At 37.3% G+C, this 72,089-nt stretch overlaps 1 protein-coding gene and 1 non-coding gene across 3 annotated transcripts; one reads left to right on the forward strand and one right to left on the reverse strand.

Moving 5' to 3' along the window:
- Window positions 1-27,420: 27,420 nt before the first annotated feature.
- On the forward strand, window positions 27,421-57,832 carry DSC1 (desmocollin 1). 2 transcript variants are annotated; one of them, XM_034995734.1, is made up of 17 exons: window positions 27,664-27,867; window positions 30,927-31,011; window positions 32,311-32,513; window positions 33,682-33,801; window positions 34,849-35,004; window positions 40,770-40,914; window positions 42,081-42,247; window positions 42,701-42,835; window positions 44,272-44,457; window positions 46,001-46,260; window positions 46,344-46,486; window positions 50,386-50,598; window positions 51,863-52,102; window positions 53,704-53,822; window positions 54,541-54,795; window positions 55,537-55,582; window positions 55,664-55,861. In XM_034995734.1, the coding sequence occupies exons 1-16, from the start codon at window positions 27,805-27,807 to the stop codon at window positions 55,570-55,572; spliced, it is 2,526 nt and encodes an 841-aa protein (XP_034851625.1). In that variant the 5' UTR covers window positions 27,664-27,804; the 3' UTR covers window positions 55,573-55,582; window positions 55,664-55,861. The 2 variants fall into 2 exon arrangements, with proteins under 2 accessions (XP_034851624.1, XP_034851625.1); XM_034995733.1 differs by lacking the exon at window positions 55,537-55,582 and having other exon boundaries at window positions 27,421-27,867; window positions 55,664-57,832.
- Window positions 57,833-64,228: 6,396 nt separating this feature from the next.
- LOC118004792 lies at window positions 64,229-64,334 on the reverse strand. Its single transcript, XR_004677683.1, has one exon. It is a non-coding gene; the product is annotated as a U6 spliceosomal RNA (small nuclear RNA).
- Window positions 64,335-72,089: the final 7,755 nt, after the last annotated feature.

The raw sequence follows: 72,089 nt of genomic DNA on the forward strand, positions 1-72,089 counted from the left end.
TTCCTTTCACAGGAAAAGAGATTTTTGCATTTTGCAATCTGTTGGCCACATCAAAGGAAAAATGGAGCTATCAGGTAAACAAGCTCATTATTTATGTTGGTGTCTGGTCCTCAGGACTGCAGAATCTAGGTAAAGAGAATGGCTGACTGCAGTCCAGCACCAAAAAGGCATGTGCAGAAAAGTTGTCCAGCAGCAGTTTGCCAAAACTCTAGTGTGCACAGATATTACCTGTGGTTCTTGCTAAACATGCATTTTCCTTGATCCCCTCCTTCCCCCAGCCCAGGACAGATTAATCTAGACTGGAATGAGAGCAGGAATTTCAGGTTTGCCAAGCACTTGGGTGTTTGTTTCCCAATGCTTGTAATCCAGACGCCACTCTGAGCACAACAGCTGGAAGGTGAAGACGGGTGTGGTAAAGGTAGTTGTAGGATGCTTCCTATAGCCGGCTCTGGGAACAGAGCAAGGCATGGACGGAAGCAAAATTGTAAAATTGTGTTTTCTCCCATTTCACTTTCTTTCTTATCAATTCCTCCCCCAAATCCACTCTCCACCCCATACACCCTTCAGACTAGGCACTATTTCTCTGAATCTTTCTAGGAGGATAACTGAGATGAACTTACAGTGAGTCCTTTTCAAAGGGGATGGTTTCACTCTAAGAGTATACTTTTGAAATATATTTCTCATCAACGGCTCCTTTATTTGTTAGAGAAGAAATTTAGTGTAGTGGTTAAAGCCAGGCTACCTGGATTCAAATTTCATCTCTATCATGTCTTTACCATGTGCTTTTAGACAGTCACTTAATGCCTTAGGTTGTGCTATCCTTAAAAGGGGGATAATAACTGCATCTAGGTCGTAGGATTATTGTGAGGAGTAAATAAACTACCAGATATAAAACACTTAAAATAGCATGAGGAAAATGTTAAAGCTAAATAAATATTGTAAAACTTGGGGAAGGTTTTGAGCCTTGGGTTTAAAGGAAACAAGAGTATTCTTTTCACTAGTCTTCAGGAACCATTGGCTTCTCCATATAAACAGAAATGAATACATCAGTAGGCATAGTAACCAACTTAAAGAAGCATGAGAGAACTGTGAAAACAAGAAAGGGGATTTTTGTGAATGAAGCTGAATCTCTCCTATCAATGTGTGCATCAGTAATAAAGAATTGTTTTCGAAGATACTCAAAAGGCCATTTGACAGTTTGGCAGCTATCCCTAATAACATTATTGTCATTATTGTTATTTTTTAATCTAGGAAGAGAAGCACATTGTCTTAACATGAACAAAGTTCTCCCAGCAGAACTGACAAGCTCCTACCTGTCTGATTGTCTGGTCAGGGTCCCTACAGGTGTTTGACGGTGTGATGAGGTTACCTTAGTATCTGGCGCCAGAGCTTTGCTTGAAGAGAAAAATGTCCTTGTTTAGGGAAATACCGTGATATTGTGGGTGATAAAACCTGAGGACTTGAAGCAAAGAGTGGAAGATGGGAAAACAAAGAAATGGATAGAGCATGCTACATTAGGAATAGAGACGAATTTAGAGGAGCAGAGAGAAGAAGGCAGAGCAGAGACTAGGAGAGGAAAGAATGAGAAAAGAGAGGGAATTCAAATGGCATAGCATGAGCCAGAGCCCGGGTGTCTGAGGCTACTAAGAAATTCCTGTCACGTGTTTGGGTAGGTTACAGCGGGGGGGTGGGGGGTGGGGGGTGGTTAAGAGGAAGTGTTTCTAATATTACAATGTTTTGTTTTGTTTTATTGTTTTTGCTTCCTAGTTTCTACCACCCACTCATCTCTATAAAGCTCCGGTGAAGCCCAGTATGCTTATGCATTTCCATGGGGCTGTGTCGTGGTCCATAAAGGCTGGGATGATAAAGGAAACTGGCTGGCTGGACAGTCAGGGATCTCCACGTGGTGACTTGCAGGCAAGAGAGTGACAGGCCATGGCCAAACTGAGAGTGGTATAGAAAAGCAGTTGCAGGGTCGCCCTGACTTGGGAGAGGGCAGGGCCACCTTCTCCCCGCCCAATTTAGTAAATATTATTATATATTGAGCAAATACTACACGCCATGCACTAATTATGCACCGGACCCATAATCCCCAATATGCCTCACAGGAACCTCTCAGGTAGGGACAACAGACAAGAAAACTGAGATAGAGACAGGCTAATTCACCTGTCCAAGATCACCCAGCTAGTCACCAGCAGAGCCAGGATGTGAAAAATGCTGCCAGATCTAGAGCAAAGCCCTCCTAACTGGGATGCGGTAACGCTTTGATTGACTTCAGAGATGGAGAGATGAGAGCTGGGTTCTGCCCCAGAGCCGCAAAGTCAAAAGTTCAATGGGATGACCTGTGAGTGAAAACCTAAGTAACAGGTGTAAACAGGAGAGCCCCGCTGGGCGCTGAGAGCTGGTGGTAACAGAAGACAGCTAAGACATCAATTCTGGGAGTGCCAGAGACAGAACCTTGGCTCACAGCTCAGATTCTGTGGCTCCCTGTGGCATGAGGTGGTCGAAGGCCAGCTCCATTTAAAGCATGTCTTCGTAGAGTAGAAAATACCTCACGGTGATGCACAGCTTTTCCAATGAATTAATAAATGAAAGAGAAATGCTTTATCTCACTCTTACTCAACATGATGCTGACAAGTGTGATATAATAGCAAAAGAAAATTTGAAGGGTTTAGAAGAAAGTAGAGAAAAATGGTTGCTGTTTGCACATAACATTTTTTTTAGAAAAAGATATTTATTTATTTATTTGTCAGAAGGAGAGAGAGAGAGAAAGAGCACAAGCAGGGGGAATGGCAGGCAGAGGGAGAAGCAGGCTCTCAGCAGGGCAAGGAGCCAATGCGGGACTCCATCCCAGGACCCTGGGATCATGATCTAAGCTGAAGGGAGATGCTTAACCGACTGAGCCACCCAGACGTCCCTGCACATAACATTTTAATCAACACATTACAGGGCTTGAAATTAGTAAACAACTAACAGAGGGTTGTTTATTGGTGCTTCCAGGAACCTTTGTGAAACACATATTTATAATTTATTTTACAGAAAATGTATGGTAAGCTGACTACAGTTCTGATCACAGAATATAGGTTAAGTTAGTCGACTCTCATCTGAGTCATTCTTATAAATTCTTTTGCCTTCTTTATATGTTTTTGAGTTTAACCCTTAAGGTATTTTTAACTATACACGCAACGTCTTGGCAAGTCGAAGTACCGATGCCCAGAAACTAAGCAGCACCAACTAGTATTTCTGTCCCGGTGGACCTTCGTTCAGAGCAAGTGTGCCAGGTTTCAGTGGAAAAAAGTACTTAAAAATAATGTGAAATATGGTTTATTGAAGTGGATTAAAAAGTAAAGAAATCTGTAAAAATCAACATATTTTAAAATATAAAGATGACCATATTAAAACCCCTCCCTCCTTCCCTTTCTGTCTCTGTCTCTGTCTCTGTCTCTGTCTCTCTCTCACACACACACACACACACACACAGGACATGGAGACTAGGAGGTAACTTTCCATGAAATAGAAAAAGAAGCTCTTTCTTCTAGCACACACAGCTTCGTGCCGGGGCACACAGCTGATGGGAGTGGGCTACGGCCAGATTTCATCTCTTGCTCACCCTTCCCTAGGGGCCCTGACTCAGGACATAACCCTAATAAACATATGCAGTAGATTTCTGGAAAAAAATACTTATTAGCAGTAACAATATCATATCGTGTCCTATCAAATCATATAGTTAGGAATGATCTGAATAAGATACATGTATAATCTATATGAAGAAAATTGCGAACATTTACTGATAAATATAAGACAACAAGAGTCATAGCTTGTGAATATCAAATATTTTAAAGACATCAACTATTCATGCAAATATTTACAAGCTTTGGAAACTTCTATGTTTGGAAAATATTCAGAGGGGGATCCAAGGGATGTTTCTTAGATCAGAAACTCATTCCGGAACACAGCACAACCCCACAGAAATGTATGTCCTCTTCAACTCTCCAAGTTTGCATAAACAACACTGTCTCCCCAATGGAGAAATCTTTTTTTTTTTTTTTTTTAAGATTTTATCTATTTATTTGAGAGAGAGAGAAAGAGAGAGAGAGAGAGAGCATGAGTGGGGGGAGGGGCAGACGCAGAGGGAGAGGGAGACTCCCTGCTGAGCAGGAAGCCCATGGCAGTCCATCCCAGGACCCTGAGATCATGACCAGTTAACTGACTGAGCCACCCAGGCACCCTCCTCTCCACCCCCCATGCCCCATGGAGAAATCTTAAAGGCAATAAGGAAAGAGGGAAGAAAGCTGGAAGGCTGGGAATTTATTACAAATAGATTGCTACTATTCAGAAGATAAGATGGAACTAACATTAGCAGGTGAATCTAAGAATCACTATTTTTATCACAAACACTACCATCCCCACTACCCTTCATCCTGAATTTCCCCAATCTCTTACTCTTATTTCTTTGAGGACTTTGACCAGTCAGCCTATCCATTCATCACTGCCCACGAGTTATGAATTGCTATAATTCAGGCCACTTTTTCCTTCATACAACATGAGAAAACAAGCAAAGTATACCGTTCTTGGCTTTACCTATTAGGAGAATTTCCCTTCACCATCAGGGCCACCCTTGAGTGGGGCTGTAATATGGCAGCTGTCCACTTACAATTAACCTCAACACATTGTGTTGATCCATTTGAGAGCCAGGAATAGGTTTAGTTTCTGTTTTGTTTTTCCCTACTTCACCCATCAACCATAATTGCCCCTGTGAGATAACATGTGTTAGTTGGGGAAGAGACATGAATACAAAAGAAATAGGTACCACAGGAATCTGGGCGTCTGGTAATATAATTTACTTGTGCCTTCTGGCCTACTTGGACCCAATTCCAAATATATAATATCTATCACCTAATGAATGTTTTCATGCTCTCACAAGTGAGACCAAGATCTTATGTCTTGGTATGTTTTATAATTCCCAGAACATGAGGGAAAAACAGTTGCATTACAGGGCCTTCCTCAGGGAGAACCATGGATTCTGCATCTATAAGCTCACTTACATCTGGAAACTGGACAGAGAACCATAAATCTTCTGTTATGAGGGCTATTAAACTTTTTCTCAACCCCCCCTTTTTTTTGTTATGTTATGTTAATCACCATACATTACATCATTCAACCCCTTTTGATAAAGGAGTACCCAGATGGTTGGTCATATATCTCTACTCTTAGGACACCATAAACTGTTGTCCATCACCGCAGATATTACTGGGTCCAGGACCTTAATTGCCACTCCAGCCTTGCTGTTCATTATAATAACTATGTCACTTACATCTGGCCTCTGCCATCCCAGAATCTCATTATCCCCATCACCAATAGGAAGTTGTGGCATCGTTGTTTACTATAAACTCCAGCCCGACAGAGGATGATTGCTATCAATTTCCTCAAAGTGCCAGTGTCCCTGCACAAGTGTATTCCTCATTTCCTTAGTTTAAGTAGTACCCTCTAGGCCCTCTCAAGAAACATAATCAGATGATGAGTTCTACCATCTCATGTAATAAATTCATTAAAATATTCCCACTTCACAAACCTTGTGGCCACCAAATTTCAGCTGCTCCACTTCATTTACTGTAGACCATTTCCATGTCCAAATTTCAAGGAACATTCTCAGCAGCATATTAGGATCAGATTCAAGGGTGCTTGTTGGGCATTAAATATCCTTAGTCAAAGAAAAATGCTCTCATATCAAAAACTTCTTCCTTATCCTGTTTTATATCCTGCTTTTTGTAGTTCAATACCAACTTCCGTGTGTGATCTCATAGTTCATGCCAGTCCATATGGACCAGAACTTTCAATTCCTTTGGTGCATAAGCTATTTTTCTCCAGAGCAGAGATTTTATGTCCCCATAAGGCTATGTTGAGATTTGTGATGCTTAACCTTATGTGTGAACTTGGTAGACTATGGTGTCAGTTGTTTGGTCAAATGCCAGTCTAGATGTTTCTATGAAGGCACTTTTTTAGATGTGATTAGTCAATAAACTTTAAGTAAAACATTATCCTCCATAATATGGGTGGGCCTCATCTAATCAAGTGAAGGCCTTAAGAGCAAAGACAGAGTTTTCCTGAAATAGAAGAATTCTCCTCAAGACTGCAACATAAAAACTCTGTCTGAGTATCTAGACCACTGATCTGTAGAATTTGGATTCAAGATATCAACTCTTACTTGAGTTCCCAGCCTCTTGGTCTGTTGTATGGATTTCAAACTTGTTACTCCCAACCCCCCAATTGCATAAGCCAGTTCCTTAAAATAAATCTATCTTGCTGTCTCTTCACACACACACACACACACACACACACACACACACACACATTTTATTGGATACATATTGGTTCTATTCATTCTGATTCTCTGGAGAAGTCTGGCTAACACAAGACCTAAACTTGGTTATAGTCCTGAAAGCAATGAGAAGAGCAGGGGTAGATCTTGAAAGAGGCTGCTCACTTCTAGCAAGGAGCATTCATCCTGAAGGTTTGTCTTCTAAAGCCACTTCCTATTGCTTTGGCCTGGGTTTTTCCAAAGCAGAGCCTAAGGCAAGGTAGAGACTTGAGTGCAGGTTGTTTATTTAGGAAACCATCTCAAGGAGCAGGAGTAGAAGGCAGGAGAGAGAAACATGAGAGAAAGAAAAGACAATACACAGGTGCATTACTGAGTCTTTCGCCAGCACAGGTGACCGATACAGAGGGAGCCTTATGAAATGTCTCCCAGAACTTTCTGGCTAGAGAAGGAAAGGGAGAATTAGTTATCTTTCAGCTTGCATCTTCACTGTTCAAGATTATGCTCCATATTATGCATACATGGGCACCAGGTGGATGCATTACTTCCATAACAAAACTTGAAACTTGTCACCCAGAACTACCTGAGGAGTAAAATAGTAAACCCAAACATTCTATTCTCTGATCATAACCAATCTCCTATAATTCAATCCTCTCACTTTGTTGCTATTATTTTATGTGCTTTCCAACTGTTAATCTTTGATTCCTACATTTTGCCCATTCACAGTGCCCTGCTGGTTTCAAGTAAGTTCAAATTCTTCTCCACGAAGTGCTAGTTCTTTGACCTGGGGCAAGTTACTTGGACTCTCTAGGCCTCAGTTTTCTTATCTATAAAACATCATAATAACAGTATCAGCTTTCTGGATTTGCTATGAGCGCGATTTGAGATAATGCATGTAAAACATTTAACAGTGTCTGATACATAGAAACCAGTCAATAAACAGGAGCTGTTATGACTCTAATGGTGATTATAATAATGATGATATATCCAGCTCAGATACTGCAATTCATCACTATATCTACTCTCTTAACCTTTGACCCCTGGGTTTCTGCTGGCCCTGGCCAATAAGCTTCAAACTTGATTTATGGTCTCTTTGTCTCAACTGGACTATTGGAATACCTTGCAGTTGTTCCAACTAAAGAAGAGAGATCATAAGTAAAGCAGTAGCAGCAAGGGAAGAGAATAGGAGGAAAAGGAAGAGTCAAGGACAATTTTGGCTTATGCATTACTTACTGAGACAGTACAGGGATGTGAGCTGATTCAGGTGTAGAAGATGCTATAGTGAGTTTATCCAGGCCATACAATGGCAATTTCTATTGTAGCATTGTAGAAGTAATTTTCTATCTCCTTTCCCTCTACATCTATTAATTAGAGTTCATATGTAAGAAGAATCGTCTATTTACCCCCATTTATTTATTTAGCTAGTTATTTACATCAGTATGAGCTTGTAATGTTTATTTTATCCTTTCGGTTATAGTCCAGTGATATGTAATTATTTTGTTGCTCAAGTTATTCTAACTTTAGCTATTGGGAAGTCTTTTAGGTTGGCTTCTGTGTCCTTTTGACATGCCACCATCCCTTTCTTTTTTGAGCATTTCCTCACTTTCTGACATTATGAGATGTGCTAGGTTCATCTGGTATTTTTCTGCCTCAAACCTGCAATCAATCTGTTTTAAAGGATTTCCAGATTTTTTATTTGGAGATTTATTTATTTAAGATTTATTTATTTATTTGGGAGAAAGAGAGAGAGGGAGCGAGCAGGGGGAGGGGAGGGACAGAGGGAGAAGAAGAATCTTCTAGCAGACTCCTTGCTTAGTGCAGAGCCCGACAAGGAGCTCAATCCCAGGAGCTCAAGATCGTGACCAGAAATCAAGAGTCGGATGCTTAACCCACTGAACCACCCAGGTGGCTCTTAACTGGAGACTTAGAAACCAAGATCTGAGCACTGGGTGTTCTCATTGCTACTGGAGCATCAAAAATTATAGAAAAAAAAAACCCAAAAAACAAAAACATACAAAAGAGACAAAACTGACAAAGGAAGTTTCTGTTATGATACTGATAAGCAGTCTCAGGAAATCAGCTGTACTGAAGGCCTAGAGCTCCACAAGGCCAGCTTGGGGCAGGAGGACAGAAATTTTCAGGAAGAATTCCTACAAAATATAAATGGAACTGAGCAACTGCTAGATATGTCTAAATTAATCAACAATCATAATAAGGTAGAAACTGGACACTGATTTAATCTAAATTTATGAAGGAATTTGGGTGAGAGGTTGAGAATTGTGGATGGGGGATGTAAGAGAGATAAACACATATTTTCCATTGTAGAAAGTCAATGGTCTAAATTTGGGAAATAAGTTTATGTACAAACATGGTATTTAGCAAAGTGGTGGCAAATGACAGAACAAGTAGCTTAAAAATTGAATGTACTTGCTTTTAACAGTGAGAATTGGGATTTGGGAGGAATAAGGCAACAAACGGCGATATTTTTTGAGCAATGTATTTGAGATTCACATACTTTGTTGTTAAAATATTAAATTTAGAAAGGGAAAAAGAGCACAGCCACAGAAGTTACAATGGATAAAGATGGATGGAGCTACATCTATTCCAAGTAAAATAAATTCAAAGAGACACACACCTAGAGATATATTTGCAAAATATTTCCATTTCAGGACCAAGAAAAAAAATCCTGAAACAGTGTGCAAAAATGTAAAAATTAACAGAAAATAAAATAAGTTTAAGGAAAAATAAAGTTGTGACCCAAGAATATTACACCCTAACAAATTGCCTACCTTGTGTAAAGTCAATGGAAATTCAATTTCAAATATTTTCAGGTTCACAAAATGTACCTACTCTGAAAAAAAAGCATTTTCATATTTAATTATGAAACTAAATATGAAATTTCACAGATTAAGTAACTGATTTGCAGAGAAGTTGTGATTTTTGTTTGTTTGTTTTTTAACTTACTCAAAGTATGTAAGTGTAAGAGGTAGAACCAGCATTTAAACCCACGTCTGTTTGGGTGGGAGCATTATTCCAAGAGACTGGCAATGTTTCCTCTTCTTCCTCTTTCTCCTCTTTCTTCTCTTTATCTTTATCCCTCTCTTTTTCTGCTTGGAAAACAAAACAAACCAAAACAAAAACCTCTGTAACCGATTCTTGGAAAGGAGTTTTAAGCTCAGAATACATAAATCTGTCGATTTTTCCTTAAAGAAAAAAAAATGCATTCATTTTTTTTTTCCCAGTGAAAGTACAGCAGCAGCAAAAGGGGACAAAATCTGTGTGCTGGGCACTGTGCCAGATTATGGGGATACAATGATGAACAAGACTGATGAGACCCTGTCCTAAGGGAGGACACATTCTAATGGGGAAGATAGACAAAGAGACAAAAAACAAAAACAAAAACAAAATAAGTAAAATACAGTGTTAGGTTGTGGTAACTTCTAAGAGGAAAACAAAGAAGGAGTTGGCAGAGAAAATAGTGAGGACCAAGGTATCTATTTTACACTGGGTACCCAGGACAAACTCTCTGAGATGACTTAAGCTGATTCATAGTAGATGAGAATGAGGAGCCACAGGCTAGGTGGTGAAGAGGCACTCCAGACAGAGGGACAGGACACAGCTAAGCCAAGACAAGAATGATTTCTGAAGTGTGTGGTCCTGTGTAGACAAAGTTATTTCTCAATACTTAATCTTGTTCTTTTTCATTCAACAAATACTTACTTGCTTCCCCCTATGTGGGAGGCATAATTCCAGTCACTGGGAATACACGGTCCTGAACATAAAGAATTTATCATCCAGGAATGAAAACTTACAAGTCCACTGGAGGTGACCTACTAGAGTGAAGAGGCCTCATATCAGAAGAGTAGCTAACACCAATCTGGATGGGGATAATAGAACCAGGAAAGTTTTGCCTACAAAGTTATGTCTAAGCAGATACGTGGACTTAAATAGGAGTTATATGTAACTAACAGTGCATGAAAATACACGGGCCATAACTGATTTTGTTTTGTTTTGTTTTGTTTTGATTGGATCAAGAAAATTGGATAAATGACTTCAACATTGTTATGGGTGGAATTGTGGGCCCCCCAAATTCATATGTTAAAGTCCTAACCCTCAGTACCTCAGAATGTGACCTTATTTGGAAACAGATTTATTAGTTAAGATGAAGTCATGAAAGTGAACACTAATCCAATATGACTTGTATTTCTAAGAAGGCAAAATTTAGACACAGAGACACATGTAGACAGAAGACAATGTAAGGAGACATGTAAGGAAATGTAAGGAAAAGACAGCAATCTATAAGTAAATGAGAAAGGACTGGAACGGATCCTTCTCTTAGAAGTAACCAACCCTGTTAACATCTTGTGAACTCTGAGGTAATAAATATCTATTGTTTAAATCACCCAGTTTGTGGTATTTTGTTATGGTAGCTCTAGTAAGCTAATACAAACATAAACTTGGAATTACCTACAATATTATAGTAAATGAAATAAATATACAGAAATGCATACCCTTACCTATAACTTGGCAATGTGTCACAAGCACACACATAAGCACACATGCACATACACACAAACATTACACCCTGGGGAGAAAATATTTGCAAGTGATATATCTGACAAAGGACTGTTATCCAAAATATGCAAAATACTCTTAAAATTCAACAGTAAGAAAAAGAAGCCAACTAAAAAATGGGCCAAAGAACTTAAGAGATCTCACCAAAGAAGATCCATAGATGGCAAATAAGCATATGAAAAGATGCTCCACATCAAATGCCACTGGGGAGATGCAAACTAAAATAACAATGAGATATCATTACACACCTATTAGAATGACCAAAATCCAGAACACTGACATCACCAAATGCTGGTGAGAGTGCGGAGCAATAGGAACTCCCATTCATTACTTGGGGGAATGCAAAATGGTACAGCCCTGTTGAAGACAGACTGGCAGTTTCTTACAAAACTAAATCTACATCTGTTATATAATCCATCAAGGGAACTGAAAACTTAGGTCCACACAAAAACCTGTACACAGCTGTTTATATCAGCTTTATTAATTATAATTAATTTTATATATAGTTATAATTAATAATTGCCAAAATTTGGAAGCGACCAAGCTGTCCTTCAGTAGGTGAATAGATAAACCATGATACATCCAAACAATGGAATATTATTTAGCCCTGAAAATAAATGAGCAATCAAGCCATGAAAAGACATGGCAGAAATGTGAATTTATACTACTAAGTGAAAGAAGCCAATTTGAAGAGGCTGCATACAGTATAATTTCAATTCTAATGACACTCTGCAAAAGGCAAAACTATGGAGGCAATAAAGAGATCAGTGGTTGTCAGGAGTTAGGAGGGAAAGGGGATGAATAGGCAGAGCCCAGAGGATTTTCAGGGCAGCGAACCTACACGGTATGATACCATAATGATAAATGTATGTCCTTGTACATTTGCCCACATCTGTACAATGTACACCACTAGGAGTCAACTCTAATGTAAACTACGGACTTTGGGTGATCATGGTGTGTCAATGTGTCCTCACTTGTAATGAACGTAACACTCTTACGGGGGATATTGGTAATGTGGGAGGCAGGGGGTATATGAAAAATCTCTATACTTTCTTCTCAGGATCGCTGTGAACCTAAAACTTCTCTAAAAAATAAGGCCTCTTAAAAAATGCCACAGCTTGTTTTGTAAAGCTTGTATATTCTAGAAGATACCAGAAAGTATGTAGAAGCAAAATAAATCCTTCTAATTTGGTAAATGTGAAGTAGGACATTTCTGTCTGTTCAAAAAATCTATTTATAGGTAAATATGCCAGCTTTGTAAGTTGTACTTGATAATTAATTCTATATTTTATTGCATAAGTGACAATGATATTCACACTCTGAACTGAAAAAAAAAAAAATCTTTTTAAAAAGATAAGGTTTTCTCCAATAACATTAATCCTAGCCATGTCCTAACTGCCCAGTTTGTTGCCCTTCGATGAATTTTCAAATTGTGAAGATGGGAGCAACTTCCTTGGGCACTTGATTATATCCTTTTATTCATTTAGACATTTATTGGAATTTATTAAAATTAAAGGAGTGTACTTTCACTACAAGACTGAATAATGAAAATAAAAAGAGGTTCTTCAACAAGTAGACATCTGTATAAATAGGATAGGCTCAAGTTTAAATTGCTAAGGGGAGTGGGTGAGATTGTCCTTAGAGATTTTATTTTATTTTATTTTACCTTATTTCATTTCATTTCATTTATTATCAGATTATGCTGGGGGTTCTCCCACTTTATTTCCTCCCTTCCTGCCAATTCTCTGTCCAAAAATGCATACATGAAAGGACAAGAGGAAGAGGTTCACCTCTGCGGTCATCAGAACATCTAGAAATGCCCCAAATTTGCTACTTTTCCCCTAACTGTCTGTAGTATCCACAGATGTGACAACAGGTGTTTTCTCATTAGGATTTCATTGATTGCTGTTTTAGAGCAGTAGTCTGTCAGCTTCCTATTAAGGTGAGGCCAGTGATTCTCACTCTTGGTAGCACGTCAAAACCACCAGGAAGTTTTGCGGTGTTTTGTTTGCTTGTTTTGTTTTGTTTTGAGAATGTGCCTGAAATCCTTAATCGCAGGACACAAGCTGAGGGTTGCTGGAGTGGGGGGTGGGGTGGGAGGGATGGGGTGGCTGCGTGATGGACACTGGGGAGGGTGTGTGCTCTGGTAAGCACTGTGAATTGTGCAAGACTGTTGCATCTCAGATCTGTACCAAGAAACAAATAATGCAATATATGTTAAGAAAAAAAAAAGAAGAAGAAGAAGGTAGCGGGAGGGGAAGAATGAAGCGGGGGAAATCGGAGGGGTAGATGAACCATGAGAGACGATGGACTCTGAAAAACAAACAGGGTTCTGGAGGGGAGGGAGGTGGGAGGATGGGTTAGCCTAGTGGTGGGTATTGAGGGGGGCACATTCTGCATGGAGCACTGGGTGTTATGCACAAACAATGAATCATGGAACACTACATCTAGAACTAATGATGTAATGTATGGGGATTAACATAAGAATAAATAAATAAATAAATAAATAAATAAATAAATAAATAAATATGTATAAAGAAAAAAAAAGGTAGTAGGAAGGGAAAAATGAAGAGGGGGAAATCGGAGGGGTAGACGAGCCATGAGAGACGATGACTCTGAAAAACAAACTGAGGGTTCTAGAGGGGAGGGGGGTGGGAGGATGGGTTAGCCTGGTGGTGGGTATTGAGGAGGGCACGTTCTGCATGGAGCACTGGGTGTTATGCACAAACAATGAATCATGGAACACTTCATCTAGAACTAATGATGTAATGTATGGGGATTAACATAAGAATAAAAAAAAAAAAAAAAAAAAGAATGTGCCTGAGCTCCAATCCCAAAGGTTCTGATTTAATTGGTCTGAGGTGGTGCCCAGACATCAGTGTGTGTATATATATACTGATATATATATATATAAAACTCTCCAACTGATTGAAGTGTGTAGCCAAAGTTGGAAATCCCTGATCTGGGCTGTGTTTCTTATCCTGGCTACTCATCCAAATCACCTGAGGCACTTGTTAAAAATACAGATTCCTAGGCCACTCCCTCAAGAACCTGATGCCATAAGTCTGAGGTGGACCAAGGGAATCTGCACCTTAATAAGCACCCTAACTGCTCCTGATTACTAGCCAAGTTTGAGAAACACTGGAGATGTCCAATAAAAATGCAAAACAAGCTAGACTGGTCTGTTTTTTGCTTTATGACAAAATTTCCTCAAACTCATCTTAACTACAGCCTCTCATTGAAAAAAAATTTCCTTTCAAAATATTCTACTTCTTTCTGTGTGTGTATGTGTTTGTGTATGTGTATTTGGTTTAGCTATCCATCAACGCCTTTCAGAGCATTCAAGAACCAATTTGCAATATTTATTTTATACATACACATTCACACATGCACACAATATATAAAAACAACACACTAAATAGTGGTAAAATATTTGTGTATATATAATCACTCTGAACACCAAAAACACTTTTCTAAGTGATATTTTTCTTTGGGGAGCATTTTTTTCTCTACAATCAGAGCCTTCTTTCCTTACCAGTTCTGAATCATCATGTTCTATCCAAACAAATTAGAGATTCTTAATTGACGTTCTTAGAGTCTGACAACACTGGGTCTAGGATGCATATAATCAAGCACATTTTCCTTCAATTTTCAAATCTTCTACACCAGAACACCTTATGCTCATCCTCATTTTAGAGATAATACCACTAATTGGGGGTGGGAAGGGGGTCCCATTCTGCTGACCAGTCTTTCCAAGTGGCTCTGCCCAGTAAGACTGTCTACAAAGCTGCTTTGTTAGACAGGTATCTTTCAACCAGGGATGAGATTGCAACTCTCAAGTCCAAGTGGGTGGAGTAGGGATGGAAGAACTCCTCTATTTTCATAGTTCAAATATTATATACAACATTTTAATTTACAGTATCTGCTATGTACATTTGTACTTCTCAAATCAGCATGGGGTTCTAGAAATACATATTTCACCTAGAAAGATCTCTTTGCAACTTGTATTCAGTAAATACCAAGTTTTTGCTCCAGACACAGGAGGATTTCCACATTTGACAAACAAACAAAACAAACAAAAATGAATAAAACAGCATCATTATCAACAATAAGAAGAAAAAATACATTTTGAGACAGTAATAAATGAGGTTTTCTTTCTTTCTTCCTTCTTTCCTTCCTTTCTTCCTTTATCTTCTTCATTATATTCTTTCCTTTTTACCTATGGATATTTTTCACTTAGATCTTCAAACTCTCTGCAGTTAGATTTTTAAATCAGGCTTAATATTTTTATTTTGCTTTAATTCCTCTTTGAGAAAATGAAATGTATTGATATATTGTCTTTTCTTTTTCTTTTTTTTTTTAAATTTACAATTAGAAATAGAATGAGATTGTCCAGGTCTAAAAACAAAACAAAACGTACAAATGAACTCTCCAGAAAAAAAAATTAAATTAAAAAGAAAACCTCTCTGACTTAGAACACGAGATGACTGCCGTGTGTATATAGACACCATAGCTGATTGCAAGCTACCAACATGATGTGTCCTAGTGCAGATGTGAGAAGACATATATACTGTTGGCCCTAGAGAACCTGGACACACAGCTTTAGCACACCCCTGGCAGGAACTTTACTGGCATTTGTTCACTTGATATCCATTATAACCTGATGAATTAAAAGAAGAAACATGTAATTTAAAATCAGAACAATTGGGTCTGAGTCTTGGGCTGGCTACTTTTTGCCCATGTGAATTTGGGTAAATAACTTCATTCTCTCTGATCCAGAGTCACTGGAAATAATGTATTTAAATCTTGCTTTTTAATTACCTGCTTTAGAGTATTTTCTACTTCTTAGCATGTTTCAAATTTATTATAAGATAAGTCATGTGGCTAGTGTGTACCCTTGATAGGATGTAATGAAAATGGCACTTTACCCCAATCTAATCATGAGAAAAACATCAGACAAATCCAAACAGGGCATGCAATACCAGCTTCCTTACAACAGTCAAGGTCATCAAAAACAAGGACAGTCTGAGAGACTGTTATAGTCAAGAGGGACTTAAAACATAATGACCAGATGTAATGTGTTATCCTAATGGGATACTGGAAGAGAAAATACACATTAGGTTAAAACTAAGGAAATCTGAATGAAGTATAAACTTTAGTTTATAATAATGTATCAATCGTGGAGCGCCTGGGTGGTTCAGTCCGTTGAGCATTCAACTCTTGGTTTCAGCTCGGGTTGTGAGATCGAGCCTGGCGTTGGGCTTCGCACTCAGTGGGAACCTGCTTGAAGATTCTCTCCCTCTGCCCGTCTGCCTTGCACTCTCTCCCCCTCTAAAAGAAATACATCTTAAAAAAATAATAACGTATCAGTCTTGGTTCATTGATAGTAACAAATGTACCATAGTAATGATATTAATAACTAATGAAATTGATAATTATTAATATCATATTAATAACAGGGGAAAATAAGTGAAAAGTATATGAGAACTCTCTGTACTCTCTTTGCAATTTTACTGTAAATCTGAAACTGTTCTAAAGCATAAAAACAAGAACAGAAAAACCAAGCGTAATTTCCCCTCTGTGATCATTGAAAACAAATATTATATACTATCACCACTGTCCTCTTCTGTAGGATGAAAATTCCCCATTTCCTTAACCATTCTTTGTAAGATACCACTTGAGATTTTGTCTCCGGCTAGGAGTTTCTGATCATTTCCTGAATAAGCATGGTTTTTTCATGCTTTTTTGGTTTTGATTATACAGTTTTCTGGAGATTGTCTTTCCTCTGGACCCTTCTTTCTGGATAGCTCCTATTCTTTTAAGAGCCACTAAAAAGTGACTCCTCCCTTGCAACATACCAAATCGAGTAACCTTCTCTTCCTTATCTGCCATGCTGAATGACTTTCTTCTCTGTACTCATGGCATCTGTTCATAGCTGTATTTCATCATGGTCTGTTGTAACATTTTTCTCTGTTTCTCTTATTCCACTGGGAGTAGAGGCCATGCCTGCCTGCTGAAAACCTAGGAAAGCACCAAGGGGGATAGGAGGGGCATGATGAGTATTGGTTCATAAAGTTGGAAAGTTGGTCCTACTTGGATTAGCTTTTCCTTCTTTTTTTTTTTTTTTAAGATTTTATTTATTTATTTATTTGACAGAAAGAGAGAGGGAGCACAAGTAGGCAGAATGGCAGGCACAGGGAGAGGGAGAAGGAGGCTCCCCGCAGAGCAGAGAGCCCAACATGGGACTTGATCCCCGGACCTTGGGATCATGACCTGAGCCAAAGGCAGACACTTAACCGACTGAGCCACCCAGGCGCCCCTAGCTTTCCCTTCTAATCCATTTTTTTTTAAAGATTTTATTTATTGATTTAATTGGCAGAGAGAGACAACGTGAGGGGGAACACAAGTAGGGGGAGTGGGAGAGGGAGAAGCAGACTTCCAGCCAAGCAGGGAGCCTGATGGCGGGGCTCGATCCCAGGACTCCCGGGATCATGACCTGAGTCGCTTAACCAACTGAGCCATCCAGGTGCCCCTTTTCTACTCCATTTTGATCAGTTCTCCTGCACCTCTCTCTTTTCAGGTGTTCTCCATCCTCTTTCTACTTATTGAATCCCTATCTACCTTTCATGTCTCCACTTATGGGATATACTCATCTCCCTCTGAACCTCAGTTTCATTTATAGTTAGCAAGACACCATTAATTTGCCTCTCCTCGTTTTAATGTACTTTTAGTTTGTCTGAGCTCAGGACCCTCGTTTTATGCTATGCTTGTATTCTTGAAAGGTCACCTTACTAGGCTAACTAATTTAGGTAACTAGTATGTGCTGATAGTTTGGTTTTCTGATTATCCTATTTTTCACTGAATGCCCTTCTTCTAAATGCTGGGAATGCTTCAATTCTGTACCAATACTTAGCATGTGATTATATATTTGTTGTTCCATTTTCTCTTTGATAAATATACATTTTGTCTGCTTAGCAACACTGTAAGCATTTTTAGGGCATAATTGTTCTTCCCTATTAGCCACAAAACAGATACTTAATAAATAGTGGACTTATTCTAGACTCATACTATCTGAGAACCTGCTAAAATATTGAGTCTGAATCCAAACTCTATGAATGGAATCTGGGAGTTCCTAAACTCTACATTTTCTAGACTGACTTTTCCTGAATTATTCCATGGCAAGGGCATCGTCTGTTACCAATTGATTGCAGAAGCATTTATAATGCAATAATAATTTGAGCCCAGTGGCTAATTGAGGCTAATTCTTAGAGGGAGTGTACTTTAAAGGGTGTAGTTTCTTTTGTTTAATGTTACTCTTAATCCATTTACACTAAGGAAACCACAAATAACATAAATCTAAAATATAGAAGTGTATTTTTAATGTAGGTTAGTCTAAAAGTATTCATGGACTACTACTGTCTCTTTCTCCATCTGTAACTATTTATATATTCTACACTAAATCTGTAAGGTAAAAGTTCTTATATACTTTATTAATGAAAATAGAAATGTAGTTGTCCAAGCAAAGATTTCTTTCCATTCTATAATTTGTCTATTTGTTTTATGATACACCTAATAATATTAAGGATTTTCCCAATATTTGCCATTTCTTTTCACTGAAATTCACTAAAAGGTTTACAGAATTTAAAATCTGAATGATATGCTGAGATCATAAAACACCTAACATCCAATTCTAGAAATTGTAATTGTGAAAAAAAAAAACCCTTATCTTTTTGCCTGATTTTTCTATTTTTCACTAATTTACTGCTCAAATCAGTAAGCCAGATATATGGACTTACAGGCAATAGACCTAGATCTGACTGTATCCAAGATCAATGGTGTAACCTTGGGCACATTCTTTTTCTCTTAGTTTTCTCAGCTGGAAATGAAGGAGTAAGTGAACTAATGCATACAAAGGGTTCTAAGGGTTTTATAAACTCATATGATATTTTAATACTTTAAAGAAGATACTTAGCTTACATTATAAAATATGAAGATAAAAAGAGTAAAATCTGAATAATAACCTTAGGAGCTCCATTCTTCATAGTCTTTAGCATCAGGGACCTAGAAAATCAATTGAACAAAGTCTTCTGTCCTTCTTGGCGAAGGCACTTTTCCCTTCTATCAGACTTTCCTTTTTTTTTTAAGATTTTATTTATTTATTTGACAGAGACACAGCGAGAGAGGGAACACCAGCAGGGGGAGTGGGAGAGGGAGAAGCAGGCTGCCCACTGAGCAGGGAGCCTGATGTGGGACTCCATCCCGGGACCCCGGGATCATGACCTGAGCCGAAGGCAGAGAGACACTTAACGACTGAGCCACCCAGGCGCCCCATCTATCAGACTTTCTCAGGTAGGTCAGGACACATATAGGGTGCACAGCTCAAAGGAATTATTCCAAGTTGATTTATAATATTTTTCCTTAATCAGCTCTGAAAGGAACATCTGTTTTATTATGCTTTCTTTTGTTTTAGCCATGCAGATTGTTTTGATCATGTTGCAAATCTTGAGCGCTCTCTCCTTGTGTCATTGTTAATTGTCCTGTTGATATGGAATACTGTTCTCTCTTTCCTTTTTTATTAATAAATTCCTACATGTCCTTCAAGACTCATTTCAAATGCCATGTTTCCAGAAAGATCTCCCTGCCCCTTCTGCTCTAGGTTGGTTAATTATGACTCCTTTGTGCCCCATTAGATAGTGAACTTATTGTAGCCATGTCACCTTGCACTTCTCTTTGAGCAAATCCTGATCTAGTGTGTAGTACATAATAGCCACTCAATACAGCTAGTTAAATCAATCATTCTCTCCTCTTCTTTCTTTTCTCATGTCTTATCTCTTTTTCTTTACTCCTGGTCTTTCCAACTCTAATTCATTTTTAATAGTTTTGTCAAACATCTTATTTTAAAATTTATATTTTCTTTAATTTTTTTTTTTACTATTACTACTGTCTTTAAGTTTGTGCCACTGAATTTAAAAATCCTAGATGTTGTGGTTTTGTTTTGATACATTGAGATGTATGCAATTATTTCATTTTAAAAAGACTAGAATTATAGAATGCTTTACATTCCATTTTTTAGGTAGTACAACTCAACCATTCCATCACACTATATTCATTTTCTAGTATCTATTTTCTAGTATAATATGTAAATAGGGGATTTGTCAGGCTATCACATGGACCAATGTAAGTTGCAGCCTGCTTCTCCTCTGTGACCTGATTCCTCCTAGGATTCTCTTCCTAGACTTAGGTTCTCTTTCTCTCTTCCCCTCTCCATATATAATATATAATGTATGATATACTATATGAATTTAAAGATTTAAATTATAAATATAAAAACATCTTACATCAGAAAAAATTAAAACCATTCACAACATGACTATTCCTCTCAATCCCAGGCAGAAGAAGAAAAAGGAAAGAAAAAAAGAAAATCACCAGAAGTTATGCACTGATTCCACTTCCTGGACTGGCCCAATCTCCTGTTTTCAGTTGCTCATGGTATGAATCTCTTTACCCCCCTCTCATTAAGATCAATATCCACCGTCCTCACCAGACCAGAATAGCCCACAGGACATAGTGGTGCATCAATCAGCACATTCTCTAGAAGTCAAATTATTTGGTGTAAAATAACACCACCAGGGCTTCAGCAAAACATACCATAATTGTGCTATCCTTTCAGAATAGTGGTAAAATAGCAAGACACTCAGCCTAACAGACTCAGCTAAGTTGAGGTAGCACCGAGCGTTTCCACTGTACCTGAGCCCTCAACCTGTTTTAGAGAAACACAACGCACGCATGCACGCACATCTTCAAAGTAAGGGCAGAAAGTCTCAGAAACATTCTAGTTCAAATTCACATAGGGAAACTTTTCCCAAAAGACAGCATGATTTACCAAATGTTTCTCTATCCACACAAGAGATTGTGTTTTGTTTGATCACGCAGAGTACTTTCTGTTTCCCATTCTCATCTTTCTAATTATCTTCTGGAATGTAAGAAATAGCAGGTTTCATAGCAACCCATATAAAGACCAGCAGTCTAATTCCTCACCTTCACCTTAGACCCATGAAGCAGCAGAGGACCATTGAGATGACAGTCTGTTCAATTAACCTTAGGTAAGAACCAATTCTTAGGGGCTTTTCATGAAACAGGATACAGAATCTGCTCAATAGGCATTTTTGTTGTTGTTGTTATATCCAAAACAAGCTGCAGGAATCTTGGGGAATTTTTTTTTTTTTTAAGATTTTATTTATTTATTTGACAGAGAGAGACACAGCAAGAGAGGGAACACAAGCAAGGGGAGTGGGAGAGGGAGAAGCAGGCTTCCCCCTGAGCAGGGAGCCCGATGTGGGGCTCGATCCCAGGACCCTGGGATCATGACCTGAGCCCAAGGCAGACGCTTAACGGCTGAGCCACTCAGGAGCCCCCTGGGAATGGGTTTTATTTTCAGTTTAATAACAAATAAATTAGAAATGGTTCCTTTGAGTCGGTATCACATTTCCTATAAAAGTGACAACACTTACATTGCAATCCAGCCAACAAATCAACTTATAAAGCTCTAGATGAGTTTTGTGGTTGTTACTTTAGAAAATACCAATAGTTTCTCAGGGAATATTAGTGTTTCAAAGGACTTATAAGGCAAAAATACTTTTGTACTGTCATCAAATTCAATCACAAATATATAAAAGGTTAGAAACTAAAAATGTAACGATCTCCTTACTTCAAAGAAGCAGCTCCATTGAAGAGAGTTTCAATCATTAACTTGTTTGGTTTACTTCAAATGTGCCAGTTTCCTTATAATTGCTGATTTATGCCAACATATTCAAAGAGCGTGTATATCATGGAAAAAATGCAGTGGCTTAGCAGTTGTGAAAAGGACTTGACATCATGATCAGACAAATAATTCAGATTAAAATGATAACGTCTTACTCATCAAAATAGGATTTTTAAAAAAAATTTTTTAAAAGATTTTATTTATTTATTTCACAGAAAGATAGCGAGAGCAGGAACACAAGCAGGGGGAGTGGGAGAGGGAGAAGCAGGCTTCCCGCCAAGCAGGGAGCCCGATGTGGGGCTCGATTCCAGGACCCTGGGATCATGACCTGAGCCAAAGGCAGACGCTTAACAGTCGACTGAGCCTCCCAGGCGCCCCATCAAAATAGGATTTTTAAGGAAATGTTATTATTCCATCCTAGCTAGGATCCTTACTGTTTGTTTTCATTGTCAGTGAGAATGTACATCAGTACTCCGTTTTTGGGATATAAGTTGGTTTTATATACCAAGAGCCATTAAATCTCATATCTTTTGACCTAGAACGTCTATGTGTAGGACTCTATCTCAAGAAATGATCCTAAATCCAGAAAAGGCTTTAGCTTTCGAGATGGTTTTTATATTAATAAAAAATTTGGAAAAACTTAAGTACTCAATCTTAGGGAGTGGTTAAATCAATTGTAATGCCTTTATTTGAAGGATTTTAATATAGTTATTGATATATCTATATAGGGCTTGCCATGATCTGGGACAAATGTTTGTTTTATAAAAATTTTTAAAGGGAATATGTATGCTACAAAATGTAAATTTGTAGCACAGTATAACTGTTTAAAATTCTAGATTTTTTTTTTTTTGAGAGAGAGAGAGTGAGAGAGAGCAAGCACATGAGAGGGGGGAGGGTCAGGGGGAGAAGCAGACTCCCCGCCGAGCAGGGAGCCTGATGCGGGACTCGATCCAGGGACTCCAGGATCATGACCTGAGCTGAAGGCAGTCGCTTAATCAACTGAGCCACCCAGGCGCCCCTGTTTAAAATTCTATAAACAGAAACTAGACTAGAAGATATACACTGGAAGATTACATTTAGATCATGGGTGAAGTTTTCCCCCCTAATTTTCTATCTTAACAAAGTTTAGGTAGTGAGCATCTATTCTTACCCATAAAAATCAACTTAATAACATTATTTTTAATATGTAAGATAAATAATTGACAGTAAGATTCCATGTATCATAGAAAAAAACAACATGCTCTCCAAACATTTAACTTTGAAGGCCAGCAAAGAAAATAAAAATTAGAGGAAATTTCAAGAAGTGAATAAAATCTAAAATATTCATTATGTCCATTTCACTATGATTTTAATCCAAACTATATCATATGAAATACTTTAACTAATTTTCAAAAATGTATAATAGATTTTTAGGTCCATGAGAGCAAAGGTCATGTTTTCTCAGCTTTCTGTCATCAGCACCGTGGGTAGTGCTTAGAGTATAGAAGCTGTTAATAAATGATTTGGTGCATAATTAGTATTATCGAAATGACAAATAAAGAAATGGACAGTTTGGAGGATATTTGCCTGCCGAGTTACTACGCCACCTTTTTCTGTCAATAGCCTACAGTTGTTTTGGGCAATGACCTCTCTGCCATTTTTTGCCCATGTGATCTGGCCTGCCCCTTGACTTTAAACTTATGGACAAAATTTGGCCAGTGGAATTGTGTTTTGCCCAAACTACTAGAAGCAAGATACGTTCTTTCAACTATGGATTACCAAACTGGTAGAATATAATCTTAGTGTTTCTGGTGGCCATCTTTGCCTCAACACTGAGGAAACTGAATGACAATGAAACCAACACAAAGGAAGATCTGGAGAGATCATTTGATCACTTGGCTCGAGCTATGCCTGAATCCTGGTGAGATCATTTGATCACTTGGCTCGAGCTATGCCTGAATCCAAGATATCCCTGGACTTTCCAATTACATGACCTAACAAATCCCTTTATCCCCAACTATTTTGTTTTGTTTTGTTTCTCTTAAGCCAGTTTGAATGAGGTGTGAGTGCCGAATAGAGTTCTAAATCATACAGAGACATTATGCTGATCTTTCTTTTCATAGGTTTGCCAACAGTTTTGATAATGGGAAGCAGTCATTTTTAAGGTAAAATTAATCCATACTCTATGCAAGTAACCTCAATAAAACATTGCTAATAATTATCAGTACTTATGAATTACTTTTAATTTTCAATAACCTTTTACCCAGATAAAGGATTATGAGTCCAGTGGAATTGAAGGGGCTTTCCACTGTGGTACATTGAACTCATGGGACCCAATGTGTCTTTTATAGCTAAGACTTTTTTTTCTTTATTCATACACTTCTACCCTCCCACATTAAGATCACACACTCTCATTTACCCCTGTAGTTTCTGTTATCTTTGGTCATGTATATTTAACACAAAGTGCCTTGTTATGGATTCATCAATGTATATAGATTCCTAAAATAAATTGGGTCAACTGACAGAATAACTCTATCAGTATGTGGCTATTTTGAGGTTTTGAATTTATTCATAAATAACACTTTCAACAAGTTGGTTGTGCATAAACATTTCTTATGAAATTTGTCACTGTATTTCCATAAGACACATTCTTGGAAATTCACAAGAAGGCATATTTTCTCAACATGTCTTATTTTTTTTTAAGATTTTATTTATTTATTTGACAGAGAGAGACACAGCGAGAGAGGGAACACAAGCAGGGGGAGTGGGAGAAGGAGAAGCAGTCTCCCCGCTGGGCAGGGAGCCCGATGCGGGGCTCAATCCCAGGACCCTGGGATCATGACCCGAGCCCAAGGCAGACGCTTAATGACTGAGCCATCCAGGCGCCCCTTCTCAACATGTCTTAAACTAAAAACTAAAGAACTATAAAGGCCACGTGGGTCTTTAGATTTAAATCTTTCTCTGTATGACCATAAATCTGTGGTGGGAAACAGGTTATATAATACTGACATATTTAAATATTTTTTTCCTTCTACAGGACTCTGTATTTAGAATGTAATCCTTGTCTATTCTTAATTTCTCTCTGAATTGCTAAGATATTTAATATTTGCTATAGTGTCTTCTTTTACCCTATATTTTGAACTAGAAATAAAACTACATTTGTACTTTCCTCCAGAAACTTGTATCTTTTTAAAATTTTAATAAGATGCCTGTCTTCCTTTTCTTTTTTGGTATATGGTGCTTATCTTCTACCAGAGGTAAGAGTCCTGTATATGGACCCTTAAATATGTGTTCAATGAATACATCTGTTTGTGTATCTTTAGATAGCTTTTACATAAGAGACCTTGGATTTACAATAACTTTGTGTTTGTTTTACTTAAGTGCCATCTCTTTAACTTTTTATTGCACACTTAGGCAATTATATAGTATAAAACATTAGCACTTGCTATGAGCCAGACACTGCTCAAAGTGTTTTCTACGTATTATCACATTTATCTTCATAATAATCTATAAATTAGCAGCTGTTATTATCCCCATTTTATAGATGAAGAGTCTGAGGTGCAGAAGGGTTAAGTAACTTGCCTAATGGCATATTGCTAGTAAGGAGTAAAGCCAGGAGTTGAAGCCCAGGTAATCTAGCTACAGAGTCTAAACTCTTAATCTGAAGAATCTAAGCTTCTAACCACTGTACTACACCACCAATCATTCAGTTATGCTGGTAATTTAGACATAGATTAAAACAAAATGCAACTAACATACACATAAAAATGAAAATAAAATAGAGCTTTTTCTGAATAATCTATAGTATTATAAACATATTTAGATACCTATATTTAAATATACACCTAGATAATCAGGCTGAAACATACACAAACAGAATTACACTTGGATCTGCACATATACATCAGGTAATTATTCCTATTTCTATATTTCCATTCTTTTCTTTTCTCCCAAAGTATCAAATATGAAGATATCCAATTAAAGTGACTTTATTTTCTGAGCAGTCAAATTCCAATGCAGGCACAGAATATATTTATCAGTAGTATACCTTTGTATACCTTTGGCAATAAAATACTACAAGATATATTTAGTTCTTGTTCCCTGGTCTTTTATTTTCCAAATCTTCTCAGCCTCTACGTGCAAAGAAACAGTTATATTACTATTTTCATACTTATATGCAGGAAAGGAGTTGCTCCCACTGTCAAATAACCAAAAGAAAATCTTTCATCCTTCCTTTCTCAGCACCATGGGTATTGGGCTGTGCCTTTACTTTTCAGTTAAACACAAGGTAGAAATGTCAGTAGCAAGAGCAGGAAGAGTAATTTCATGTATAAAAATTCATCATGTAAATGGTTTAACAACCATTTTACTTGACTATAGAATGACTCTCACAAAAGAGGCCAGGTGCTCACAGTATTCCAGAGTGATGGGCTGCTATTAGGAGGTGTTAGGTTATAACTGCTTCTGAATACATTTTACTAGTCTCAACCTGGCTTATTCAGCAAGGCTGAATTCTTATAGGCCTGATCGCTTTCTTTCTTTCTTTTTTTTTTCAGTGATTTTATTTATTTATTTGTCAGAGAGAGAGAGAGAGCACAAGCAGGGAGGGCATCAGGCAGAGGCAGAGCTCCCCGCTGAGCAGGAAGCCCAATGTGGGACTCGATCCCTGGACCCTGGGATCATGACCTGAGACGAAGGCAGATGCTCAACTGACTGAGCCACCCAGGCTTCCCACACCTGATCACTTTCTGCTCCTTTTCAACATATAGGTCTCTATTTATCATTGAAATAGCATGAGTGTGAAAAAGTAGCATTTTAGTGGCAGTCAGGCCTGGTTCCGATGTTGACTTCTCCATCGTCTGTGGGTCAGTTGGCAAAGGATGATCACCTACTTTCTCATGGTTTCATCATCTACAAGGAGCCCTTACTGGGCTGTTTGGGAGGATTCACTGAAATGCCTGTAATGGTTCCTGATTTTTAGCTGTGGCTCAGGAAATATGAATTTTAGTTCCTTCTCTATAGGCCAAATGAAACAATTGCCATTTGAAAATATTTACCCTCCTTTCCTAACGTCCATCACTGCTGATGGGTGCCATAGAGACTGAACTCACTGAGTCGTGACAGGAGAAATGATGCTTTAGTCCTCCTTGCAAGGGTCATTAGTGTTTAAAAAAACTAAACTGGATGGAATATGGTACTTTTAGGCTAGGATAGCCTGCATGCGATGCAGCGGTAATTAGGATGAATGGAGTGATTTGAAAGAGAGTTGGTCTCAGATCCCAGTTGCTCTCAAATAATGATACTCAAGGAAGAAAAAATATTGCCTCACAAGTAACAAAAAAGAATGCCATACAAAAATTACATCCCAGCTGTTTCTTTATTCTCTTTTATGAGGTCTGTATACACTGTGCTAAATTCTTTGTGACCCCTAAGACCAAACCATAGCGGCCAGTCGATGACAGGGAGTAGGCAGAGCGAGGTCCCCGCTGTAACTGGAGCGCCAGGTCTCCCTGGGAGCCGCAGAGTCGTGGGTAGCAGACAACACCTAAACCTTTAGATGGGGAGATAACTTCCCATGGCTGTGACTGCACATGCATACGGCCCCTGATTTGCCAAAACGACAGCTGAGGTGGCATCATTTCCTCGTAGGGAGTGTGTGCATCATTTCTGTTTGTACCCAGGGGCAAGACAGGTTAATAAGGCCGAGAAGGAGGGGAGGACGTAGGAGTGGGTAATAACTGGAGAGCATCAACCTGGGGGGGAAAAGGAGGAGGGGCGAGGGTGGAGGGTGTTCCCTCTTGCTTCTGCCTATGTGTCAAATGGCAGGAGAAATTTTGAAAGCTGTGAGGAGGAGCTAGTGACTGGGTTTTGGGGTGTTTCGTACCCCACCCTCCCCACTTTGTAGGAAAACCTCTGCACATTCAGAGGTAATTGAATTGGAAGGAGGAGGACTGACCTGGAAATAGGAGGAAAGCAATTCTCCTGCTGTTCCTTCTCCTGTCTTTTATCGCTTGCCTCCTGACTCTCCTCCAAACCCAGCTCCGCTGCGTCAAGGTGGCCGCAGCATACCCCGTGCACGTGCCAGCCATTGGGGAATCTGCTAAAGCCACCCTGTGCATCCCAAGCTGCCCTATTATCCAGCCACCATCCCTGACCATTGGGACCACTTCTGATGGCTGTGGCTTCGGCTGCCCCAGGGAGCATCTTCTGTAAGCAGCTCCTTTTCTGTCTCTCGGTGAGTAACAACCAAAGGATTAGGGAACTCAAGCATGTCACCACGTGCTTCCTCCTTCCAGTTTGGGCTTGAAAGGCAGTAAGGGTGGCAGTGGAAGGCAGAGAAGATAGACTGGGAAAACAAAAACAGAGCTGAGGAAAAGTCAAGGAAGGGTTGAGAGATCTGTGACCTGGAATGACAGGTGTTTTGTTTATTCTTCACGTGCCCCCTGCCAGGACGTTAACATTTTTCAAGGGAATCCCCTGTTCAGTCTCGCTCTGGTGTTTTCCTAAGGAGTAGTGGAATGACTTCATTCCTCAGGCATTTGGCCCAAAGGTTCTGAGGTTTGCTTTTGCTAGGAGTCATTAAATAAGCTGTCGATATTTTACCGTTTAGTTCCACTGAGCTGCAAGAAGAGGAAGAGGAGCCTGGGTGAAGTTGCAAATTATCCAGGACTTTCATTTTACCCACCAGGAGCTAAGAGATGAGCAGAACTCCTAGTTTGAGCAAGGGGTTTAACTTGAGAAAAACAATAAAGAAAAATGTGACTGTCATTGAAAAAAATTCCATTAAGTTGGCTTCCACTTAGGTTTTTCAGAGTTTTGTATGTCTGTACTCAGGTGCTATTTTTCTTTGGTGGGGATGAGGGAAAGGGGACTTGTCCAATATCTCCATCTGGCATTTTCTGAGCTGGGAATTTCCTTTTTTTTTTTCTCTCCATTTTGGCAAAATCCTTTAGCTTCAAGTTATATTTTCAGAATTTAAAGATTTAACTGTATGGGGGTAAACAATTTCTCCATATAAATATATGATGCACGGTTGATGGTCAAATTCTCATTCTGTAACTTCCTGGGGTAGGGAGGACAACAACAACTTCAGAGACCACCTTAAATTAGTATTAGGTAAAATGCAGTGAAAGATTTCTGAGGGATTTGTCCAGATTTCTTTTGCTTCTGGTCTCTGCTGTGTCCAGTATCCTTTGGTTCATCCCTTGCCCATCCATCCTTAACCCCCATAATAGCTAAAAGGTTGTCTGACCCCAGCTCCCTCTAAGTCATTAAGCTGCGAATTTAACTTGAAGACTGGAACAGGACTTCTGCAGACCTCCATTGGCTCTGCCTACAGAGGCAGAAGCGAAGAAGTGGGGGTCCTAGGGCGGGAAGGAAACAAGATTGGTGTGGGAGTGGGAATGTGGCTACATCCTAGGAGAATCATGTGTGTGTATGTATAGGTTAGATATATTATATACACACACATATACATACATACAGATGTGCGCATACATATATATATATTTTGTCAATTAAAAAATATTCTTTCCACGTCATATATTTAGATCATTACTAATAGGATTCTTTATGTTCAGAAAGTTCTTGGGATATAATTTAGTTTATTCCTTGGCATTAAGAATGAGTATATTAAAAAAGTCAAATAAGAGCGTCTTATGTTTTAAAAAGTGGTTATTTAAACTGAATACAATTCCAACAAATTTCATTCTGCAACTATTTGTTAAACACCTACTATGTGCTGAGCACAGAGTTTCTGACAGAGAACAAGAGAGGTGTGGTTTTTCCCCTTCAGTAGCTTACAAGCTAATGGAACTGAGGCCTGGAAACAGAAAGAACAGTGCATGACTATATGATTAGCCTTATGCTACTTTCCGGGAAGGGAAATGTGTGGGTGTTGTGAAAACATGTAACAGGGAGGCTAAAAAAAAATAAATAAATATAATTAATTAATTAAAGTGAATACAAATTGACTTTTTAAATTCCAGTTTTTGGTATTATCTGCATAACAGAGTTTTTGTAAAATTACAAACTATTTAAATAGGCTGATAAAATACGGCAAATGGAATTGAATTGAGTTGGAAATGAACTACACACTCGGGGTATAGACGATAATGCCCTCCTCTTTCTTTCTCCCAAAAAATATGTCCCATAACTCTAGAAATACAACCTCAGAAAAATTAATCATAAAATTGACCTGTTTCTGGGAAATATAGCTCTGCTCTATCTTATATTTAAATAATCAAAAGGCAGTCATTTTGATAAACAGAAGAGGAAGCAAATAAATACAAAATGCCAAGAAAAAGAAGCAAACTATGTTTTGAAACTGTCGATACTTTTAAGCTAATAACTTTTTTCCCCAGATAGTTTATCTTCTTTCCTTTAACTACCTAGCTTTCTAAAACAATAGCTGTGTCTTGAATTTAGTTACCGATCTTTACCCTGTTGAAGGCTACTCCCTATATTTTGAATTATACTTCTTTTTAGACCAGTTTTTTGATTCGAGATCATTAGACTTTCAAAATTTTTTGATTCGAGATCATTTAGACTTTCAAGTTTATGCCAAACCAGTCCCAGGGAGTGATCTGAGATGAGTGAAGATTTGTGGGTGTTGTTCTTTACGAAGTTAAAAAAAAGTCCTCATGGTTTCTAACCTTAATCAACTATAACCTCAAATTGTGTGGAGTTGTGGGAAATGATGATTTGTGTACAAATATGTGATCATTAAATTCCAAAGTTAAGTACTTTCTTCATGCTAAGAAATCAGAGTGACATTTATGGATGACCTTAGAGAAGACAATCTTTATATAAAATCAATTGTTTGTAACCCATTTTTTTTTAAATGATACAATAGGATTTGGGTTCTAAGAACTATTGTTCATTTTAATTTTCATTAATACTAAATGACTGTGGTGCCCCTAAAGCCACTTCCTTCGCTTTTCCCTATTAAAATGAATATGGGGCTGCCTGGGTGGTGCAATCTGTTGAGAATTGCACTCTTGGTTTCGGCCAGGGTCCTGATCTCAGGCTCATGGCATTGGGCATCAGGCTCAGAGTCTGCTTAAGACTGCCTCTCCCTCTCCTTCTGTCCTTCCGCACCACCCACCTTCTCTCTCTCTAGAATAAAATAAATAAATCTTTAAAATAAAATGAATATGAAAAATATTGAAGGACCAGAAGATAAATTTGTTTCTGAAACTGACATTATTTTTATCAATAAGACAAAATTGTAATGTGAAAGCTTGTGATCAAATATAATTCCTGATTTTTTCTTCTTTTTTTTTTTTTTTTGAGGTTTTAATATTATCTTGCGATGCTTGTCAGAAAATTTCTCTTCAAGTTCCTTCTCATCTTCAGGCCGAAACACTTGTAGGCAAAGGTGAGAAATGGCATTAAGAATTTCATAGTTTTAACTGCTACATTTAGCTTCAGGCTGCTCTTGTAAAGTTTGGGATAAAGCCATGTAATAGCTACTTGGCATTAAAATTCAACATAAAATGAAAGATGGACTACTTGTTTTTTGGTAGTGGTTAGAAACAATTAAAGAAGTACCAAGTTAGTTGTATACTTTTCTTGCCAGAAAAATTAGCAAACATCAAAGGGCTAAATTAGCTTAGTTCAGACTAGTGAAGGCATGAAAACCAGAGGCATAGTTTAATCCATACCAACTAATCTGCTGCCAAAATTCCAAAGCCAATGCTCTTTAATTGATTAGATATTAAACAGATGTGTTAAAATTTAAATTGTCCCTAAATAATATTTGTGCTTGAGGTTGACTATAATGAACAAGTACCCCCCGCCCCCCCCCACCAAGAATTTATGTGATCTGTTACACAGAATAGCTCGTGGGGAAAGTCAAATAAAATTTCAACAAGTCTTACTATCACAGCCATCCCTCAAGCATAGGTTTGTCGCTCTGAGTCCAAGAGTCACATTCCTTTTATCAGGTTTTTCTTTGGCCTTAAGTTTACACCTTGAATACAGAAGTGGTATCCTTTCCAAGAAAGACATCATTTTGCCCAGTGCTTTGAAGTTTTAAATTAATCCATTGCCTTATATCTTCTAAAAACACTTAAAAGATAATACAAACTATACTCTATAGACACATAGCAAATATGCTAAATATGTTAAATATGAATCTGTAAATGAAATATTTTGATAACAACCCCATTATATATACTACATTACTATATACATATATGTACTATATACATTATATATATACTATATAACCCCATTATATATACTTGCTCAAGTATAGGCCAGTTTTCTTACATTTTGCAAGATAGTTTTAGTTATCAAAGATTGTTGCTGACACGTTTCAAATCTACTGATACCATACAGTTATATACTACATATAAAATGATAAATTTGTATGTATATGTACAAACCCATAAGTAAGAGTTAAAGTGGAAACAATAAATCCAGGGACACTAAGAAAATATTTTATATCTCTTCACAAATTACTTTATGGTGAAAATAATGGAAACTATGACTCCATTTATTTAATTATTTAATTTCCATGGCCCCTCAATTTTATAATAGCAGGTACTCAACAAGCTCCAAGCGTAACCTCCCTCTTTTTGCTTCTCGTGGACTTACTGTCTGTTGTCATTCCTGTAAAACCTGTTCTATTCCTGTTTTATTTTACAAATTACTGCAAATGTCTTCCCTGCAGCGAATCTGAAGGAATGCTTCCCGTCGGCCCGCCTATTCCTGTCGAGCGATCCTGACTTCAGGATTCTAGAAGATGGCTCCATTTACACAACACATAACCTCATTTTGTCTTCTGAAAGGAAGAGCTTTTCCATTTTTCCTTCAGACAGCCAGAGCCAAGAACAGAAAAAGATAGAAATCGTACTGGACGTGGGAGGAAAGAAGGTATACAGTCTGCTTATGAGAGTCCATCATTTCATGTATTTCCTTCCCCGCTAAAATCATTGTTCCTGAACACTCACTTGTTTATTGATTCCACTTCTAATTAACCTATGCAAAGACTAGACTGTTTCAAGGAGTGGTAGAGCTAACTACAAAATGGTGTAAAAATGAACAGCTCGGCAGCCTATCAAAGGTTTCAGATAGGGGTTGGCGATGTGGCAATTAGCACAACCAACCTGAAGAACAGGCAGGGTTGAGTCTAAAACTCAGTGAAAACTGATTCAGGTTGGAGGTGTGGCACTCCACCCTGAGTAGCTTTCTCCCAAGTGACTGTGGGTTCCAGTCGCTTTAAAGAGATTGTCTACAGCTTACTCCCATCTTAACAGAAAATGCCACGGGGTCCCTCTCTTCAGAGAATGAAGTATAGCCAGCCCACAGGATTGGTTGGAATGTTCTGGCTCCAGGCTCATTTTCTTGCAGTGAGTGCTAGTGATCGAGGAGTGGGAAGGGAGAGGTTACTGAAATTCACAGAAATCTCACTTTAAGCAAATTCTGCACCATGAAATAAGTCTTGTGGAATAATTTATTAATAAGTAATTTAATTTATGAGAGACTTTTCCAGCTAAATTCCTTCTGATTATAAGAATTCTTCGCCAAACTTAGAATATGCTCACATTTTAATATGCATTACACATATTACAAATTTAGGAGAAGGCTTATAAAACATTATTTCATACTCTAGAGTTCCCACATCACATAAAATAAAATATACTTGAACAAATGCTGACCTCTGTCTTTGCATTGTTATACAAATGTTTTGCACTGTAGCCCATGTTTTAACAAATATTGGTTGTACCACGCCTAGTGGAATAAAATCAGTTTTTAGATATTTGTTAACAGATTATCTCAGTTTAGGGGGTTTATACTTCTCAAGATGGCATCTTTCAGCAATGCCTTACAAAATTCTGGTTTATTAACTGGTTAAATCGAATGAAACTGGTTCTTACGTGTGCATGTATGTATCTTAATAAAAAACAGAAATGGTTTGGGTATTACCTGTGATATCATTATGTACAAGCCTTCCTTATTTTCCTCATGTTGATGTACATGTGAAAATCACAGTTCCTGACGAGAGGCAGGGCTGTATTTCTTCGTCTCTCACCACATGCAGGCTCCCAAGAAGAGGCACTCCAGAGACACAGTTCTCAAACGCAGCAAGAGACGATGGGCCCCTATTCCCTGTTCACTAATGGAAAACTCATTAGGTCCATTTCCACAACATATTCAGCAGGTACATTTTACCTTGTTTGACTTTATATAGTAGAGGTTTTGCTTGTTTACTTTTAAAACTTTCCATTTGAATGGAATCAGGCCTTTAACCTGTTTGTACTAATAAGGATCATCCATTCACCAGGACTAGAAAAAAAAAAAATCAGTGACAAACACTTTCCTCCAGAAATCATATTCAACATTTAGAAACAAGTTTATTTTTTGAGTTTCTGATGCTCTTAAATCTACATCCAGATTTTCCTGAATACTCTACCAGACTTCAGCATTCTAGGAGAGAGGACATGCCTACAGATTTTGCATAATTCAATTGTCCCCTTAATTAACACTTATCCTCACAAAAAAGACCAGTATTTTTGTTTATACCAAAAAGGTGATGTCACTGCCAGCTAGCTGAAGTGTAAAAATAGACCAGCTTTGAAATTATGAATTAATTGTGGGTGGAAGGTTGCATTATTTTTACTTTTTTTTTTTTTTAAGATTTTATTTATTTATTTGACAGAGAGAGACACAGCGAGAGAGGGAACACAAGCAGGGGGAGTGGGAGAGGGAGAAGCAGGCTTCCCACGGAGCAGGGGGCCTGATGCGGGGCTTGATCCCAGGACCCTGGGACCATGACCTGAGCCGAAGGCAGACGCTTAACGACTGAGCCACCCAGGCGCCCCTATTTTTACTTTTTTTAATCAGAAAAGTTTCCATTCCAAATAAGTCAAAACCACTGAAATTGTTACTATGCTTTATACAGGAATAAGAACTAAGTTACTAGGAATTGTGAAGGTATGTTCGACTCCAAGGTTTTCCAGAAATATGCAGAGAATTCAGAAGAATTTGGGATCAAATAGATGATCCAGTTTGTGGCTTTGCACATTGTAGAATGTGAATAAGAATGTGAAAAATATGGGGAATGATGGGAAGATAAGCAGGGGAAAGAAAGAATAGGTGAATAGGAAAGAGAGCAAGTGATAAAAATTAAAGCATCACGACAGATTAGGTTGAAGGTATTTATCGTAGCATATTTGTTCTTTTACTAAATTGTCACTTAATGTTATAGGTCCAATCTGATGCTGCACAGAACTACACCATCTTTTACTCCATAAGTGGACCAGGAGTGGACAAAGAACCCTTCAATTTGTTCTACATAGATAAGGACACGGGGGATATCTTTTGTACACGAAGCATAGACCGTGAGCAATATGAACAGTTTCCAGTAAGATCATTGGATTATTCAGAATTATCTTTTTAGTTATGGTTTTTATACTTTCAGTGCTGCTTATTTACATATTAGAAGCATTATTTGATTTAACATTTTAAATATTGTTAATGTATAATGTAAACTTCAAATTTCTATTAGTGCTATTAAATGAAGAAAGATAATGAGTATCATAAGGGAAGAAAAAGGGAGAAAAGCTATGTAAAATATAATGACAAATTTTAAAGGCCAGGCTTTGATCTGTAGAACCCTGAGACAATAGCAGTAATTTTGTTGAGTTTGTAGTTCCCTATAATAACAGGTTTCAATTATTCTCAACCTGACTGTACATTATAAATCACATGAGAACTTTTTAAAAAATACTGATGCTTGGGTCACTTCCCAGAAATTTTGATTTAATTGTTCTGGGATGGGGCCCCAGCAATTGAAAATTTGAAGTCACCCAACATAATTCTAAACATATCTTAAGATTGAGGTTCACTGCTTTCACCTCTTGAATAATATTGTGCTTCTTTTCTTTTCTTCTCTCTGACTGTCCTACAGCCATGAGAACCTTGGATATCATTTTATTTCTTTAGTAATCCAGAATAAGTTTATAAGTTCCTCTTATTCTATCTAATTTGACCCAAAGAAAAATTCTAGCTCTTCTGAAAATTAAATCCTTTCTTTTTTCTGTCTCAAACTTCACATATCTCCTTAGTGTTCTGAGGTCTAACCTGACATACAGGAGAAATTCACAGTGAGTTTCAGGGAGATGGTGAGTTAAATTGTTTAAGCGCTTGGATTCTTGAATTAAAGAACTCTTCATTAAAGGAGTCCATAAAAGGGAAAATTATCTCATACTTGGGCAGTCCAGAAAGTAACATCTTATCAGATATCCGAAAGATAAGCAGGAACTAGTAGCCACACAAAGGCAGCCATGAAAGGAGTGAATGATCACGGGGGGAGTGGGGAGGGTGAAGACCCTATCCTAAGGATGTCAAAGCATTGGATAAGGTTGTAAAATTTTTAGAACAGCATAATGTCCCACTTTAGGGATTTCATAATTAAATTAAATGGTTGGGTTAGAATGACACATTTTCTTTATAATTTTATGCTCCCACCCAAATTCTCTAAACAGACATACTTTATGCATAATAATACTAAATTATTACTTTAAGAAATAGCTTACATAGACTCTAATAGGAGAGGTACACTAAGCATTATTGCAAACATTATAATCTATCAAGAAACCAAATAAAAAGTTGATATATATATAGGTATGTGTGTGTGTAAATATGTAAATTCTCTGCCCCCCCCTTTTAAAAAGATTTTATTTATTTATTTGTTAGAGTACAAGCAGAGGCGGCGGCAGGTAGAGGGAGAAGCAGGCTCCCACTGAGCAAGGAGCCCAATGGAGGTGTCTATCCATGGACCCTGGGAGCATGACCTGAGCTGAAGGTGGATGCTTAATCCACTGAACTACCCAGGCGTCCCTCTGCCTCTTTTAAAGATCCAGTATAAGAAGAAAAGATCTAACACTAGTAGTCACTCCTGAGGAGAAATAATAACTCTGTATGCTGCAATGTACATTTCATTTCTTATTTTGCTGATAACATCCTGTTTTTGAATTTTTGAAGTCTTCAGCTGCTTCTCACTGGATCATTGTCAGAGAAAAGGAGGAGAGAATAGTTTTATTAAAAAGAAAAGGGCGTGTGGGTGGTGCAGCCGATTAAGTAACCAACTCTTGGTTTTGACTCTGTTGTGATCTCAGGGTGGTGATCTCAGGGTCGTGAGACCATGCCCACCTGGGGCTCTGTGCTCAGCATGGAGTTGGCTTAAGACTCTCTCTCCCTCTCCTCTGCCCTTCACCCCCGTGCGCTCTCTCTAAAATAAATAATAAATAAATCTAAAAAAAAAAAAAATAAGTTACACTGGAGTGCCAGGCTGGCTTAAGTTGGTAGAGCATGTGACTCTTGATCTCAGGATTGTGAGTTCAAGCCCGATGTTGGATGAAGAGATTACTTTTTTTAAAAAGTTACTTTGCTATTTTTTAACATCTTTTGAAGGACAAAAGGAATAAAATAGTTTGGAATTTATGCTTATTGTTGGGCTTCTGGATAATTTTTATTTCAGAATTACCCATGTTTTTCTAGTTCCCATTAACATAGTTAAGGTTGAATTGATATTAAGAAATACCACTTGCAAATTAGTAAGATTCATAAAGGGAAGTATAACAACCAGATATAAACATGATGAAACATGGAATCACTTGAGGCAATATAGAATGGAAGCCTTCTCTGTCAACATAGAGGTGCAAACTAAAATAATACATCTTTGCTTTTCTATCAAATCAATTTCACTTACTAGCTTTATATTGGAAAGCTTATTTCTCTGGAAATTAGTAGATCTTCATTATCTGCCACTTTTTCTTTTAGCCTTAGACGCATCACAACCTTCAAGAATCTGTTTCCTTCTCTGTCTTACGGGCTACTAATAGTTGTCTTATCTACCTCAGAGCTGCTGCAAACATTAAATACTCAAATATTGGTAAAATCAGTATGTAAACTGTACAGCTCTTTAAAAATATCCTAGTGGGAGGTCACACAATACATATGCTCTAGGATTTTGTCCTCAAAACAGGATTTTGACAGGATTTCCCTATTTTTTGCATTTATCTAACCTATACAAATGTTATGTATTACTCAATTATTGTTACTTGAAATAATTTGATTTCATTGATTATTGGCACAGGTTGCCATGGGTCTAATTCAATACACATCCTCATTGTGCTCCTGTTCTCTGTCTTGCCCCATGTTAAATTGTTTAATCTTGGCTTGTATTTTTCCAGATGAGTCACATCATTATTACAGTTTGAGGAGTTTGTCTTAAACCATTAAATTCATCTAATCTTTCGGGGATGTGTATAAGTCCATTTTATCCAAGCTTTTCAAAGAATAGATGTATAAGAAGAGGATTTTCTTCAATAGTTCCAGGTTATTCTATGAAAGAAAGCAGTTGCATACCTATTTCTCTTTGAGTGTTGAGGAGAATCTGTATCTTTTATAAATACATAGGGAGAAATTGGTTTCAGGCTAGTCCTTTTCCCATCCAACCAGAGCCTTATTATCTTGCAACATGTTTCTTTTTCAACTGCACAGGTCCACCCATTGTCTTTATATGTATGTTGCTAATCACATTGTGTACCCACTCCACTTTGGGGCCACTGCTTCCCCCACCTCTGCCCAATCTACACTAGATATCTTTCTTTACAAGGTCAAACTCAAGTTCCCACTCCTTTTGGCAACTGTTTGCATCTTCCCAAAGATAAAAAAAAAAAAAAAAAATTTAGCAAATTGCAGTGGGAAAGGGCTAAAAGAGATGAGATTGTTCAAGCTACAGAAGAATTCAAGGGAGAAACAATATATCAAAAATGCACATGAAATTTAAATAATACTCTTCTAACTCAGCTAAAAATATGACTAATTTTAAAGTATAATATTCTATATACTTCTTATAGCAATATTCAAGTATATGATTATTGCTTTCAGTATAAAATAATGTGAACTCTACTATAAAACCAGTACTATTATTGAGTTTACTTTAATGACTAAATAAGAAAATATTTATAATTAGTTTCTCTATTACAGGAACATAAATGGATTCTCCTAGGAGCTAGGCTATGCTTTAAAGTTTAGCTATATTCCTAGCTTACATCATCCTCTCTACAATAATGATTTCTGGAGATACTTAGCTCATTATTAGTAAAAAAAATAAAACGAGGTACCTGAAAATAGTACCTGAAACAAAATCACCATGTCTGAATCTGTGGAATGTGAGATGATGATATTTACTTGTTGTTAAACATCAGGAAACACTATTATTTCAAACTATAAATGATTGTATGGTGGGAACCAGATAATCTTCATTTCTGATGAAGAGAAACACTAGCAAGAAATTGTGTAAATTATAGCAGGATGGATTTAGGCTAAAATTTAATGCCAATGTGATGAAGTAGAAGAATTCATTGCGTGATTCTATGGAGAATGTTTATGATAATTTTTTACAAAGGGCCGATTTAAAGGATAGTTTATCATTCTAAAGAGGAAAGATGGATGGAATTGAATGTGAAAAGCTACTTATTGAAGAATTACCTTCTTGGGCACTGTGTTAGGTGCTTTGGCATACAAATATCAGTATGTCTCAGGCTTCATCCCTGAGGACAATTGTCATCTTATAAAGACATAAAACAATTCATAGTTTTCTGTAGCTAAAAATCTCAAAATAGCAGCAGTTTAAAGAAAGAAAAATTCATACAAAATCTGAGGGGAAAGGAAAAGATTGATAGGAATGCTGATAGGTGTGACATCCTGATAAGACGGTGGTGATGAAAACCACCATGCTGCTGATGGGGATGGTGAACCGGAATACCCCTGTATTTCCACTCGGAGTTCGGAATTTATTGAGAAATAAGAGCTAGTGATCAGACTGATGGAAATCAAAGTATGAGTTTTATTACTGAAAAAGTCTACCTGGGGATTGTTTGGGGGAAAGTAAATAAGGAAACAGAAAGAACATGGTCATTTCAATACCTTCCATCCCAGAGATTGGAGTGGAAGTTTCTTCCCCTCTGGATGAACCGTGAAGATGCAATGTTGCCTTTTCACACAATAGTGGGGATTTTGTGGTTACTCTGGTAGATGATACCTAGATCACTAAAGAATCTGATTGGGTAATATCATGATCAAAATTGTGCTATGTGGAAATGAATCTGACTCTTGAGTGCTGCAGAAACTGGAGAAGGTTAATTAGGACAATTGCAGGAAAATTGGTAGGATAACATGTAGGAGACATTTTGGGTCTCTTGAGAATGATGACATTAAGAATAAAAAAGAGATAATGAGTGGCAGAGACACAGAAATGCCAGAATCTCTAGAACTTGGCAACTGACAAATAAGGCTAATGAAAGACAGGGAGGAGGTAGATACCTGGAATTTTAACCCTGGTTCATTTTGGAAGATGGTTACAGTAGGAAAATCAGGAAGAATTGATATTGGTGAAGAACTAAATTAATACAGAATCCACCTTGGGCATGTTTAGTTGGTGCTGTCAGTAAAAGAAAATCTGTTTAACTCAACAACTATTTATTGAACACCTATTATGCATAAGCCACATAAGAAGAGGGCAGAAATAAATTGATGTTCTTTGAAAGAAAAGGACATTAAATCCTGGCCTTTGAAACCAAGATATATCATTTTGAGATGGGATTTGGAATGTGTATGTGATTTTATTGGCACTTTTATTACACAAGAAATATGTTTATGATAGAAAAACGAGAACATGCAGGTAAATAGAGAAAAGAATTTATAACTGAATCACTGAAGATAGTTGATATCTATTTATACATATATGCAAATCCATAAATAAATGGAATCCTGTTTTTTATAAACTTTAATAAAATACTTGTTATTAGCATAACTGGGGGATATTTACATACATTCTAACAAGCAGAAGGGCACGCGGTTAATTCTCGGAGAACAGAGTAGCCTCATTTAGCTGGGGAGCATGGTCCTGGGTGGGCGAATCACGCGGACGCTGCAGGAGGATGGAAGGCATATGGCAGCATCCACTGTGCTGGTGTGTTTTCCATCACACAGGTTCTTAGTTCCATATTCTTTTGTGGATGACTTTTTAAACATTATGTCTTTCCCCAACTGCTAGGCTTAATTTTGTGCCTAATTTGTCATTTGCGAACAAGCTGACGGTGCTTGCCTACCTTTCAGCTATATGCCTACGCCACAACAGCAGACGGTTACGCCCCGGAGTACCCACTCCCCTTGCTATTCAAAGTGGAAGATGATAACGATAATGCTCCGTATTTTGAAAACAAAGTGACTGTCTTTAGTGTGCCTGAAAATTGTCGAACTGGTAAGTCCACATGGCAGGAAAACACTAGATTTTTGCTTTGATTCAGTTCCTCAGTAATGTTTTAAACACAATTATGCAAAAACACTTAAAAATGCTTGAATGCCAAGGATATTCTATATAAAACTTTGTAATCTTCGAAGAGCATATACTCTTCAAACAAACCTTTTTGTGCTCATTTTTGCTATGCACAGGTACAAGGCAGCTAATACATGAAGTTACTAACTTTGTTAGATTAATCCACAATGCATATGAGTGTGTCACAGAAATGCTATTCATATTTTCTATTTTGACCATGTACATGGGTGTCACAGATGCATTCATAAAGCAATAAATAATCTGAGTCTTTAAAAAGTTTCAATACATTTTCAAGGACCCAGAAATATATCATCTCATGGAAATGTTTATCTGACTTTTAACAATATATACATATATTTCCTTGGCAAATTGGTTTGATGTTATAGGCAGCCAAGATTGTGACCTAGGCACATCAGTGGGCATAAGACTATCCAGTTTATTTTAAAAATAAAAATGTTACAAGAAATGCCTCCTCCATTCTCTTGTCATTATATATGTATGCATGTTTAACATTGTTCTTTCATAGTTAGTGGTTTGCTAAAGCAACATTTCTCATACTTGGATGTCTGGGCTGTAAAGCTTGTCTAAATGGTACTCAGACTGCTACATAATGCTTGTCTTACATATACTAATGATTACTTGCATATGTTAACAATTCAGCACATTTATTAAAATACCAAGGTATAAAATCTTTGTTATCATATTCAAAGCTGTGCTATTCCTCTCACTTACATTATCAAGTTGGCCCATAAAAGAACCAAGACCTTGCAGAGAAGGTCCCATCCAAAATGGTCTGTGAACTGGGGTGGTGGGTTGAGGGGGAAGGATTTGAGAACCACTCTTACCAAAGGTGGTGTGCATCTTCCCAGACATGTGGCATATAAATCCTGTTATTCAAAATGCCCACATCGTTGAAATTTCCAAGTGAGGGGAGCTTGGAGTTTGGGAGAGCGCTTAAGACACTCCACCTGTTTGTAAATTCAATATACTTGTCATTTTGGGGAGAATAGGCTACAACCATAGCTTGTTTGTTTGTAATTCAATTATATGGCTCTTTTAAGTTGTTGACAATATGGGATTTATCTGAACAGGAACTTCGGTGGGACAAGTGACTGCCATAGACCTCGATGAACCTGACACTCTCCATACTCGTCTGAAATATAAAATCTTACAGCAAATCCCAGATCATCCAAAGCATTTCTCCATACATCCAGACACGGGTGTCATCACCACAACTACACCTTTGCTGGATAGAGAAGTAATGAACTGATTACCTAATTTTACAGTCACTAAACTATATTCACGCTGATAATGAACTCCCAGAGGAGTCTGACCACCTCTCCAAGCTTGCTTCCATACAGGCTGTGCTTAGGGCTTCTCTGGATACTTCCTTTGTGTCTACCAAGATTTGGGGAAGGTACAAGGAATTAGATAAGTTCTTACTTAAAATCATTGACCTGATGTGCTGTGTGGATGTGAAATAGCTTTAAATTTTGAAATTTTGTTAGACATATCAGGTTTCTATTGTACTGACTAGCCAATCTCTTGTTCTGTATTTATATTTAAGGTGGCCTTTCTTTTTTTTTTTTTGTAAAAAAATAAATAAAGGAATGTAAAATAATCAGAGCCTACACATGGCTATGAGAATTGCAAGTTATAGGAAATAGAAGTGTTCATCAATATACCTTTTTCTTTCTTTTTTTTTTTTCAGCATTGTGATACATACAAGTTAGTAATGGAAGTGCGAGACATGGGGGGCCAACCTTTTGGTTTATTTAATACAGGAACAATTACTATTTCACTTGAGGATGAAAATGACAATCCACCATATTTTACCGAAACTTCTGTGAGTATATCTTTGTATTCATTTACCTAGGTTCATTTACTTTTTCAAAAAAACACACAAGGAATTTGGTAATTCTGTGAGATTACGTATTTTGGTTTTAAGAGCTACCACTGACAGATAACATGTAAAAAATATGATTTCTGTAAAAGTAATTGAAGAACCAGTTATTTCTAAATGCTAGGGAAAAAAACTACTCTTTTGGCTATCTAAGGGCTTCTTTGTCCTTGATGTTGTTCATGTATTCACCATTTTCTTGGATGCCAAGTTCTGTTATTGGATGCTTTGGATTTAAATTTATTTTATAGAGTGCAGGAAAGGATGCCTTGGATTTAAATTTATTTTACAGAGTGCAGGAAAAGAGCCCCCCCCCCCCCCCCCCCAGTATCCTTTGCACTTCAACTTCCTAAGGTGCAAAAGAGATTAGCTTTATATCCTCTGCTTAGCTGGGACATCAATAAGTACAGTGTGGCCCTCCCATTATCTATATGCAGATCCTCCCAGCATCATGTATGAGTGAAATTTTCCTTAGGAAGTACACAGTACAAGAAATATATATAGGATGACACTTCCAGGAAATGGCTCTTCTTTCCTGAACTTTTAGTAAGTGATCATTTTTTCATTAATCTATACCAGAGTACAAGTTAGAGAAGAGAAAACCTTCAGTGATAGGCACATTCATACAATGTTTTATATGAATCCCTACAATTTGTAAGGATATGTTTATCCCATAGTTTATTTGAGAAAATGAAAAGTCAGTTAAGTAATTTGCTTATGATCTCATACATATAGACCATGTAAGAGGAAAAACTGGGATTAGAATCAAGATCTGTTATACTCCAAAGGCTATGAGGTTATCATCCTTCTTTGAATTCATTTTACATTTCTAGAAGATTCTGGTTTACTACTTTTTTAAATCTTTTAATATAATATGCTTCTGTAGCTATATTTCTTTTTTGGAGGGAAGAGGAAAAAATGTGATTTAATTTCTCAAAAAAAGGAAAAACTTTTTCCTTAAAATGTCTGCTAAGGAATCAGAAGTAAATTAAAAACAAAAATTGGCATAATAACAAGTCATCCAGTAATAATAAGAAATCAGTGTAGGTTATAATTATCTATAAATGTTGAAGGCTTAATATGTTAATATAAAAGGGACCATAGGCTATAATTATTGAGGAGATTCAGAATAGAGACAGATCTGAGGGCTTGAGTGATTTCAGAGAAGTTTAGAAGTTAAGACATGAATTAGTCTTTGAAGAATGGATAAGATTTGAGAAAGCAGTTTAGTGAGGAAAGAAGTAATCTATGCATGAAATTTGTAAATTCTTTCCAATTTATGATGGCATGTTCCCATATAACTTTATTTTCTTTTTCTTTAAATGTAGAAAATCATGTTGTTAAAGCTATGAATTTATCATAACAAGAGGCAATTGTTTTAGTATTTTACAGAAGTAGAAGAAAACAGAATTGATGTCGAGATTTTACGAATGGCGGTACATGACCAGGACTTGCCTTACACTCCTCACTCAAAGGCTATCTACAAGATCCTACAGGGAAATGAAAATGGAAACTTCAAAATTAGCACAGACCCCAATACAAATGAAGCAGTCTTGTGTGTTGTCAAGGTAAACAACAACAACAAAACGATCAAGCAATACTTTAAAAAATACTAATGTATAATGTACATATTATATATCTCTATAGTACTTCCTGTATGTATATGGCTAGAGAATTGCAATGCAATGCTGAAATGATTTACATTTGTTTACTTAAATATTTTAATTATTATTATTTTACCCTTACTTTTTTTCTTAGAAGATGGGCATTGCAGGCACAAAACACATTGTTCTCTATACATGGGGAAAACCAAGGCAAAGAAATATTGTATTAGTAATCAAATATTAGTCTTAGAAGGAGTCTTAGACACCCACTTGTCCCTTACTTTATAGAACACAAGACAGAGAGAAATGGAAGAACCACTACTGGAAATCAAAGCTCTAGATTTTTCAATTGCCTTCATGCTCATATTATACTTTTACTTCTCTATGATGCATAAGACAGACTATTTATTAAATATTCAGCAGCTATTCCCATTAATCCTCCTATATTTGAGGTAGCCAGTGCTTTGGGATTTTAAAAATTCAGTTGCAATTACTAGTACCCAGAATGATAAACTGAATCTGGTTCCTTTCTCCCTTCCAAGTACTAACCAGGCCTGAACCTGCTTAGCTTCTGAGATCAGACATGATCAGGCGTATTCAAGGTGGTATGGCTGTAGACACACCTAGTTCCTTTCTGTGTCCTTCTACCCATTGCCCTTACTAACCTCTGACATATTTTCCCTGATTAATTTCTTAGGGACAGTGTATTTTCTTAGAGGCTGCATGCACAAGTCGTACTTTCCTCCTAAGATTTTTAGAAAATGCCCTTTATTATATTGCTTATTCTTTCTCTCACTCACTCTCTTTTTCTTTTTCTTACTGGGCTTTTTTTTCCTTTTTTATTGTTTTTGTGGGGTCTAGGTTTCTTTCTCTTGCTTTCCTTTTTCTGTTATCTTGACAGATTTCAGTCTCTAATTGTTTAACCATTGTTTCAAGATTCTTTCTTATTCAGTTCAGGACTGAGCACTTTGATTAGGAGCTATACAACCTTAAATGTAATAATTAAAAAAAACCCTAAATATAATATAAGATGCTACTAGATAGTATCACTATAATTTTTACATATACATTCAGAGGAACTGCTCCATTATAACCAAATCTCATGTCCTAGTGGTCTAATTATTTTATATACTTCTTCTTATACTCTTTATATACTTCTGTTGTCTTAGGTATCACTGTTATCCCATTTGATAAATTTGGATTTATTCAAACACTTATTCTGTATTTCTATTAATATTTAAACTTGTAATGAAAAAAACTGAAGGCAGGACCGTCCCGAAGAAAAGTGAGAAGAAAAATTGGTTAAATCGTCAACAGTTTTGCATTTGATAGTGCTTATCATTATAGGTAGTCAACTATTAGTCTTTAACTACATTAGCACCTGCTTTTGGTAACATTTTATACACGAAAATGATATTCCTTTTTGTGCTAAAACTTGGAATCGTAATTATAAGTCTTCTATATATAGTGTTACAAATTGACTGATTAAAATATGTTTATTGAACAGGCATTGAACTATGAAGTCAATCACCAGGTTATTTTGCAAATTGGTGTACTTAATGAAGCACAATTCACTAAAGCAGCAAATTCAAAAACTCCTACTATGTGTACCACAACTGTCACTGTTAAAATTAAAGACTGTGATGAGGGTCCTGAATGCCAACCTCCAGTAAAAGTTATTCAGAGTACAGATGGCCTCCAACCTGGACAAGAATTGCAGGGATACAAAGCTTTGGATCCAGAAACAGGCAGTGGTGAAGGCTTAAGGTAAGGTATTCTTCAAAATGACATATTTTGAGATTATATCCACTCTTTGGTTTGAGCATTTACATTTGATTTCTAAAAATTAGGTATAAGAAGATAGGAGATGAAGATAACTGGTTTGAAATTAATGAACACACCGGTAACTTGAGAACTCTAAAAGTGCTAGATAGAGAATCAAAATTTGTAAAAAACGACCGTTACAATGTCTCCGTGGTTGCAATGGATACAGGTGAGTGCAATTTTCTAGAAATAGAGGATATATTTTTAAGGAAATCTGGGGGTGAACTTTGTTTACTTTCATATTAGAAGTTCATGCAAAACAGATTTGCATTGATTGCTCAATTTATCGGAGACCACCCAATGTCAGCTCCAGTGCATCAGTAATGCAAAACTAGGAAGTGATGAATGGCCGAAGACATGGTGGCATCCTCCAAGATCTCCATTTTTTTTTAGGAGTACAAATTTGGATTATTATGGTTTGAACTTGTTGAAAGGGTTTAGCCCTCCTAAAACAGTTGGGTTCAAGGTATGTCTGTTCTGAGCCTCTCTTAATGGGCTTACCCTATTTCCTAAGAAATGGTCAAAAGATGACTCAAGTCTTTTGTGGTGGTTTGCAATCCTTCTCCAAGGCTAATCCTAGAAATTACCTTGTGAAGAAATGTCCTTCAAATGTCATAAAGTAGTAATTTCCAAATCCTTTTGAATGTACACTCCTCGTAGTACGCCATTTTTGAATGTGGACCATTACAGTGGGCTACAGTGTATGCCCTGACAGTTTTGTTTGTTTGTTTTGTAATGCAAGTGCCTGCCTGACTTAAGCTTTGATTGCTAAGGCATCAGCTTCGAAGATGGCTATCTGGAATAAACATTGCCAAGCAGACTAGAAAATGATCCAGACCAAATCACAATAGCTCTACCATCCCAAGCTCCTTTGTTTTAGAGCTCTTGCTTGATTTCAGTAACTGACCCCTGCGGCCACTGGTTTTTTCACTTCCGAGTTCTTTAAATTTCTACTCTTATGTCTTAAATTAACCAGTAAAGAGTAAGCTCGAGGAACCCTCAGCCCCCACTCTTGACCCCAATAAAAGCAGTATCCCAGGCTTGCTTTTTTTCTCCCTGCCCCCCACAACCTCGCTGTGTGGCCCCGGGAGTGCCACATAATTTCCGGGATGTGTAAGCAATAAACCTTTTTTTTCCCCAAAGTTTCCTGATGGTTGGGACACCTTGCAATCATATAAGAACCACAAGGGCCAGTCTAGCCACAAAATTGTTTATCTACGGGCTGAGAGCCACACACAGCAACCTCCTTATATTTACTAGTATGTTTGTATACATGTGCTACTAGGCTAATATATGCACCATAAAAATGCACAAACAAGCACTTGTAAAGTACTATTTCCATGTGCCAAAAATGTCTAGTTTTCAAAATCTAAAAGAACAACTAAATGACCTTCCCTTCCTCTTGATACCTCTCACACAGGCTTTTAATGTAGTTCTTTCAATATAGGTAGGAAAAAAAAACTACTAAAGAATGGAGAAAACGTTAGCTGAGAAATATCGTTAATGTTGCAGCCACTCTAAAACCCTGGGTGATTTGCTACTCCTGCATAAGCAAAAGTGAAAGCTGAATGGTTTAAAAGCACAATTATGATGTCAAAGAAGGATTTACATTTACTCGTTTATTTCACAAACGTTGATAGTCTAGTAAATTCCAAGTACTAGGCAAATTACCATGGAAACTAGAATTTAGAAGACAAGGCCAAATTCTCATATGATATGAAAGAAAGGATTACTATATTCAAGAGGTTCTTGGTATGACAACTTTCCCCATAAAAGATTGTATGGATATCATAAGAAGTAGAAATTAGTTAAGAGCTGCCCCGATTAAAGGATAAAGGGGAGTTTTGCAGAAATGAGGACGCTTAGCTAGCGACAGGAAAATGAAATACTATTTGAAGAGAAGGAAAAAACAGAGAATAGAAATATAAGAAATTAACTTTGTCTTTTGTTGCTGAAAATACAAGGAAATGAAATGCCAAATCTTTAAGAATCTATGCCCCAGGCTCATGGATAACCTAGGTGTGCTCACGAAGAAGAAAAGACATGGATGTCATAGACATTTTACTGTAAGACCACATGGTGACATCAATGCTTTTGTGTATTTGAACTTTAATCCATTAATATATACTTCCAAGGACCAAATATATAATGTTATGTTTCCACATAAATGTTTAGTTTTGGTGCTCATAAATATTTCAAGATGATGACCTAGACTAGACTTTCTTCTAGCTTTCTTTGAATCCAATTTCTTTACTTCTGTTTCTCGTGTCAGTCTTCTTTGTCAAGCAGACCGGTTTCCCTGCTGTCATTCTAGAAAGCACTGTTTTATGCACCCTCTGCCTAGGATAGCTCTGCCCCTCCTTTTGAAATTCAGGTCCCTTAACTTCTTCAAATGAATGACAGTCACATCTTCTATGACTGTTTCCACTTGCCTGTGTTCAGTTCTTCTCTTAATACCTCTTAAGTTTCCCTTCCCTGGGGATGATATGTTAATTATCACAAGTAATGTATCTTTTCTATAAAAGGGTGTTTCATTGCTTCTCATTTATATCACGTTACTCTAAGGAATTGTGCTAATTAACTCACATCTTTGTTAGTTTGCTGATTTTGAAGTTGTTACTGTATTCAAATTTATCTACAAATTTCTGGCCGTATCAAAATGTTTATATCCTATTGCAGATTTCTTATTAGAAGAGCTGTATCTCTCTTTTATTTCTAGATATTGTAAATTTGTTCAGATAGAATAATTTTTAAAGAGGTATATAAAATAGTGGACTTTTGTGAAGTAATTTAAAAATAACTTTTAATAAATTAATTTTGTAGTTATTCAACAGAAAATCATCACTGAAATATACTACAAGATATGGCTTAAGTGTTATTTCAAATTAAAAATGGATTATATTTGCATATGATTTATAGTGGTCTTTATGATAAATGCTGAATTTATCTAATACTCCAAATTTAGACCAGCATTCGAAGCAAAAAAATGAGAAACTGTATCAATTATTTTTCTGTTCATTTCAATTTTGAAAGCTTACCATTTATCGTAGTTTATTGTCTTCTCACAAATGGTAAAATTTAGACATGTTTTTTGAACTTCATTATCTCTTAAACACAAATAATGGGCAATATTTTCATTAAAGATATTGAGACTTAAGGTGTAAAGCATTAGGCCAGTAACAGTGGCCATCTGGAGATGAGTAATAGCTCCTAGGCCAAAAACATATTTATTGAATTAGGGAGGGGGTGCAAACTTATTTTTATGGTTTGTTCAACTAAGTTTTTTGTAAAGTATAAAATAGTAATTGCATTATGTTCGAGGTGTTAGTATGAAGTTATAAGTTAGCCAAGAAATGCTAGGCAGATCATTAGGCTCTCAAGATGAACATGACTTAGCTCTTAGGATGAACAGGTTCACAGTTCAGTGTGTGAGACGGTGATGAGCAAAGTGTTCTGAGAAATCAAACGAGAATATTGCTACCATTGTCCATAGATGTCACGGCAAGTTTCAAGAGGAGTTATCTGAGTGGATTCTTGAAGGATAACAAAGTATTACCAGGCAAAGAGAAAGAGAAAAGTAGTCCCAGCAGTGGCAACAGAATGTACCAAAGCAAACAGCAAAGAGTGCACCTAGTGGGTTTGATGAGAAGTTTTACAAAGTTCAGGCAAAGAATATGTGAGGAAATGAGTCAGAAGAGGAAGTCAAAGGAAGTGATTGATGACCAAATGTGAAGTTTTTGTATATTCAAGATGAATATATGCTCTTCACAAAGAAATCTGTAAGAAATCAATTTCATTTTCAAGTGGCTATTCTGTAATGACATTGCTCATAATCTCATGCCTTTTCATTTTAAAAAGCACCTCAAGATAACATCTGATAGAGCCATCAATCTTCAAGGAAGAGTGACATATCACTATTTTGTATTTGTAGCAATGGTATTTGTGATCCAAAAGTATGTGAAAATCAAGTTCAGACAGCCACTAGAAAGCAAATGTCAGCTGTGTATCACAGAAATGTTGAAAATAAGTTTTTAAGTGAAGAAATATCCTATTTTTTATTTTTCTTAGATGGCAGATCTTGCACAGGAACATTAGTAGTTCGTTTGGAAGATTGTAATGATCACCCACCACAAATTGATACAAAAGTGACAATTTGTCAGCATGCTAAGGATTATGCTGTTCTGAAACCTGTAGATGCTGATGGACCCGAGAATGGTCCACCTTTTCAATTCTTTCTGGGTAATTCTACCAGCAAACTTTGGAATTTAGAAACAAAGGATGGTATGTAATTATGCTAAATCTTCTAATCAGTGGGAACTTAAGATGGCTGATGGTTTTGACATTCACCTTAGTTCATTATGATAAATAAACATTCATATTAGGAAATTATTTTATTGATCCCCCACAAAGGATAATACCTTGTTTTTAAATTTATCACTATTATTATTATTTTAAAAGCTCTTGTTAGCATTTAATGAATCTCCCTCCACATGGCTTCAAGCTACCAGGACACAGACCTACCCCACCCCCTGCCGCCACACACACACACACACACACACACACACACACACACACTCTTAGTCTTCTCCTCCACTCTTCCACTGAAGAATCTGACCTTCACGATGGCAGGCTGTTTGGGGAGCTTTCCTTCTCCAAAACTTTGCAGTAGCCGGGGCGCAGCACATCAGTGATAGGAGCATCTCCAGTCTTGTTTTGGGCAGCATTTACCCGTGTCTGCTCACTGCCCTAGGTCCACAGTTTGTCAAGGTCGACAGTTGGGCAGAAGCTCTGGTTCCTCTTTAAGTGGTAATGCCTCATACTAACTTTTCCAAAGTGACCTGGCTGATACTTGTCAAAGTTGATCTGATGGTGAAGCATGCATGCCCCAGCATCACCCCCGCCTCCTGGGTGCTTCCAGTGTTAGCCCATGTGGCCATGGCCGTGGCTCACGTGACCCCCAGAGTTTCTGGGTTTTCCTCAGTCTGGATGGCATGTTGGCAGCCCAGACAAAAGAGCAATACCTTACCTTTTAAAAGCAATGGATAATATATTTATATTTACACTCTTGTTCCAAATATCTTTTAAGAAAACACATCAATCCATTTCAATATAATATTTGAGTAATGTTAAATATAGATTAGTCTAATGTAAGTGTAGAGCACTATTAATTCATTTTCCTGGTTTTTCAAGAAATCAAGATCATTTTTAAGAAATAAAAATGAGGGGCACCTGGGTAGCTCAGTAGGTTAAGTGTCTGTTGGACTTTTGATTTCAGTTCAGGTCATGATCTCAGGGTTGTGAGATTGAGCCCTGTTTTGGGCTCCATCCTGGGCATGGAGTTGCCTTAGGATTCTCTCTGCCCCTCCTCTGTCTCCGTCTCTCCCTCTCAAAAAAGAAAGAAAGAAAGAAAAAAGAACCACTAGAGTTTTTCCTTTAAGCTAAATTCTGCACCTTCAACCCCTTACCCTACCCCAAGCATACCAAGTAGGAATAATATTGTGATTGAAAGGTCATATCAATATACATTCTGTCTTTTTTTCTCTAGGTAAAACTGCCATTCTTCATCAGCGGCAAATTCTTGATTATAACATTTATAATGTGCCTATCATAATAAAAGATAGACATGGTTTACATGCAAAACACATGTTAACGGTGAGAGTCTGTGACTGTACAACCCCATCTGACTGTAAAATGAATTTTAAAATTGTGAGAGATGTTAAGCCAAAAGTAATACTTGGAAGATGGGCTATTCTTGCCATGGTGTTGGGTTCCGCATTGCTGTTATGTAAGTATAATTATCTAGAATGTGTTAGTTGAAGGCTTATCTAATATTTAAAATACATATATGGTAGTTCTTTATTTAATGACCTTTATAGTCTTTAGTAAATGTGTCCTTTTAAAACTCTTGTGTGTACTATGTGACTGGGGGTTTCAATTCACAGAAGAAACATATCAGTAAGAGCAGATTAAATTTAAACCAATTTTAAGGTGTACACTTAGTTCTTCCAATAAGAAGGTGTGAGACACTGGATAGATCATTTCCTCTTCTTTGAGCTCATTTTCCCACAAGTATCATAAAGAGGTTGGTTAAGATTCCCTCCCATACAAAACATAGTCTTTTAACCACCAAGTTTATGCACAGGAAGAATTAGTGAAGAGTACTTACAAAATTCACATAGATGTTTATGCTCACTGTTATTAATGGAGGGATTTAACATACATCTTTTTTTTTTAAGATTTTATTTATTTATTTGACAGAGAGAGACAGCGAGAGAGGGAACACAAGTTGGGGGAGTGGGAGAGGGAGAGTCAGGCTTCCCGCCAACCAGGGAGCCCAATGGCAGGGCTCGATCCCAGGACCCTGGGATCATGACCTGAGCCGAAGGCAGCTGCTTAACCAACTGAGCCACTCAGATGCCCTGATTTAACATACATCTTAAGAAGACTCCAATGAAGCATGACTGGCTGGCTCAGTCAAAAGAGCACACAACTCTTGATCTCAGGGTTGTGAGTTTGAACCCCATGTTGAGTGTAGAGTTACTTAAAAATAAATAAATGAACTTAAAAAAGAAAGAAAATTGGAATTCTGAAAAAAAAAAAAAAAAAAAAAGACTCCTGTTAGTGGTAAATGGTCATATGGTGAGCCACTGAGGAAAACAATACATACATGCAAAGGATGTTAAGATTTTGCATTCTGCGAACTTTTTTCAATATGCAAAAGTGATGGAAATCATTGCCCACACTTCTTTCATCTCTTCTTCCCACTCACCTTCCCTCAAGCCTTCCTCTCTTTTTCAATAATTTATTTGACTACAGAACCTATTTGCATTTACAGACCTTTCCCATAGTCTTTACTGTGTCCTAATTCATTGATTTGAGTTTCAGGTTAAACTGGACGTTCCCCTTAGCACAGTGATTACACTTTCAAAACTGGGCACAGATTTTATGTAACTGCCTTTCATGTTTGTATTTAGGCCTAATGCCCTTTGAGTGTGTTCTGTATGGATTTGAATTATCAATAATACTAGCTTAAATTTCAATCAAAGGGAGTTACTATTTCAGTGTGGAGGAAATAAGAGAAACATTTAAGTTAATTCTGGACTTGGGAAGAGACCTATTATAAACTATGCTCACTTCATCCTTCTTACTTTTAATTGATCTTTTTCTCATTTAGCCTAATAACATAATCTCAATAAGACAGTGATGGTCTATATACTAATACATTTGTTAATATTCTGTTTTAAATTTCATGACCCAAAGGGATCTTAATTTATAGAACAAATTCTTTAAAGTTCTGCAAAGAAACTTTTAAAATATCATGATTTAAATGATATACACCAGCATGAAAAAATGCTATTTTACTTAAATACTTTTTTTATTTTTTAGGTATTCTGTTTACTTGTTTCTGTGTTACTGCCAAGAGAACAGTAAAGAAATGTTTTCCAGACGTAGCCCAGCAAAATTTAATTGTGTCAAACACTGAAGGACCCGGAGAAGAAGTGACGGTAAATTAGATTTCACTTCCGAATGAATTGTATGGTGATCCAATGATAACAGCTGATTATTACATAATAATAGTAATAATAATAACTAATGTTTATTGAGCACTTACTATGCCAAGCAGAACTCCACCTGCTCTGCATGCGTTAACTCGTTTTTTTTTTTTTTTTTTAAGATTTTATCTATTTATTTGAGAGAGAGAGAGCAAAACAGAGAGAACACATGTGGTGGGGAGGGGCCGAAGGAGAGGGAGAAGCAGATTCCCCGCTGAGCAGGGAGCCCAACGTGGGGCTTGATGCGGGGCTTGATCCCAGGACCCTGAGATCATGACCTGAGCCAAAGGCAGATGCTTAACCAACTGAGCCACGAGGCATCCCTGGGTTGACTCATTAAACTTCATAATTCTATTGTATTAGTTTCATAGGACTGCAAAGAATCACAAACTGGTAGTTCCTTGACTTAGGGCAGCATAAATCAAATCTTCATATGGCATTCTTCTCCCTGTGTGCATGTCCGTGTCCAAATTTCACCTTACCCACCCTGAGTGTGGCCTTATCTTAATTTAACTAAATACATATGTAATGACCTACTTTCAAACAAGATCACATTCTAAGGCATTGAGGGTTAGGGCTTCAACATAATGAATTTTGATGGGAAAGAAATGAAAGGAAATTGTTAGTTTCAATTGATTCACTCATTTTATAACTCTACCTTTATTTTTAGGAAGCAAATATTAGACTCCCCACACAGACATCCAACATTTGTGACACAAGCATGTCTGTTGGCACTCTTGGTGGCCAAGGAGTCAAAACACAGCAAAGCTTTGAGATGGTCAAAGGTGGCTACACTTTGGATTCCAGCAAAGGAGGTGGACATCAGACCTTGGAATCTGTCAAGGGAGCAGGACAGGGAGTGATGGAGCCTGGCAGATACACTTGTACCGACTGGCACAGCTTTACCCAACCTCGGCTTGGCGAGGTGAGTGCCAATGTCTTCGAGCTCCTATTCCATGAAAGTTAAAAATGATGTATAAATCAGGATTTCCCAAAAGTTTTACTCCTCAGGCACATGGAACTCATAACCTTTTGAGTCTTTAATTATCATAGATACGGATTTCAGGCCCAAGCCCAAAGGGAAAAATGATCTTTCCAGGTTTAATTTTTAAAATAAGGTTTACAAAACTACACAACTATCTAGGAATGGCATATGTATACATGTTTAGGGAGTGTAAGAAGACTGGCAGCTTCTTCTGTAAAAATTACCAGGAAAATCACCTGGAATGAAAGATTTGTATAGAGTGATGCATGGATCATAATTTATAAACATTTTTTAGTGTACTGAATCCTCTGTGTAGTTATGAAGGCCTGGCTACCAACATCAACCAGACAGACTGTTCAGCTTTTATTTTGGGTTTTAGTTCCTTGTTTTAGGTTCAGAGTAATCAATATTGGTTATTATTAGCCAGTTGAATACTTACATTATTGTCACTATGTAACTGTTTATAAACAGAAGCCTATATTTGTTCCCCCAAATATGTGAAGAAGCTGAAAAGATACATTGGAACTGTACAGATCTTATGTTCAAATGGGAAACTGTAGGTTAGCTTTGTAATATGTATCTTTAGTTTTCATAAATGTGTTCACGAGGAGCATTTATGTATCTGCTGTATTTTCAGAATGAATATAATACACACCAATCATGTGCATTTTTTATATGTAGGAATCCATTAAAGGACACACTCTGATTAAAAATTAAAGAGTAAAAGGTAAATCAAAGACATTATTTTTATGCTAATATGTTTAGGTGTCTTTAAAAAAATAATAAAATGTGCTCTTTTTTGATACAGAAGGTGTATCTGTGTGGACAAGACGAGGAGCATAGACATTCTGAAGACTACGTGCGTTCGTATAACTATGAAGGAAAAGGGTCTATGGCCGACTCTGTAGGCTGTTGCACTGATTGGCAGGAAGAAGAAGGGCTTGAGTTTCTAGATCATCTGGAACCCAAATTTAGGACGCTAGCAAAGACATGTGTAAAAAAATAAATGTGTTTTAACAGAGAAACATCTACAAATGCATATGTAGGAATTTACTGAATGTAAAATGATAGCAGCATCTGCTAATATGTTTGTTTATTGGAAGTAAACTTTGAGTCATGTATAGATAAGGATACTATAAATACAAAGCTCCCCTAAATTCTCCTCGTCTGATATAACTTCCATATTCGCTAGAAAGAAAAGTTTCATGTGTTAATTTTCTTTTATATGCATGTATATATTGCCCTTTTCAGGACTCTACCAGTGTGCATTCTTGCATCTTCTATTCGAAAACTTACATTACTCTCTATGCTATGAAAGTGTGTGGTGGGAGAGCTGGGTATTGTCGAAGCAAATGAAAAATGAATTTTAATTTGAGATGAAAATTAAATATTTTCTTCAAAATTCTGGGGAGATTGCTCTTAGAAATATTCTTAGAAATACTGTCTTTGGTGCCAGAGAATTGATTCTTCTACCTGAGGGGCTATGTATTGAAGGACTTTTAAGTATTCTTTGGTGCAGTCTTCAATTTGGTGAATAAGTATTCATTTCTCACTGCACTTTTCACACTGCAGAGGTGCTCCCAGCACTGTTTGCTTTCAGGAGCCTTCAGCGCTTGGTCAGCGCTTGGTCCTTGGATCTCTGCCCATATGGATGCATAATCCGGTTCCTACAGCTTCTACGTTTGTTGGAAAGGCATGGACCAGAACAAGCCCACAATAATGTGAGCCACAGAGATTTTGTAAGGATCAGATGGGAGGATTTCCAAGAAAGAATTGTAACCTTGATGCCCATGGTTGACTTAGACTCACAAATATGTTTTGTTTGCCCATCAGGATGTACTGTTACCTTTTTAAAATATAAATACCTTGGCAAAAACATGCACTGTCTAGTTTGACAGAGGCCCACCATCTTCAAGCATTTGTGAAACCAGCCTGGCAAACATGAGACTTGCAATCCTGATCCACGGTGCTTAGCCTTTTAAATATGCTAAAAATGGAATGAGCATCCATTTTGGAATTTAATACTCTGCCTACCTTGGTAATTACTTTAAGAAAATGGAAAGTCAAAAATAACAAATTTCTAGCATGTAAATGTTAAAACATGGAAATCTATGAAAGCAACACTTAACCAAACAATTGTTGAATGATGGATAAATGAATGAACATATGAGTTAATAAATTATTTTGAATGTACAACATTTAAATAGGGTATTATATTGTATTAAAATAGAAAGAAACTACATATTTAAATAATATTTTAATAGTCTTTTGTGCCAAACACTCTAAATTTATAGACAATAACAGTATATATCACATAGAAATTTCTCATTCAGACCAAAAAACTCTTTCATTTTCTTTAATCTATTAGCTAGTAAACTATTGAAAAGGGTGGTTGATTTTTTTTAAATTTTGTAATTATTCTTCTTATTCTCAATTACAGCTTCTGATTAAAGCTGTTTCTTGATGTGAAATTGGACATTAGAACAGAATATAAAAGTAGTTTTAATAAATAAATATTTTATTTTATAGGATGTCCACAATGTATGATTTTTATAGCAACTGTGAGTAAAATAATTTTGGGGGTTAATGCAATTTCTGTTGTCTGAGGTATACATTACTCTGACAATGGTACCTGCTTGGAAATCTTTAAGTATAATATTAAAAATTTGGAAATAAATCATGCCATGTTATATTCTTGAATGTAGGTGCAGAACATTTTCTGAGCAATTAAAAACCATTAGCTGAACATTAACTTATATGTGTTTGTTTATGTTTTCATTTCTTATATTTACTTAAATAGGAAAGAGAAATTTTATATCTGAACGTAAAGTACAACTAAAGGCTTAAGGTTAGCAAAATAAGACACTCTAAAAGTATTACCAGAATTGTTAGAAAGTACGGAAAATGAATTTGTATTAAGCAGTTTTGGCTATTTTAAATATTTTCAAAGATTATTCAAATTTATCTTGCAAAGGAACTATGATTTGTCTTTTATTTAGGAAATCCATGTTCTCTGTTTACACTCAAAATTAAATGTTATTTGTATGACTGATAAAATTTATGAAACTCCAACGGCCTGTTTACCAATTTAGTTTGTTAATAAAACATTTTATATTTTTATGGATTATTTCATATAAGTTAATCATCAATTGTCAATAAATAAGTCATTATGAATTGTTCTTCTGTAATTAAATCTATAGTTAGGGAAAATATACAATTAAGTTTTTCTTATCTTGATTCAGATCTCAAAAGTATTCCATGTTGAAAAAAATCCCACGGGTACACCAAGATAGATGAAAATTGATACGATTATTATAAATTAGCTTTGTTAAATACCTCTTTAACTTTACTGAGCTTTCAATTCTCGAGTTTATTAAAAATATTTTATAAAAGTTGATATCTATGCTTATGTTTACTTTTAAAAAATGGAATATGCTGTTATTTGGGAATTGTTCACAATAGATGTTTTAGAGTTGAGGGTTTTTATCATCATAGAAAAGAAAAGCTATCTCCATTTTGTGGTGTCTTAGCTTTAAAAGCCCTCTACAAGTTGAAAATCCTCAATTAGATTAGGGTAATGAAACAAAACAAATTATGTATATTTCTGCATGTCTCTGGTCTCTTATCTGCTTTTCTAATAAATCTGAAGGAACACTGCATTTGTCTTTCTACTTAAACAGGGAAAAGAAAGAGCAGAACGCATTACTAAGAATGGATAGACCCTTGTATATTTTGTATGGTTCAGGAAAATTAAGTGAGCATAATTTTTAAAAACTCTTTGAAAGGATGGTGTTACATAAAAAAATAAAAATCACACTTAATCTCAAATCCTTATCACTAACAATAAAATAACCACATTCAAATATACGAATAAACTATATAAGAAGCATCATAGAAACAAATATGTTAAGTACATTCATAACACATTTTGTAAAGATTGATCGAATTATTTTAAAGTCTTCAGTGTTGAAGAACAAAAATTTAACTGAATAGATTTGAAGATGTAATTGGCTTTACGCAAGGACTCATGAATCTACCAGCATCCCCTCTAGTAGACAGGCTCTCTGAGGAGCTGTGCAAAATGGAAGGTTTTTATAGCAGAAGAAGGGGGTGAGGGGAGAAAGTCATTAGCAAAAGAAAAGAAAGGATTGTTTTGGGCCAGGCATTATTATGCAGATTATCTCACTGATGCTGATCAGGAAATTTCAGATTGACTTTTGAAAGGTCACACTTCTGGGAGAGTCTGAAATTACAATTAAGTCATGAATTGCCGTCCTGGGGGCAAATGACTCCATTTTGGGCCTGTTGTTTCTTTCCCAACACTATTTAAAGTAAGTTTTTTGATTGATAAGAATAAAATGCCCTTTGATAAAGCCAATCTACAGTTAGAAGTTGTTTGTTTCCAAACTGTAGAGAAAAAAAAATTAGAAATGAGTGTAGACTTCCTCTATATTTGGTCCAACTTTTTTTTTTTTAAAGATTTAGTTATTTATTTGCGAGAGTGAGCGCGAGCAAGCGCATGCATGAGCAGGGGGAAGTGCAGAGGGAAAGGGAGAGAGAATCCTCAAGCAGACTCTGCTTGGCCTGCAGAGGCCCACACGGGCCTTGATCCCGGGACCCTGAGACAACATTTTTAAAATTTAGTTGTCAGTGTGCAATAATTAATACCTTTAATTTTGGAGTATTCTTATTTGCCCATGTTTAGGGACCTTTAAATGCTATAACATGGAATTATTAATGTTAAAAAGAAACTTCAAGGATTCTTTTGAGATAGCTGAGGTTTTAGCTAGAATTCATACTAAAAATTCCTGTAGCATTATTTTCTGCCAGAACTCTGTAATCCAAAGTGGAAATGAAAGAATTCCCTTGCTTTGGCTTTGCCTCTCCTAATGCATTTAGAAAACTGAGGAATTAAGAGTAGATGACATTTATATAGTTTATTTATATAAAATATTTATAAAAATAAATAAAATTTAAAATCCAAATTCACAAAGACATTTCATCCATAGTAGGTATTCTACAAGATGGAAATGTTACTGTCCATGCCCCACCTGTCTGAGATCTATGCTGAAAGTCTATCAAGTGCTTCTTGAAATGTGATTGCTGGACCAGCAGCATCAACATCACAAAGGAACTTGTTAGAGAGGTTAATTTTGGGGTCCCTCCCCCAGATCCATTAGATAGGAAACCGGGAGGGTGAGACCCTCTTGGCATTGCCAAGGTATTATCGAATTCACCTCAGTACTAGCTCTTTGCTACTCTGCGTTGTTCACACCACCTGAGAGCTTGGGAGGCAAGTGGACTCAGGCCCCACCCCCAGACCTATTGAATCAGAATCTGCATTTCAACAAGATCCCCAGGAGATCTACCCACACAGGAAAGTTGGATTAGCCTCTGTAGCTGATCCTTTTTTTTAAAGATTTTTTTTTTCTCTTTTTATTTATTTATTTGAGAGAGAGAATGAGATAGAGCATGAGAGGGGGGAGGGTCAGAGGGAGAAGCAGACTCCCCGCCGAGCAGGGAGCCCGATGCGGGACTCGATCCCGGGACTCCAGGATCATGACCTGAGCCGAAGGCAGTCGCTTAACCAACTGAGCCACCCAGGCGTCCCTGTAGCTGATCCTTTGAGAGGAACCTGCAAAAACTAATATGTGAACAACACAATGAGCCAATGACAGTAGGTGATACAAGTAGCCTCAGGCGGCAAGTCTGTGGCTACCGTCTGGGAGGGAAATTGCCCCAGTTCACCTAGTGGCCGAAATTCAAGCCCCCTTGCCTCTGCCACCCACAAAGCAGACCCTCCCGCTCTGTGTTCTTCGGTACCTGGATAGTTGACTCTCTGTGAACTCTATACCTAAGAGTGCCTTGCATTGGAGAGTACACAATGACACATAAGGTAACCAAATTTAGGTAGATGACATGTTCACTGTCACTTTATTAAGTAAATTTATTTTGCTAACCCATACTTCTAAAAATCACATTTTGATAGTAATTATTTTTGATCAAGTTTATCCAATAAATTTACCAGATCATGTTCGAAAATCAACCTGGATAATCCTGATAGTTTAAGCAAAACACTCAGTTTCCTGATTTCATTTTGGCAAATAGGTGTCTTGATGTATTCTTTTCTGACTGAGCCAACTTATCCCCATGTACATTTCTAACGTTTTATTTTTCTGGGTGCAGCTGACTTTGAGTATTAAAAGTGTGGCTGAGAACCTGTCAGAACCAGTGGTGGTATATTAAGTAACCGAAGTCTGTCATGATTATTTCTTTGTGTTTCAGACTGGGTAGAAGAAAGTTAAGACAAATTTTCAGAGTTGTTTTAATTTTATATAGTACATTATCAATATTAACTATATATAGTATCCTAGAAATAGAGAATATAATTATTAAATATGTCAAATATTAACTAGTAATATTAAATACTAATTTGATATTGACGTTTTTATTCAATATATTTGAAGTTAAACATTAAGAAGACTGTTGACACAAACACATGTCCCTTGGTATTTTGTGAGGGTGACGGCAGAGACCGCTGGCTGTCTACCTACTATCTCCTAACTTAGTTCTTCATTAGAGACGGAGCTCTGATTTCATTCGGGTTGGCTACGTGCCTCGCTGAGAGACCACTATTTCCCAACCACCTGAACCAAGTGTCACGTGCCCTAAATTCTGGCCAGTGAGAAGTAAGTGAAATGCTGTGTATAAGGTTTCTGAGTAGGTGTCTTAAAGGTGTCTTAAAGGAGCTGATTCAGCTGGAAGAATTTTTTTTTTCTTCTCCCAATTGTTTTTTTTTTTTTTTTATGTAAGCTCTACACCAGACGTTGGGCTTGAACTCACAACCCCAAGATCTACCGACTGAGCCTTCCAGGTACTCTTGCTTCCCCCAATTGTATTTCATGATGCCTAGAACACAGATGGGACGCCCCATGCGGAAGCAATCCTGTTGTGAATTTCAGAGTGGAAGCCACATTTGTTGAGAATGGAGGAGCATAAAGATAGAAGGAGGCTGGATCCCTGATGACTTTGTGGAGCCTCCAAATCTGCCCTGGATTTCCTACCTCTAGACTTGTTCACTCAAGTGAAAAATCTTTGTGTGTTTAAGCAATGAAATTTTAGATTTTCCATTAAATGTAGCTGAATCTTATCTGATATAGGGAGAGAAGAGAGACTGAATGGAAATAATTGATTTACCTAAACATGATTCAATAAACTTGGGAACTCATTTTCTTTTGGCTAAGATTTTAAAATGGATAGACCTGAAGACATTTCAGTGTTTTCTTTCCTTCTTTTTTTTTTTTTTCTTTTTTGAGAGAGAGAGCATGCTCACGAGTGGTGGGGAGGGCAGAGGAAGAAGGATAGAGAGAATCTCAAGCAGACTCCAAGCTGAATGCGGAGCCTGAGCAGGACTCGATCTCACCACCAGGAGATCATGACCTGAGCCAAAATAGAAGTCAGACACTTAACCAACTAAGCCAGCCAGGTGCCCCAAGACACACATTTTTATTTTTTATTTTTTTAAAGATTTTATTTATTTATTTGAGAGAGAGTAAGTGCGAGAGAGAGAGAGAGCATGAGCGGGGGAAGGGGCAGAGGGAGAAGCAGACTCCCCACTGAGCAAGGAGCCTGATGTGGGGCTCGATTCCAGGACCCTTAGATCATGACCTGAGCCGAAGGAAGATGTTTAACCACCCAGGCACCCCGAGACACACATTTTTAAATGTTGCATACTACTTCTACCACTTCATCCTCTGTTCCTCTGAACAGTGTGATCAAATTGATATGTTCCCTTAAGTCTGAAAGATTCAATATTTTGTTCCACTCTAATAGTCTGAGGCATACTCTCATTTTTCAGTTAATTAATTTATAGGTAAATAAAATTTATTTTCCTATTTATCCAATGAATTTCTATCATAATCTGAAACTGTTCTTATGCCGACTCAAATAGACTTGAAAATGAGTAAAGCTGTGTTTGACAAACACAGGAAATTACAGAGGTTTCAGCATGTGACAAAGAAGACAATGTTATGGTTTTGGTGTATGACAAATGGTGATTCCATATGCTAATAAACTCAGTTGGATTTCTGCTTTTTTACATTAGTGGCTATATAAAAATGCATTTTAAAAATTACCTCAGTGAATTGGCTAGGACTTGCCTTAGAGCATTTGGTAACAGAAATAAAGTGGCTTAGACAATATAAAAGCTTATTTTCACTAATGTAAAACAAGCTCAAAATCTTGGAATTGTATGGATGCTGGTTTTTTGGTTTTTTGGTTTTTTTTTTACTGTTTTTTAAAACATTTATTTTAGAATTGCCATGAAGGGGAAGCTTTACAGATTTGAATCCATTAAGTCTAAAAATTTCTCCGGAGGAAGAGATATCCAAAACTAAGTCACAAAACAAATAAGAAAATCAGGAAAAAAAAATAAACATTTGTGAGAGATAATACGTTACCGTTACTAATATACTAATGAATTTCATAAGTTGATATGAAAATAATAAATTACTAAGTAAAATGGGCAAAGAATATAAACATATCTTTCACAGAAGAAAGGACAGTTAAATTTCAAAATGAAAATATTCTAATCTCACTGATAGATTTAAAGCAATGAAAAATTAAACATCTGTTTACTACTATACTTCTTTCATTCAAACTCAATAATTTTTCAAGTACATATGTTCAGGAAAAATTATGGAGAAATAGAATCTCTCATAAATTACATCTGCAGGCTAAGGTGTAGCTGGCAAATGTTTTGAAAAAAATTTATGAATACATTGCTATATTCAAATCAAGACATTTTACCCAAAATGTAAATTTGTGACTTCTTTTGAAAAATTGACAGTTCTGGTGACACTGAGTCTATATTCTCAAAGTCTGCCCATTGGCTAGAAGTGGAAAGTGGCATTCAGTGCCCTCTGCCAAAGCCAGCACCCTCTGAAACTTGCCCTTCCTGTCTCAGACAGGAAGGCTTCAATTATCATTTACTAGGACATTTGTACTTTCTTTCTTTCCTTCCTTCCTTCTTTCTTTCTTTTCTTTCTTTCTCTTCCTTCCTACCTTTCTTTCTTTCTTTCTTTCTTTCTTTCTCTTCCTTCCTTCTTTCTTTCTTTCTCTTTCTTTCTTTCTTTCTTTCTTTCTTTCTTTCTTTCTTTCTTTTTCTTTCTTTCTCTTCCTTCCTTCCTTCCTTCTTTTTTCTTTCTTTTTCTTCCTTCTTTCTTTCCTTCCTTCTTCCCTTCTTCCCTTCCTTCCTTCTTTCTTTCTTTCTTTCTTTCTTTCTTTCTTTCTTTCTTTCTTTCTTTCTTCTTTCTTTTCCTTCCTTCCTTCCTTCCTTCCTTCCTTCCTTCCTTCCTTCCTTCCTTCTTTCTTTCTGAATATGGAATGCTTCATGAATCTGCATGTCGTGCTTGCACAGGGCCATGCTACTCTTTTCTGTATTGGTCCAGTTTTCGCACGGGTGCTGCTGAAGCCAGCACTGTACTATTATTTTCTGAAAGTAGGTTTAAGAGGAGAAAAGAAACAGGTTTTCTGTACTTTCACTTTTTCAAAACAATTTCAGAATAATTTAAAAGGGCTGCTTTTTTCAACCAACGTGACTTCTTTATCTTGATTTCTTTCCTGACCCCTGCAGGCATTGACGTTTGTAGCTACTTGTGCTACATGAGTTTCAATATAAAATGAATTATTTTGCCATTTGGCATACAATCTACTTGACTTCTTCCCTGTGTTCATTGTTTATTGTTTTCTCTCTTCTCCCCACATTGGAGTGTAAGCTCCATCAGAATGGTGCACAGCACATAAAGGGAACTCAATAAATGTTTTTTGAAGAAATTTATTGAGTGCCTACTATGAGCAAGCATTCCAGAACGCTCTTTTCACAAATATTATCTCATTGAAAATATTAACAACATTACTTCCAATTTAAGCATTATTATTCCTATTTACTAATAAGAAAACTGACGTAGATAGAGGTTAGCTGACTCAAATAAGCTCAGACGGCTAGGTTTCCAGAGAGCCAGGATTTAAATGCAAGTCTGAACAATGATTGCACCCTGAACATTCCTCTTCAAATGTCTTTCCATATCCGTAATACAATGGAAAAAAATGTTTAGGACTTCTTAATCCTAAAAGAAAATTATGCATCCTGTGAATCTAGGTTGCTTATTCAGGACCTTCTCTGAGGTAAATTTCAATCCTCAGCTGGTAAATTTCCATGGGAAGGAGGATGACAAAACACAGTCTTTCTTACATCAGAGCAATCCTCTCCACACCAGCATCTATGGGTTAAGTAGATGAATTGTTTCCACTTAGAGTTGTCCTAGTTATGTGTATATTGATAACAATCAAGTTTGCATCTCCAGATTGGATGTCTCTTGAATTCCACATCCATATTCTTTACTAATTATTTCCAGCTTTATGGTTCACAGAAATAGCAAACTCAGTATCTTCAAAAGTGAATACTTAATGCCTTCACAAATGAGCACTTCGCTGCTGTCCTTATCTTTGTTACTAATAGTAACATCCACTCATTGTCCAAATATATATCAAATCCAGAATTCTGCAATTATCTGGGCATGTGAAGAATAGAAAATTAATGCACTCCCAGAGGAGACAGATTTATAAATCAAGTAATTACAATACTTGGGTCAGATAACAAATAACAGAGGCACATGTCAAAACCTGTATGCACACAGCAGACTTGGAAGTGCTTTTCCCTACACAGGGAAGTGAGGGAAGGCTCCATGAGCACTGTGGAAGGAGGCATTCTAATACAAGTGGAAGTAAGCATTCCCAAACCAAACTAAGCCAAAAACAGACAACAAAAAGCAAAAGAAAACAAGCAAAAAACAAGAGTGACTGGAGTTTCAAAAAACACAATTTGAAAACCACTATCATGGAGGATGGATTGGAAGGCTCTTAGAGCTGGAAGACCAATGGAGATGGTCCAGATGAGTGATGTTGAATCAGATATAGCAATTAACCCAGAGACAGATGGATGTGAGCGTGAGGAGAGACAGTGTCTAGGATGACTCCCTGGTTTCTTACTTGAGTAACTGGGAGGATCATGAAACCATTAACTCCAAGGAAGAGAAAAGCAAAGTTTTGTTATGGAAAGACAATGGCTTTGGTTTGAGACATTTTAAACTTTAAGTATCTGTGGGAGTTCCAGGGAGGTATGTCCTGTCTCAAAGTCGCAAAGGACATGATTGATGCTCCCCACCCCCACCTCCCACTCTTTATTACTTAACATCCAGGTTATCCATCCCCAAATATCGGAATTTCATTTAGGGCAGGGACCACATTCTAAATTGCTTTTTATCTAAGTAACTCATGGTATAAATACCTTTTTTTCTTGTATGAATATTCAAAGCATCTTCTCTTTCCTCTGCTCAGCAAGGACTGCCTAGGCATTTCCCCCTTACACCTCTTTTCTCCCTCCCTTCTAGCATCCCTTCACCCCTACCCTAAACTCTAGGATTTGTTGTGAAAATCAAGCCAACCAGCCATATGCTAGTGAGGATTACTATTAAGTGAAGTAAGATGTAGGGGAGAAACAAGGATGTGAATTGTATCTCAGTAAATTTGTTATAAAAAAGGAAATGAAAAAAAGAGGAGGTGAGAAAAAAAGAAGAGCTCAGAGAATGAGGAGGTAGTTTAATATATCTTGTGATAGTTGTTGTTGAGAAATAGAAAGAAGGAAAAAGTTAAATTCACATTTTCAGGAAGCAACATTACACGGAATACAGGACATCTGGAAGGAAGAAAAGATTGTAAAGATGGTTGCAGGGTATCAAGAATACCTCTTGAGAAGGCTAGAAAAGACTGGAAGTATTTGAACAGGTTGGTGTTTGACTGTGTTTCCTGGAAGGCCCGTTGGGCTGAGACTGGGACTGGTGGGGGCGGGTAGGAGTGCTGGCACAGTCACTGCTCAGGCAAAGGTCAGGGGAATGATGGCATTGGTGTTTGGTTTTGCTCTTAAATTTATTGAGGTATAATTGACAAAAAAAATTTAAATATACAAAGCGTACAATGTGATGATTTACTATACATAATAATTTATGAAATGATCATCAGAATCACATTAATTAGCAAATCCACCAGTTCTTATAGTTACCTTGTTTGGTTTGCATGTATGGTAAGAATGCTTTGGGGTCTACCTACCTGCTTAGCAAATTGCAAGTACACAATACAGTGTTGTTACCTATAGTCACCAGGCTGTACGTGAGATCTCCAAAGCTTATTCATTTCATAACTGAAGGCTTGTACATTTTGACTGGCATTTTCGTCTCCCCCTTACCTCTCGGGCCCTGATAATCACACTTTAATCTTCATCAGGTTATCTATCTATATCTATAGCCCTATCTATCTCTCTATCTATCCAATATTGACTAGCTGGCTTCCCCAAAACTGATCAGATGAAAAACCCAACCATAGTTAAATACATGAATCCCCGCTATTACTTTCTCTGGAGCAAGCTCCATAGAATTGTCTATATGGAATACATCTTTGTTGCAAACCAATGCTTGTAATTAAGAATCCTGGGACTTTTTATTTTTGGTTTGAGCCTCATGTTTATGACCACTGTTTATTAATGTTTTTTCATATGCTTTCTACAACTGGAAATTACATAAATCTCTCATGCCTCATTTTCAGTTGTTTTGAAGGATCACAGCCTCTATATGGGGTGACTTCTCAGATGCCCGAGTATAAATTTCAGGTTTGCTTATAGCCAGTATTTTACCTATGCGTATTTCAGAGTAACATCATAACTTGTTAATAATTAGTCTATGGATTACAGGTAGTTTGGTAGTTTGATAGCATATGTATTTGTTCAACACATATTTACCAAGGGCCCACACTGTGACAGGCACAAGTTGTAGCCACTGAAAGTGGAGAGGAATATAAGACCTCATGAAAATGACACTTTTTTTTTTTAAAGATTTTATTTATTTATTTGACAGAGAGAGAGATAGCGAGAGCAGGAACACAAGCAGGGGGAGTGGGAGAGGGAGAAGCAGGCTTCCCACCAAGCAGGGAGCCCGATGTGGGACTCGATCCCAGGACCCTGGGATCATGACCTGAGCCGAAGGCAGACGCTTAATGACAACCACCCAGGTGCCCTGAAAATGACATTCTAATAGACAGAGATAGACCAAGAAAGCAAAATAAGTAAAATATGAGAGACAGATAGATGGTAGGATGGAGTAGTATATGGAAGACCAAAACTCCCACCAAAGCCAACCAAGAAACCTGGATAAAATACAAAAATTTATCTGTTTTGATATATCAGAAAGTTGCAGAATCAACAAGAGCAAGAGAAGCTGATCTTCCAGAGGGGACAGCACCAGAGAAAGGGGAGTTTATCCCCTGTAAGATAACTTCACTTTTTCCCGAGGGAGCATTTGAAGCTGCTGGACACGGGCTAGCAGCTAAGAACCCAGCCTTGGCCCAAGCAGAAGGCCACTGCCTAGGAAGAGAGAAACGGGGAGCTTTTGGCAATTGCTCAGGGCTAGAGTAACAAAGACACTTGACGGATTGCACCTACCTCCGGCTCTCCCTTTGAGACATTTGCTGGGTTCTAAACCTTCATGGGGTGGGAAGCTAATAAAAGCAAAACTCTCAAAAAAAAAAAAAAAGGCAAAACCCTCCAATAAACAGAAAGCCATTTCCACAGTCTCGTAGCTCAAGAGACAAAGACCTGCCTGGGGCAGGAGTCACAGTGAACCCACCAGGCTCTTAGTTAAAATCCACAGGAAGTAATCAGAGGTTTGAAGTTTCAATTAGGGTGGACAGGGAAGGCCCCAAAGAGAAGGGGGCACAAGGGGCAAAAGCTGAAGGAGGTGAGAGAGCTGTCTGAGGGAGGAGTGTTGAGTGCAGAAGTGAAAGCCTGAGGAGGAATATGCCCGGCACGTTCAAGGAACAGCCGAGGGCCCCCACCCCAGCAGAGCATGTGATCGGGGAGTAAGTGTTGGAATCTGAGAGACACACGGTGGAATGTGTCAGCGCCCGTGGACCACTGGACAAACTCTGGATTTGATCTAAATGAGATAACAAGCCTCAGAGGGACTTTTTGTTTTTAATCTTTTAACTCTGGAATCCTTCTAGAGGAGGTTGGGTAGAGAAATGGCATAATCTGACCTATTTATTACCAGGGACAGTCTGGCTGCTGGATTGAAAAGAGACTGAGGTGAGGCATATTGGAAGCAGAAAGACCAGTTAGGAGGTTTTTCAAATAACCCAGGTGGGAGACGATAATGATCTGGACAAGAATGGACATGGTGGGAAGGGGGAGATGCAGGGTATATTTTAAAGGTAGAGTTCATAGAATTTACTGACAGAATGGATTTCTTGTATAAGAGAAAAAGAGGAAGTCTGCAAGATGTTTTGACGGAAATAATTGGAAAGGATGGAATCACCCACCATTCACTGAAAGGGGAGAGACCGTGAGCATCGTCAATGGGGAAGATCAGGAACTCAGAACTGGAAAGATTAACTCTGCAGTGCCTTCTGGACAACTAAGCTAAAGTGTCACATGGACAGTTAGAGCCTGGAGTTTAAGGGAAAGGTGGGGGATAGAGCTTTCCGTTTACCAAACATCAGCACGGAGATGGTATTTCGAGTCAGAAGCCTGGGTGAAACCAACAAGGGAGTGAGCAGGGATAGAACCAGAAGAAAGGTCTAATCCCCGAGTCCTGGGCGTTTGACTAGTTAGAGGTCATGGAGAGAAAACGGAATCAATCAGTGAGGCACAGAAGGAAAAAGAGAAACCAAGTGAAGAACGTGTTTCAAGGACGGTGTGCAAACTCTCTGCAATAAAGACAGTAATGTGAAGCTGAAAAATGACCAGTATAGAAATCTGAAAGTCCCCCCAGCCTTTGTAAAAACACTTTTGGTGAAGCAGTAGGTGAGAAAATCTGATTGGAAAGAGCTCAAGAGATAATGAGGAAAGAAATTGAAGACCGTAAATACAAAACAACTTTTCCTAGAATTGTTTTCTGTAAAGAAGAGCCGAGAAATGGGGTGTGATCGCTGGACAGAGAGATGGGACTTAGAAAGGCAGAGACTCCTGCTGTTTTTGTTTTTGTTTTTTTTAGGTTTAGTTGATCTGCTACGAAGGAGGATAGTGATGGATTAAACTGATGCTGTTGGAGACAAAGAGCAGAACTACCAGAGCAATGCCTTTGAGTAGGGGGGGAGGAGAGGAGAATGGATGCACCCAGGGAGGTGACCTTAGCTGTGAACGGAGGCCGGTCATCCATAGCGCAGAAGAAAAGGCCACGTGGATGGTACAGATGCAGGCAGGTGGTAGGTGTAGGGAAGCTTGTAGTTCTTCACAGTTTCTTTTTTCTCTGTGAAATGGAAAGCTAAGTCAGAATGGAAAGTGAGAATCGAAGAGGATATACAGGAGGTTTGAGCAGAGAAAAGGAGGTTTTTATTTATTTATTTATTTATTTATTTATTTATTTATTTATTTATTAAGATTTTATTTATTTGAGAGAGAGTGAAAGAGCACAAGCAGGGGGAGGGGCAAAAGGAGAGGGAGAAGCAGGCTCCCCGCTGAGCAGGGACCTGGCGTGGGGCTCCATCCCAGGACTCTGGGATCATGACCGGAGCCAAAGGAAAGCAGATGCTTAACTGACTGAGCCACCCAAGCACCCCAGAAAAGGAGATTTTGGGGAAAAAAATGCCAAGGAGAATGGGGGGTGGTTGGGTAGACTAGGCAGATACAGTAAGGCAGCGGACAGCATTAACTCCAACTTAAGACACTGATCATGACCTTAAAGTGAAACTCCTGAACTTGGGTATGAGTTCATCTTCAGCCACATTCAGAGTATGTGGGAAGAGTAGCTGGAAAGCTAGAGAGTTAGATTTAATTGGGGAGTAACTTTGACCAGAGAGAATCATCTTCTGATTTTGTCTGTTCAACGGGTGTAAAAGGATATTTTACGATTTTAACATGTAGTTTCCTAATTTTTAAAAAATATACTTTGTAAGCTTTGAGATTCCTCTATTGTAAAATACCTGGTCATGCTCTGCCCACTTTTTTGTCTATTGAGGTTCCTGTCATGTTCCCATTGATGTGTGGGAGTTCCTTGCATGTTCTGGATATCATTCCTTTGTCTGTGTTAGTCATAACTAATGTCTTTCCCAATCTATCACCTGTGTCTCACCTTTATTCATGGTGTCCTTTGTTGAATTGAAAGCCTGACTTTAATGTAATCAAATATATCTTATTTTATTATTATTCCTATGTGATACATGCTTTTGGGGTATCATTTCAAAAATCTTCCTCTACCTCTGGGTCACATAGATATTCTCCCATATCATCTTCTGTGGACTTTATGTCTTGTCATCATGGGAAAGTTTAAACCATCTGGAGGCCGCTTTTTATGTGGTATTTAGTAGGGAATCAGTTTTGTTTTTCTCCAATAATGATTCAGTTTTCCTAATGCCACCATGAAATAATTTCTCCTCTTCTCAATGGTGTGTGCTGTCCCCATTTTATCAGATATTAAGTTCCCACTTATGCACTGGTCTCTTTCTGAGTTCTATATTAAAATTTAGTAGCATATTTATCTGTTTTTGTGCCAAAAAAACACACCAGAAATTCTTGATAGGCCCATCTCACATTTTAACAAATATGCTAATACATGTCCATCATGCATGAGATCAGATTAGGAACTCTGATCCTGCTAAATTTGATCCAAGACATCACTTTAATAGGCCAATAAATATTAAAAATAGAGAAAGGAAAACAAAGAATTACTGATCAAAAAAGTGCTTTGGCATTACTCATTTATTCATTCATTTACTCGCTCACTCAACAAATACTTACTAGGTGTCTATGGGCGGGGATTCATCATGGATAGAGCTGGAGATGCAAGGTTGAGCCAGAAAAAGCAAGTCGCTGAAGTCATGAAACCCTACCATCTTTGATGAGAAACAAACATTAGTCAAATAATTATTCAAACAAATTTAACGTTGTAGTTGTGACAAGTACTCTAAACAAGAGGAGCTGTTTCATGAGGAAGGCTTGACTTCATAGAGAGAATTTGACCTGGTAGAGAAGAAAATAAAAGGTAATATTTGTAGGGTGGATGGGAGGTAACCAGGCTGGAGAGATGGAAGAAAGTTCCAGGTAGAGGAAAGAGCATGTACAGAGTACTTATGGTAGAAAGGCCCTGAGTGCAAAGGTCTGAAAAAAGCACAGATGTGTTTGTGTCAATATT

Source organism: Mirounga leonina, unplaced genomic scaffold (genome assembly GCF_011800145.1).
Source record: "Mirounga leonina isolate KUSES-001 unplaced genomic scaffold, KU_Mleo_1.0 Mir_93, whole genome shotgun sequence".
In the NCBI taxonomy this organism is placed as follows: domain Eukaryota; kingdom Metazoa; phylum Chordata; class Mammalia; order Carnivora; family Phocidae; genus Mirounga; species Mirounga leonina.

Coding starts and splice junctions, on each gene's coding strand:
- DSC1 (XM_034995733.1), top strand. CDS start 27,805: ATGGCTGTGGCTTCGGCTGCCCCAGGGAGCATCTTCTGTAAGCAGCTC. Junction 35,005..40,769: donor AGCAATATGAACAGTTTCCA/GTAAGATCATTG, acceptor CCTACCTTTCAG/CTATATGCCTACGCCACAAC. Junction 50,599..51,862: donor GAATTTAGAAACAAAGGATG/GTATGTAATTAT, acceptor TTTTTTCTCTAG/GTAAAACTGCCATTCTTCAT.